Genomic DNA, 64,606 nt, shown 5'->3' with positions numbered 1-64,606 from the left:
CCCCTGCGCGCCCCCCCCCCGCACGCGGCGACCTGGACGGCAGCTCGGATCAGATCTCGCTGAAGGTATTCGCCGTGTTTTCCTCCGCGGGGAAATCGGGGACGCGAGTTGCCATTTGACATTGTGGCCGCGCGGGGGTGAAGGATGCTGCGGGGTGGGAGGAGATGCGGGCGCTCTTTTTCCATCCACCCCCAACCCCAAAAACGCCCCCCCCCTCCCCCTTTCCGCTCGTAGAATGCTGGATCCGTTTGAAAGGAAATGAGCGTGAAGTGTAGCTTCCGGTCAAGGGCACGCGCGCAGAAATGTGGAGGATGACTCCGTCCTCATCCGTGACGCTCCGCGATCTGCCACCGAGCGTTTCGCATGTTGTGGTGGGCTTCTTGTGTGTTGCGGATTGGCTGCAACGTGTCATGTGTTTTTTTTTTTTTTTGTTGGTTTTTTGGGTGGGGGGGGGCAAAGTAAGGGGACTGTGGAACGGTGCTGCTGCAATGCAATTTTACGTCCTCATCATCAATACATAGAAAGATGTGATAAAATAGAGAAGACTGAACAATCTGCAGCAGCCACCCCCCCCCCCCCCCACAATGGTCATTTAATTTCCCATGTACACGTTATCCCGTGTAATGCCCCCCCGAACTGGTTTCGACCCGCTCCAACGCACCAGCGCGGATCTCCAATGGCTCGCAGTGATATGCAAATGTCCAAATCAGACATTATTGAAGTGTGTGTTCGTAGAATTATTCACAGGTTATGTAACAGCATGAGTGGACGGCGAGTAATAATCGGCGTGTAACAAGGGGAGATGATTGGATGGCATCGGAGTGTGAGCGGCTAGTTAGTGTTTGTTGGAGTGACACAAGTCAAGAGTGTGCGGAAATGTGGTCACGCTATTTAATATTCCTTTAAAATCCTTTATTGGTCACATTAATGAGCGAAGGGGACGCTGCTGGTGGGGATTGTCGGGAAGCCATTAGAACAGCGGGTCAGATGGTCTCACACTTTTTTAACCACTAACAGAGCCAACCCTTGAGATTCCATATTTACAAATTCACCGATTTGCTGTTTAGTTTTAATTTAATTTGATGGGTTGGGGGGGACAATTTTCTGTAATTTAATAAAAAAATGAAAAAAAAAAAAAAAAAAAACAAGGCTGGTAAAAGCGTTGAGCTCACAGTTCTGAGGACCAGAGTTCAATCCCGGCCTCGCCTGTGTGGAATTTGCATGTTCTCCCTGTGCCTGCGTGGGTTTCCTGCGGGTGGCATTCCGGTTTCCCCCCACATCCCAAAAACATGCAACATAAATTGGACACTAAATTGCCCCTAGGTGTGGCTGTTTGTCTCCATGTGCCCTGCAATTGCCTGGCAACCAGTTCAGGGTGTACCCTGCTTCCTGCCCGTTGACAGCTGGGATAGGCTCCAGCACTCCCCGCAACCCTCGTGAGGATAAGCGGCTAAGAAAATGCATGGCTGGATTAAAAAAAAAACAAAAAAAAAACTTCGCTATTTGTGTGGCAACACGTAGCTGTAGCATCATCTGGTGGCATCTTGGTGTCAAGGAAGTGTGTTGGGGAGTTTAATTCGGACATAAGTAGTGCTTTGCCGCCACGTTGTGGTATCATTAGGCAAATTCTAAACCTTTTAAAAAGGGGTCAAAATTACTTACGGATTTTTGCTGTGTAGTAGGTTTGTCAGGAACCAACAGTGGACGGGCGGACCCAAATGCGGGACTCCAAGATGAGGACATGATGTTCAGTGGGTTTTATTATAATTGAAAGTTGTGCACGACAACACAGTCCAAGACGGCAGGATCCAAAACACGAGAAGCAATGTCCGATAACTATGAGTCAACTAAAGAGCATAACCAAAAACGTGACTGGGCTATAATGGCGCAGTGGCGGAGTAACCCTGGATGCAGGAAAAAAATACAAACTGGCAAAAACCAGTGACAAAACTCCAACTTAAATACATTGTCTAATCACAGTGCCTCATGTGACACAGCTGTGACCGGCGGCAGGTGTCAGAGATGAAACCGCTCAGAGCGGTGGCATTGCTCACGACAGACATAAGGAGTGCTTTGCCGGCATGTTGTGGTATCATGAGGCAAATTCTAAACCTTTTCAAAGGGGTCAAAATTATTGGCACATTTTTGCTGTGTAATAGGCCAAAGTGTATGTAAAAACACGAGATAGAGGTATGGTTCCTAAAATGTATTTTTGCTATTCATACAAGCCACCATCACATTATGTAGAATTTGTAAATTTAGTTTTTAAGATAAAAAAAATTTCAAAAATCACGAAAAAAATGAAGACGTATTGCAGATAAACTTTAAGAAAAAAAAATTGACTAAATAGTTGAAAAGCAATCCATTCAGGAGAAATGAATTTAAAAGTTAAATACAACCGAATGTTTACAGAAAATAAAAACAATCCGCTGGTTTGTTCTTAAATGTTTGTTAGGTTGTAAGATGGAGCTGCTAGCGAGAGGTTTAGCAAGCACGGCCAAAGTAGCCACCGTTAGCACTCCCACAACCCTCTCCACTGGTTTTTTTTTCCAATAACTCTCCCGATCCAAACTTTTCTCCGAAGACTGAAGACTTGATAATAATTTGGTCGAGGTCTTTACGGGTTGGTTTATTGACAAAGACCCGTCGACACCCATCCTGCTACTGGCTAACGTTTTTTAAATGATATCACAAAGCCACACTGAAACACTTGCATTCTTTTTGCGAGACTCAACTTCATTTGTTATGACCGTAATTTTATTGCCCATGGGTGATGAGATAGTTTCATTCATTGATTGTACAGTATTTCATGTTTTAAATGGCTGGATGCGTGACTGTATTTAATTTAATAATTCTTCAGATCGATATTGAGGGAGACTTTCGGGAACCACTAAACTAGAACGTATGGCAATATACCTGTCACGGTCGATCGGTACGGAGGGAGGACCCAAATGCAGGACTCCGGAGACGCAAAGGTAGTTTGGGAAAAGTTTTTATTCAGTCCAAAGTCGGGGATCAGGCAGACAGTCAAGTGGGGCAGCGGTAATCAGGACGTCGGGCGTAGAGAGCAGGTCGGTACATGGAAGATCGATCAGAGAAGGCAGGAGTGTCAAAGACGTCAAGCTTACGGGGTCGATCGGAGGACAGGCGTCGGTCGGTACACCAGGATTGGCAATCGAGAGTATGGGAATGGAGGAACGGGGCATGAGTTGCGACGATCTGGCGAACTCCAGTCATCCCCTGGGTCCTATTAAAACAGGGGTTACTCAACGAGGATGAGGCGCAGGTGTGTACCTCCTAATCAGCGCCGGTGGGCTGGGACCTGCCCAGCCAGGGCTGGACTGGCAGGAACATGACCGGCATTATTGGGAATAACCACTTTCCAAAACTGCCATTCCAGCATCCAATTTTGCCGCCTGAACCTTAATCACTGACAACAAAGGACCCTTAAACCAGACCATTAACTATCGCCAGAAGCTCAGGTGCACTGTGTTTGTATGCGGATTTTGCATTTCACAGTGTACACTTGTTTCTTGTCTTACTAGTTTTGAAGTCAAATGAAGGACAAACTTTCCCAGGACAGTATTTTTGATGAGAGGTAGGATCTGGATCCAGCCCGCAGACTCCAGCGCTGTAGGAAATCATAAGAAATCCAGTGAATACTATTTGTATCGAACATGCGCACTTGGAGTTGTTCAACGTGGAGCCAAAGGCACTGATGCAATAGATTGAAGTGATGTTGATATGCTTCCCTTCCATTATCCCTCCATCTTGTCCTTGTCGAACCTAACCCTCCCCTACTCCTCCATATCGCCCTCTTCCCTCTCCAGGAAGTCTCATGTAGATGCCGAGCCAGAGGAGAGTCCAGGGAGTAGCAGCAGCAGCAGCAGCAGCAGCAGCAGCGGAGCCGTCGATGCTCTCTCCTCAGCATCCGTTCCAGCTCCCCCCCAGGCCCCGGCCGGAGCGCCAGGAGAGGGAACAGACAGCAGCTCCTGCTCTGACTCAGAGGCTTCTGTAGACTCCAGTTCCGACGCTGAAGAGGAAGACGACGAGGAGAAAGACGATCGCAATATGTTCTCTTCCAAATTTCTCAGTGGGAACAATCCACTCAGTGCCGTGTCCTCCGCTGTAAACAAGTTTGGGCTATTTGCCGATGACGGAGACGTGGATAAAAGCCAGAAAAGTGGAGTGCCCCAGCCAGCTGCAGACGGTAAAGGCCAACCACAACAGAAGGGACTCTCGAAACCCAACGAGAGCCCTCCTGCGCAGAAAAGCCAGCCGCCTGCAAAACAGGGACCACCGCAGCAGCATGGCATTAGACAGCCAGGACCACCAAATCAGCCTCAAGGTGCACCCAAGCCCGGAGGTTCACCTCAGGCTCACGGTGATGTAGCTAGAACGGGGACTAGAATCCAAGAGCGGCAACTAGGAACAGCAAAGGTTGGACTGCAACAACAACAGCAGGAATCCCCAAAAGCATCCCCGCAACAAACGGGGCAGCCTAAACCGTTTGTGCAACCGCAGGGGTCCCCTAAACAAGCTCAGCAACAATCGGGACTATCTAAATCTTCTCTGCAAAAGCAGGGCTCACCAAAACCAGCCCCTCAGCAACAGGGAACACTGAAACCGTTGCCGCAGCAACAGAGCACCCCCAAAGTCACCCCACAACAGAGTTCATCTAAGGCCGGCACGTCGCCGCAGGTCCAGCAACGATCCCCAAAAGGACCGGTCGTGGCGGACCTTACCCGAGGCTCTTCAATTTGTCCCGTTTGCAGCACGACCAAACTCAACACGCACACCAAGGACGCAGCAAACCATAAAGACTGCACGCGGTGTAAAACCAAAGTCTGCAACCTGTGCGGTTTCAGCCCCCCAGACGCCGATGTAAGTCATTTCCAGTTCTTCCTCCGACAAACGCACGTCTCCCTGACCTTTTACTGAGCCGAGGCAAACAATCGCACCACATCCCGTCGCGCAGAAATATCACCCAAAGTGGACACGCAGTTTACTTGCGATCTAATGGAAGCGTAGTTTCAGTACATAAATCTTTTGCCCGTCACTAGATACCATTGGCAGAGATACATGAACAAAAGGTATTTTGTACATTACTGTAAATTATTTTCAGACAAATTAAATGAGTGCGCAGGATTTCCACGGTACACTAACTGCCCTAACTTTAAACCACTATTAACTACCCTAACCCTAACCCTAAACCTCACTCTCTCATCCCTAACCTTTAATTAAAAGAGATGCTTGATTTAATAAGTGATTTATTACTGAAGTCACATGGATGTCACATTTTAGCGTTATTTGTCATACAGGGTACCACACGGTAGATTGATTAGCGGTTTGTGGTTTTTGCATTTTTGGGATCATTCCTAACTCACAGTTTCCTAAAATAAAAAAAAAAAAAAGGCTGACAGATGATTCGAGTCGAATGACTTGACTTTAAGTTAAAATGCATCAGAAGTGCTTGCCTACGTGCCACGATGGCGTGAGCAAATCCTCAAAATGAAATATGCTCAAATCTCTTGGCGAGATGTATCCCGTCAGCATACTTCCTTGACACCAATTACTACACTCCCAGTCGCCAGGGATCTGGTGTCATGTGAAAATAGGTCTCCTTCTTTTTTTCAACTTTCACAGATGATAACACACACGTCGAGACGCAAGATATTTGACATCCATGGCTGCGTTAATTCCATTATTATTTACAATTGTTTAATGTCGTCAGCTACTGCTTGAGAGTCACTGATAGTGTAGTGGTACGAGGGCAGCGTGCGATCGATTCCCACTCAGCGGTGTTGTCGATGTCTGCCCTGCGACTGACTGGCGACCAGTTCGAGGTGTAGTCTGCCTTGCGCCCAAAGCTAGCTGGGAGAGGCTCCAGTTTTCCCGCAACCCTAGTGAGGATAAGCGGTTTGGTTAATGACAAAGCTACTGATTCATAGCGAATGCATTCTGTCGCCTGGAAACTTAAAATAAAACAACAGAATCTGGTGTTGAAAATTCTCACCCTAATTTGAAACCCCCCCCCATATTTTTAGATATTTATATATATATATATATATAATATATATATATTATTTATATTTTTATATCTTATATTTTTTATATTTTTTTTCAGTTGTTGTCATTCGCTAATTTTGTATTTTTTTTCCCCACACTGTTAGCAAAGCTATGGGAAAAAGTTTTGAAGTCCAGTTAATGTAAAAAAAAAAAAAAAAAAAAAAAACAAAGCAACGTCCATCCATTTTCCAAGCCGCCTATCCTCACAAGGGTCGCTGAATGCTGGAGCCTATCCCAGGTAACTTCGAGCAAATGAACTGGTCGCCAGTCAGTCGCAGGGCACATACATACACAGCCCCGCCGCTCGCCAGAGCTCGCTCGTCAGACTCTGCGTCATTCCCGTCCGAAGAACCAACTTTTTCCACATCTGCTAACAATGCCATTTAAGAATCTGTCATGGGAACGAGGCAAGTTACTCGACCCAATTGCAGGACTCAGAGGCGAGGGCATGATATTGAGTTTTTTTTTTTTTTTTTTTATTCCAAGCTAATATCGTAAACAAGTAAGCGGTCCAAAATAATCGGAAGCACAAAAAGGTGAGGCTACAGGCAACATCCAAAAACACGCGACAAGGTCTGTGACTATGAGGCAAAGCTTAGAATCACGAACCAGACGCAACAAGAGAGGGACAGGCTCGCCGTGACGAAGGGATGCACAACAAAGTTTCCGAACTTACGCACAATAGTGGAGTATCCAATACGCAGGAACACAACAAGTCGGCAAATGGAGATGACACACTCAAGGCTTAAATGTCTAATTAGCGTTCAATGCTTCGCTTCTGTGGGACTGCAGCCAGAGGCGGCACCGCCCAAAGCAGTGGCCTTGGCCATGCCCCTGACAGCATCCTGAACTCATCTGCGAATATTTAATCGTTTTTATTCATCTTTGTTGGTCTTGGTCCTCTGCAGGCTTCCGAATGGCTTTGTCTCACCTGCCAGCTAGAGAGAGCCGAAGGGCCGAAAATGCCAACGCCGTCCCCCTCCAAAATGCCATCGCCTGCCGCATCAGGTTCACCCAACAGGACTCAAAATCCGCCAGCAGCCAAAAGCGAAGGACCTAAACGCCAAGCAAGTCCCAAACATACCGGCTCGGACTCCCAGAAACGACGCCCGGAGGGAATCGGCCCGGCGGCAGCGCCAGCTAATCAACAGGATTCCGGAGGCTTGTTCGGCTTCGGTGCTCCGAAAACAGCCGAGCCAGAGGAGTCGGTGACGGGGAAAATGTTTGGATTGGGTTCTTCCATTTTCAGCTCCGCGTCGACACTGATGACCTCGGTGGTTCAGGATGAGCCCAAAACCACGCCGCCAATTTCTCCCAAAGTGCAGACCAAATCTGCTGCGGTCCAGGAGAAGAAACTACAACCGGAGCAGGCCAGGGTTCCCCCTGGAGGACGTTCCCCGTCGGACCCATCGCCATCACCCGTCCACGGTCCCAAAAAAGGCCAATCCTCTTGTCCTCTTTGTAAGGTTGAGCTCAACGTGGGCTCCAAGGACACTCCCAACTACAGCAAGTGTACCGAATGCAGGACCACGGTCTGCAACCAGTGCGGCTTTAACCCCACGCCAAACGTTCAGGAGGTAAGACAGACTCGTACTATGGGAATCAATTCACCATTTTTTTTACTGATAATAAGTTCAAAAAGAAAGAACAAAAAATGCATGGCTAAAACTAATTACATATTTGGCTCTTGATCATCTAGATCAGGGGTGTCAAACTCATTTTTGTCACGGGCCACATTTTACTTAACGGTTCCCCTCGGAGGGCCGTTATGACTGTGAAACCATAACAATCTTTAACCGCCTCCTCAAATTTACAAATGAAATTTATGAAGTCGTTTTGGAAGCAGAAATCGAGAGTAATGGGTTTTTCAACTATTTGTTGTTTGGTAATGCTAAAATACTCGTAATAAATATCTCAACGTTATCATTTATGATATGACAATTTGAAATTTTGGTCCAGATTTTCACGAAAATCATGAAAGTTGATACTTCGCGGGCCAGATTAAATCATGCAGCGGGCCAGATCTTGCCCCCGGGCCTTGAATTTGACATCCGTGATCTAGATGCCCATGGCCTGGATTAAACAATTGAGCGTGTCGTATTAATTTATTCAATAATTATTTTTATGTCTTAGTCATGTTTACTTTGATTAAAACATTGTTCATTTATCTATTATTAATAAATTATTTAATTAAAAGTTGGTTAGTATATTCGTCATAAATAATAATTTCTAATTAATTCTTTTTATTATTATTTTTTATATCAATTGGTTACCATAACTGATTATTGCTAAATGAATGATAAAAAATGCAATTGTATATGTATTAGTCATATTTAGTTCAATTAAAACATTAATTGTTCATTGATGTATTAGTATTTAATTAATTAATCATTCTTTGATGCATTCATCATAAATAATTCATTTTTTATAACAATGCATTGGTTACCGTAACTGATTATCGCTAAATGAATAATAAATAATGCAATAAAGAAACAAGCATTATTTTTTTATGGATTAGTCATATTTAGTTCAATTAAAACATTAATTGTTCATTTATGTATTAGTATTTAATTAATTAATAATTCTTTGATGCATTCATCATAAATAATGATTTCGGAATATTTTTACAATAATTCATTTTTTTATAACAATGAATTGGTTACCGTAACTGATTATCGCTAAATGAATGATAAATAATGCAATTAAGAACCAAGCATTATTTTTTAATGTATTAGTCCATTTATGTATGATTAATTAATTAATTAATAATTGGTTAATGTTTTCATCATAAACCATTTCTAAATATTTGTAAAATAAGAATGTTTTATAACAACAATTGGTTACCGTAACTGATGATCGCTAAATGAATGGTAAATAATGCAATTAATAACCAAGCATTATTTTTTCATGTAGTAGTCATATTTAGTTCGATTAAAACATTAATTTTCCATCTATATATGATTAATTATTTAATTAATAATTGGTTAATGTATTCATTATAGATAATAATTTCTAAATATTTGTAAAACAATTATTTTTTTTATAACAACAATTGGTTACCATAACTGATTATTACTAAATGAATGATAAATAATGCAATTAAGAACCAAGCATATTTTTTATGTATTAGTCATATTTAGTTTGATTAAAACATTAATTGTCCAGTTGTGTGATTGAATAAATTAATTAATTAATGATTTATTAATGAATTCATCATAAATAGTTTCTAAATATTTGTAAAATATTTATTTTTTTATTACAACAAATTGGTCACCGTAACTGAGTATCAGTAAATGAATGATAAATAATGCAATTAAGAACCAAGCATGAAATTTATTTTGAAAACTATTTTACACATTTGAACTTTTTCAACATCATCTTTAAATGACAATTCATTTGTCCGTTACTCAAAATCAAATGTGGATCCAAATATCCCAAATTTTGCCAGGTGGTGATAAAGGATCCCAGATGGAAAGTAAATCGTTTTGGTTTTGGCTCCGTCTCGGGGATGTTCATTGTCACATGTGCCGCTTGAGTCCGACGGAATCTGACAGTTTTCCAGCGTTTTTGCGATTGAACTTAACAATTGTGTTTCCATTTGATCCAACATTGCTGGGGGGGGGGGGGGGGGGGAGAATTACTCGCACACCAAACGCAATGTGATTATTATTCTGCGGTGCCATCAATGACAAACATTTCATTCCAATTCAACTCCAGCTTCCTCTAACCTCACTTAAACACCGCTCGGCGGCAGACATCCGATGTTTGCCTCCGCGCTAAAAATACACACCCGCACCTCGCAGGCTCGTACTACGGAGGCGAGCGGGCACACGCTGAAGTAAATAGATAAGGCGTCTTGCTGGCAGTCTGAAGCACAAAAGGATCTGACACTCGACTCTGTAATTCAATGCGCGATGTGCGCTCCGTAAGGCCGAGCCTGCCAACGACACCCCGAGGCTCAAACAATGATGTGCGGAGTCACATCGTGCTAGAAAACTACCCTGTGCTCAAAGTAATAATAATAACATTAAAATAACATACAAAAAATGAGCCGTTTGTCTCAATCTCCCCTGCGATTGGCCGGCAACCAGTTCAGGCTGTGCCCCGCCTCCCGCCCGTTGGCATCTGGGATAGAATCCAGCACTCCCCGCGACCCTAGTGAGGATAAGCGGCAAAGAAAACGGATGGATGTATCTCCAAAAAAATAATGGATTGGCGCAGCTGTAAAACGTTGGCCTCACAGTTCTGAGCACCCGGGTTCAATCCCGGCCCCGCCTGTGTGGAGTTTTGCATGTTCTCCCCGTGCCTACGTGGGTTTTCTCCGGGTGGGCGCTCCGGTTTCCTGCCACATCCCAAAAACATGAAACATTAAATGGACTCTCTAAATTGCCCCTGTGTGTGTGATTGTGAGTGCGGCTGTTGTGTGTCTCCATGTGCCCTGTGATTGGCTGGCAACCAGGTCAAGGGGTGTACCCCGCCTCCTGCCTGTTGGCAGCTGGGATAGGCTCCAGCACTCCCCACGACCCTTGTGAGGATAAGCGGCTAAGAAAACGGATGGACAGATGGGTGGAAAATGCATTACATAGCCAGTAATTGAGTCTCATTCTCATCTAAATTGCATCTCACAAAATTAATCAAAAAACGTGTTTATTGTCTTATTAATGTGCTCGTGGACTAAAGTGTAATTTTTTCAATTAACTTTCTTTTTTTATGCAGTATTTCCTCTTTTTTGTTAAACTTCTGTATTTCCCTGATGTAAAAGTTCCCAACGTGTTCAACTTTGCAGTATCCCTTCGTTGTAGCAGATCGGCCTGTGGCTTTGGTACATTTGTGTACTTGCTGCCAGTTTGTTGGGCAACAGAGAACTGTCATTCTTCGGTGATATCATGGAATGGAATAAATGAAACAAAAACAAAAAAATGCCATTTGATAAGACTGAAGGAGGACTGGAAGCCACATTTCTTGTTGACAGGAAGTGCAGTGTGCACTTGCCCATTCGCGGTTCACCGTTTGCGGCCCCACATCATCGCAGATTTTTTTCGCATCAAGATTCTTTATTTTTGTCAAGTTTTTGTACCATCTTGTCATGATTTTAGAGGTCTTAAATTCTCCTAAATCGACATAGTGCCTTACAATGGGGTGCACCTTATGTAGATACTTATCACGAACCTCCGGTACAGGGGTGGACCCAAATGCAGAACTTCGAGGCAGAGGCATAATGTTCAATGTATTTTATTCCGGAAACTGGGCCAGTCCGACAAGGCAGAGGTACGGAAACGCGAGGCTTGGTGGGATCCAAAAGACATGCAGCAAGGTCCGATGACTATGGCGCAAACTAACAAACTCGACTGGATCAAACAAAAGGGCACAGAATCGCTGTGACTAGGGTTACTCTAACTTGCGCGTAGAGTGGAGAGTCCCACAGGCAGTGAATGCAACTCACTAACACAAGGCAGTAAACTGTCAAATGCCAGTGACAAAAACTCCAACTTAAATGCCCGTCTAATAACAGTCCCAATGTGAAACAGCTGTGACCGCCCAGACCAGTGGCCTGGCCACGCCCCTCTTGGCAGTGGCCATGCCTTGCTCATGACAATACTGAGTTCCAACGTTTGCAAATGTTGTTGTGTGACTTGTCCAACAAAATACACTTAAACACACTGGACACAATGTTAGCAAGCACGCTAGCATGTGTTTTAGCGTTTATGTGAACTACCATATGATGGGCCTCACAAGGCAGTGAGAACCAATTGCATTTCACATCTGTCAACAAACCTGGATGTGAGGTTCCTTGGAGACTCTAAATTGTCCATATTTCTCAATCTGAGTTTGAACGTGAATGTGATTTGCTTGTCTTTATGTGTCCTGCGAGTGATTGGCGAAGATTCCAGGGTGTACCTCAGCTGGGACTGACTCAAACTCAACCGAGATCCTAATGAGGACACACATACAAATGAACTGAACCGCTCGGTGGAAATGTGAGTTATAGTACGTAATATTTAGCGCTAATTTGCTGTGTTGTTAAAGGGCAAGGAGTGGCTGTGTCTGAACTGCCAGGTGAAACGCGCGACGAGAGGAATCGAACCTCCTAAAGACGACCAGTTTTCCACTTCCCCATCGAAAAGGACTCCTGGGCAGCCTGGACTACAAAAAACCCCTGCGCCCGGCTCTCCACAGAGGACTCTGAGGGCGCAGTCACCCATGGCTGAAACTGTTAAAGCAAAAGAGAAACAGGCCAGCCCGGCTCCTGCTCAAAAAGCAAAGCAGGACAATGCGAAGGCTGATTTGCAGAAAAGAATCGAGCAACCACAAAAGCAGGTCAATGCCAATGATGCTCCACAGCAAGAGTCAGGTGGATTTTTCAGTTTCGGCAGTCCTAAAAAGCAGCCTGATGCCGCAAAGTCCAACGAGTCCGTGACAGGGAAGATGTTCGGATTTGGTTCGTCCATATTAAGCTCTGCGTCCACTTTGATGTCCTCGGCTGTCCAAGATGAACCAAAACCGACACCGGCACCGGCTTCTCCCAAGATGCCTGCTTCAAAAGATTCCACTTCTGTGAAGAAACCAGAGCTCGAAATGAAAACAGAGCAAAGCCAGCGGCCGTCGGAGTCAACAAAGACAGCATCTGCCCCCCTGGGAATTTCCAAACCTGTTCAGTCATCTTGTCCTGTCTGTAAATCGCACCTCAATCTTGGCTCAAAAGATGCCCCCAACTACAAGACCTGCACAGAGTGTAAAAACACTGTCTGCAATCAATGTGGATTCAACCCCGTGCCAAATGTGAAAGAGGTAGGATAAACGCATTTGCTTTATTCATGCTGTTGTTGCTTTTACGATACACAATGTGCTCTTTTATAGGTGAGGGAGTGGTTATGCCTCAACTGTCAAATGCAACGAGCCCTGGGAGCGTCGGAGCCTCCAGGAACCCCCGTGATGAAAACGTGGGCCTCGCCAAACAAAGCCCCTGCGTCCACAACCATCCCCAAGAAGGAAACGCAGCAAAAATCTCAAGCAAAAGACAACGCAACAGCTGCTGAGTCCAAAGTGAAGGAGACACCTGCCAAGGAATCCGCAAAGATGGATGTCGCACACCAAAAAAATACAACTCCAACTTCGGGTCTAAAAGCTCCTTTGGAAGAGCAGAAGAGAGGACCTCAAAAGCCTCCGGAAGCAACAATTACACATGGGCTGAAGCAGACTAATTCTGCTTCAAAGGGACAAGAAGAGTCCCGTGGTCCAATACTCCAGTCTGACACCGTCAAACCGACGGACTCAATAGGTGGGAAAATGTTTAGCTTTGGCTCTTCAATCTTCAGCTCAGCGTCCACTTTAATCAGTTCAGCCGGCCAAGAGGAGGCTAAAACCGCTCCCCCGCTGTCCCCCAAGATGCCTTCCGCAAAGGTGACTCAGTCACCTGTTGCTCAGGAGAAAGAACCGGAGAAGAAACGTGAACCCAAATCATCCACATTGTTGCCATGCAAACCCCAATCAGATCATGCAAACAAGGAATCTGTTTCCCGTATTTCGCCCAGATCCGCTTGCCCTCTATGTAAGGCTGAACTTAATATTGGCTCAAAGGATCCTGCCAACTACAGCAAATGCACGGAATGCAGAAATACCGTTTGTGACCAGTGTGGATTTAGTCCTGTGCCAAATCTGTCAAAGGTAATGAAAACCTATAATTTTTATTGTTGTAAAATACTGCTAAGCACATGATCCAGGTTTGAAACTTCTCTGTGTCCTCCCCATGTTTATGTGGGGTTTCTCTGGGGACTCTTCAGTTTACTTTTACTGCACATTCCAGAAACATTCATTCAAGGTTCATTGGACGCTTTAAATTGTCCGTCGGGGAGTGGATGGTCGGGTCTGTGGGAGGAGGGCGGTGGGCGGCTGAGAGGATCAGCATTCTGTCTATACGTGTGACTTGTCCCGGGGGAATTGTACCTCTCACCATCTTGGATAGGCCCCATTTACAATAACTATGATCGGAATGAGGACAATTCCTATAGAAAACGAATGGATCTATATTTCTATGGAATTATTGTAAATGTTTGCTCTTATTCTCGGTATTTTCTTATTTTTTTTTTTTTTTTTTTTAGGAAAAAGAATGGCTATGCTTGAACTGTCAGGTGCAAAGAACTATGAATACATCTGAAACTCCAACGAAACAACCCAACGCAGTGAATAAAACCCCTCCGTGGTCCATACCGCCGAAGACAACCATTGCAAATGAAGTAGAATCAACCGAGAGGGATGTATTGAACTCTGAGAAGCTTTCAAAAATGCCGACTGCAGGACCTGATAAGATGAAGGATGATTCCATACTGAGTACACCCCAGAGGATCCAGCCTTTAACTACGAAACAACCGGAACAGAATAAAGAGGGTACCCCAGTTTCTGACCGGGAACCTCAAATGAAATCAGACTCTCAGAAACCAGCAGACATGACCAGTCATTCTAGTCCAAAACAGACCAAAGTCGCTTCAGATGCCCAGAAACTATCCAGCCATTCTGGCTCGAGTGGCCCTAAAACCACTTCCGATGCATCGAAAACAACGGACTCGATTACTGGGAAGATGTTTGGCTTTGGCGCTTCCATTTTCAGCTCAGCATCTACTTTGATTTCATCGGCTGTTCAGGAAGAGTCACGCACGACGCCCCCAAACGCTCGCAAGATGTCCGCCCCAGTGCAGGTCTCCTCAAAGATGACGGCAGGGCTTAACGTTTCTCCCAAAAGTACTCCAACGAGTTCTCCCAGCAAAGCGCCATCAAAAGAACCTGTAAGTCTCGCTCAGGAGGTCAAGAAAAAAGAAGAATCAAATCAAGATTCATCACAGCCACCAAAGGCAGCCATCGTGTCGCACACCCATCCTAATGGACACCAGGAAAACTGTCCTCTTTGTAAGGTCAAATTAAACATTGGCTCTAAGGAACCTCCCAATTACAGCAGCTGCTCAGAATGTAAGACAATTGTCTGTGACAAATGTGGATTCAACCCAGTCCCCATTGGAGAGGTAACACTATACTCTCTAAATTCTGTATGTGTTTTTATTTCTTTGACATATTTTTACTTTGTTTCAGAAAAAGGAATGGCTGTGTCTTACCTGTCAGATGAAAAGGGCAGTTGAAGCATCACGGCAACCAGCTCCTCAAAATCAGGATCAAGCTGCAAATCGTAAATCTGTGGTCAAGCCAATAGAAACCTCCAAACCAAATCCAAACACTGCCACTGCCGAACATCCCCAGGAAAAATCATCCACAGCTTCAGTTTCGTCAAAAGAATCTGAAGTTTCCATCAGTCCAGTGAAGTTGCTTAGCACAAAACTTGATGCTAAAACACAACAAAGAAATAAGGAGTCTGTTCCTGAGAAACTGCCAGATCAGTCCAGCCAAACTGGACACAAGCAGAGCAATGCCACTACAGCAAAGCAGCAAGATACTGGAGGATTTTTTGGCTTGGGTGTTGCCAAATCGAAGCCGGATGCAGAAAAACCAACAGATTCAGTGTCAGGGAAGGTGTTTGGTTTTGGTTCTTCCATCTTCACCTCGGCAACGTCATTAATAACATCGGCTGTTCAGGATCAGCCAAAGACAACTCCGCCAGGTTCTCCCAAAAAGTCCCCTCTGAAGGATCTTCAATCTGATGCTTCTCAAAAGCAAGCACTGCAGAAGAAGTCAACACAGCAGGAAAAACGCCCTCCATCAGCTCCAACTACAGGAGATCATACCGCAAATCCTCCAAAGGCTGCAGCAGCTACCAAGTCACATGTCAAACCAGGATCTACATGTCCACTCTGTAAAGTTGGACTAAACCACATCAACTCAAATACCTGCACTGTATGCAAAAACACGGTTTGTAATCAGTGCGGTTTTAACCCCATGCCAAATGAAACAAAGGTAAAGCTATACATTTGAATGTAATTTTTTTTAATAATAAAAATACAATTACGTTTTGAAAGAGTCTTTGAACCATTCCATCAGCATTATGCATGTCTTAATTAAATTAACTTAAATAACTGTACTTTTCTCAGGTTCAGGAGTGGCTCTGTCTCACCTGCCAGATGCAACGTGCCCTAGATACGAGCCCCCCGTTAGGAGCTGCGACTACCAAATCACATGTACCCGCAAAAGATGTCCCAAGCACGGCTGAAACACAAAAGGGAGCAGCATCGATCATCTCACCTCAGAGACAACAACCAGTTGGGAAAGCAAACCCTGGTGCAGCGTCTTTGGCTGCTAATAAGCCAGATGGTCTGGAAGACAACATTTCAGCTCCAGCTAAAAAGACTCCACTGGATCATAAAGACGTACCAGGAGTCAGAACATCGCCAGGCCAGACAAGGCACGCCGAACGGAAGAAGAGCAATGCCACTGAGTCAGGAGGATTTTTTGGTTTTGGTAGCAGTAAAACCCAACCGGATACTTCCAAGCCAGCAGAATCAGTGACTGGAAAAATGTTTGGCTTTGGATCTTCTATTTTCAGCAGTGCCTCCACCTTGATCAACTCAACGCCGCCAGTTTCGCCCAAGATGTCCCCCACAAGACAGAGTACACCTCCTCCTGTCCAGAAGAAGGAGGAACAGACAAAGCCAGCCCGAACTCAGCCGGCTCCATCATCCTCAGGCGAACAGACCAAAGTGACCAAATCTCATGAAGATATGAAGTGCATCTGCCCGCTTTGTAAGGCTGAACTCAACACTGGGTCCAAAGATCCACCAAACTATGATAGCTGCACCAACTGTAAGAATACTGTCTGCAAGCAGTGTGGATTTAACCCAATGCCAAATGTATCAGAGGTGAGTTCAGCTCATAATTAAGTGTTGTAGTCAGTTACATATACAAAAAGATACATAAACGTGTTTGGTTTGCAAATTTAACGTACATGACTTTCTTTGGTTGTGTTGTAGAAAAGGGAGTGGCTGTGTCTGACATGCCAAATGCAGAGAGCCCTCTCTGCAACAGAAGCAGTCGAGCCTAAGGTGATGAAACCTCAGCCATCTCCCAAGAAAGCGACGACGCCAGTCGCTGCCACTCCTAATCAGATTAAAGATACTATTTCAACACAGAAATCAGATGTGCTGGACAAAAACCAGAAGAATGAAGCGGTAACAGTAGCATTACAAAAGAAAGAAGAGAGCCCCGGTAGTGCCTCGGGCCTAATAAAAGCGGTTAAAACTGGATCACCACCTACAAAGGAGGTCCAAATCTCCTTGGCACCTTCAGCTGAAGAGAAGCCAACTGCAGGTTCAATTGGTGATAAACCACTGACTGATCAAGCTTCTCCTGTGCGGACAGATGTGGACTCTTCAATGAAGAAGAAAGAAGAATGTGCTCTACCGAGCTCCCTTACAACAACGGAGCCATCAGATACGGGAACGGTTGTAAAACTGGCAGATCAAGATAATAAACAGCCCTCCAAATTCCCAAACAAGGAGCCTAAGCTGAATGATAACGCACTTGCCAAATCAGTTCCCCCTGCAGTACAACCAACTCAAGAAGCAAGGACTGATGCCAAAAATTCTCAAGACGGTATCTCCAAAACAGCCGAAGCGGTGACTGGGAAGATGATGGGATTTGGTTCAACCCTGTTCAGTTCGGCATCGTCTTTGATAACGTCTTCCGTTCGTGAGGAATCACGCACGACACCACCGAGTTCTCGTAAAATGTCTGCCCCGGCGCAAGCCTTAGATAAAGTGTCAACATTTCAGATTCCGCCAGTCAAGTCCAGCCCTGCTGTCTCCCCACTCAAAACATCAATGAAGGAGGTAAAGTCAGCTGAAGAAAAGTCATCGGCGCAAACTGAGCCTCAGGTCAAAGCTCTTCCAGCAGGAACAAAGAAAATGGAACTTGGTCCACAAGAACCTTCAAAAGTAGGGACCTTTGAAGTTCCTACCAAAGCAACCCGGTCTAATTGTCCTCTTTGCAAGATTGAACTTAATGTGGACTCCAAGGATTTACCCAATTACAACACGTGTACCGGTTGTAAAGCCACGGTCTGTAACAAATGTGGATTTAGTCCCATGCCGAATAAAGCAGAAGTAAGCAATGGCTTTTGCATCGAATGTCTTCAATTTGTGTTTGTTGTTGAAAATGCCGATAATTATATCTGTTTTGTGTCGCCAGGGAAAAGAGTGGCTGTGTCTTAACTGTCAGATGCAAAGGGCACTTGGGGCTTCTGAACCCCTTGGACTTCCCCTTATGAAATATCAACACTCTCCGAGTAAAGAACCCCACCCTCCTGCAAAAGAAAAAGATACAGCGATACATGCTTCCCAGGAAGACACAATAACACGCAAAGACATTCCACTCAACATTAAGGATGTTCATGTCACAACCGAAAAATGTGAATCTCCATCTGTTGGTGAACTGACTGACAAGGCAACACCTGCACCTGCTTCATTACCTGAAAAAACTGACCCTGGTGCAATCAAGAAGACTGACGTTGCATCTGTTTTACCTGAGCAGACCCCTAAAGTTAATCCCCGATTAGCCCAGAAGCAGGCTCTAGAAACTGTGACCGCTACTGAAAAGGTTGCTCCCACAACAGTTCCAGAAGCAGCAAAATTAACACCGCAAGAACCGGCAAAAGCCGTAAAATCACCGACCAAATTTGTACCACCACCAGCCAAACAACCTGCAAAACAGGAATCGGGAGGCTTCTTTGGGTTTGGTGGTCCTAAAACGCAACAAACTGCTGCCAAACCCGCTGAATCCGTGACTGGGAAGATGTTTGGCTTCGGGTCAACCTTCTTAAATTCAGCCTCCAGTTTGATAACGTCGGCTGTGCAAGATGAAACCAAAACAACGCCGGTCCCACGCAAGATGTCCACGCAGGCCTCTCCTAAGACGACACCGCCTGCCTCTCCTAAATCATTACCGACAAAAGACGTCAATGCAGCAGCTCGCCAGAAAACAGAGGAAGCAAAACTGGACAAACCACTGGAGAAAACTACTCCCTCAATAATAAAAGATAAAGTATCTAACGCGCCAGTTGAATCCCCTGTGCCACCTGCAGATACCAACATGGCTCTGACAGCAGTTCAGTCCACGTGCCCACTCTGTAAGGTGCAATTGAAAACGGATGGCAACGCTGGTTCCAACTTCAACACTTGCACGGAATGCAAAGCAACGGTCTGTAAACAGTGTGGATTTAATCCGATGCCCAATGTATCAGAGGTAGGTCTGTTTTTCTGACGCACGTTTCAGTAATTTACCTACAACGGTCACTGATAGTGCTGCGGTACAGGCGTGCATGTGACTTTGAGTAGTTGCTATTAAATGCTGACCCCTACCGCCCCGAAGTCCGCTGGGATTTTGTTTGGTTTTAAAAAGTTTTTGCTTGTTCACATAAACCATCTCTGCTACGTCATTCTTTCGTTAAAGGTACAAGACTGGCTCTGCCTGAATTGTCAGATGAAGAGGGCACTTGGAGCCTCTGAGCCCACCGGACCTTCTGCAGTGATACCGCAGCCCTCACCATCCAAGATTATTCCCCCAAACGCCGAACACAAGGATACAGTGGACCAGCCTAAGGCGTCAACGCAAATCACAAAAGAGGGCGCTCTGGTGGAGAATAAGGCTCCCCAGGTAACAACACCCAAAAAGGCAGATCCATTGCAACAGGGTTCGATGCCAAAGCCAAATGATCCTTCTGTTGACGGTCAAGAAAAGGCTCGGGATGTGTCCGAGCAGACACAGCAGACCGGAAAAATGCAACAGGCTAAGGACTTTCAAACTCTCAAAACAGAAGTCAAGGCAGTTACTCCAAAACTGGCAGATGAAAAGCCACCTCCACAACCTTCTAAATCCACAACTCCTGCCGACATTTCTCCACCAACACCAACTGCGTCTGCAGGGAGGCAGTCTGCGGACGTTTCCCAAACTCCAAAACCAGAAGTCAAGTTAGTTGCTGAAAAACCGTCACTTGGAAAACCGCCACAACAGCCCTCGAAATCTCCAACTCCTACTGTCAAATCCACCCCGCAAGCAGTTATGCCTTCAAAGAAAGAGTCCGGGGGGTTCTTTGGATTCAGTGCTCCCAAATCTCAACCTGCCTTTTCTGCAAAGCCTGCCGAGAGTGTCACCGGCAAAATGTTTGGATTTGGTTCCTCAATTTTCAGCTCTGCCTCCACACTGATAACCTCTGCTGTTCAAGATGATCCCAAATCTACTCCCGCGGTCTCTCCTAAGAGCTCCCCTGCAAAAACTACACAGAAACCACAATCACCTCAACAAACCAAACCTGCCGCTCCGTTGGCCCAGTCTAAAGTGGAAACAAAACCTGTAGAAGCCACAGAAGTGACAGGACACCCCAAAGCGGATACTCTTCAGGCGGATCTGTTGACCTGTCCGCTCTGTAAGGTCGAACTCAACAAGGCCACCAAGGAACCTCCCAACTACAACACGTGCACTGAATGCAAGAGCCTCGTGTGTAACCTCTGTGGATTTAATCCCATGCCTCATACAGGAGGGGTAAGTCCAGTACTTCGCTCTGTCACTTAAATGACACATATTTGCATTTCTTTCAATTCAGTCTAAATGGTCAAGAATTGCAGTGCGTCTGTGTGATCGTTTGGTTAGACTCCCTGGGAGCTGCCTCTTGAAAGTGGCTCTGACTTTTGATCCAGTCCAGCTGCCTCCCCCTAACCCTTAGCGCAGAATTGCAGTAAGGTTTGTTCAAAGATACATTTAAGATTGATAAAAATATGATTCAATCTTGTGGGTGCTCCCCCAAGCTAGCTCTCTCCCAATTACCAGCCACACTCAAGAACTCTATGACGTACCTTGCTAAAGGGCGGCAAACTTATGACCGCTAACTACGACTGTAAACATCAACGTAGTCCATTGCAACATGGTCCGTGATTTGCAATTGCTTCGCCGTCCCAACGCGGGGTTCAACAAGTAGCTAGTTGCCGTGGTGACAAAGCTATACCAGGGCTTGGCTTCGCGGTCGGAGGGGGAGCAGTGGCTCATTAGCACGAGGCAGGACTTCCGACTCCAAACAGGCTCATTTCAGAAGATAAACCGAGTGGAAGTGTTCTGGAATTCTGGATCTTTGGGATACTTTTTCGGGCAACAGGGAACTGGTTTAAGGTGCGGAAACGACGCCCGTTTCGCCCTTTTGTATGTTTGCATATTTGGCTCAGACTGGTTGGTTGCTGCCGCCGCTGCAGATCCACTCGAGTGCTTCCGTTACATGCAGCAACGTCGCTCGTGTCTTTCCGGCAGGCCCCCGATAATACACAAATTGTATTAAGGCTGTTGTGCAACAGCATTAGTGAGATGAGATCTGATGTCGCAGCGAGAATCAAGCCGGGGAACGTTTGCCAGGGGCCCGTGACAGATTTGAGACGGCAAAGTCGTGCGATACGCCAATAGAGCCGAGAGGAGGCAGGTTACGTCAAACTTCTTCTGGATCCATCTGCTCTATCGCTTGGATCAGCGGTGCCGCGTAATTCTCCAATTTCTTTTTCGCCTTACGTGTGTGCGCAGTACATTAACAGGATGTACGTACACACGTGTACATGTTACTGCGAGTCACCTTTTCGTTTGCGTTCCCTTTTCATTTTTTCAACCTAGGGCTGCAATCTTTTATTTGCAAAAATTCATGAAAAAATAAATGATACGCTAAGCACAATGATCATCATTTGATGCTGCATAGGACATATTTTGAAAAAAAAAAAAAAAAAATCATGAACAGCGGTGCATCTGGTTAGATCGTTGGACTCAGTTCCGAGGACCGGGGTTCAAATCCCATGCATGCCTACACAGTTTTCCTCCAGGATCTCTGGTTTCCTCCCACATCCCAAAACCATGCACTGATTGGAGACTCTAAATTGTCCATAGGTGTTATCATAAGTGCGACTGTTCTTTGTCTCTATGTGCCCTGGCGACCAGTTCAGGGTGTACCCTGCCGCCTGCTAGATGACAGCTGGGATAGACTCCAGCACTCCCGCGACCCTCGTGAGGATAAGCGGCTCAGAAAATGGATGGATGAATGAAAATATGAACAGTCGATTTATCACAGCAACACACTGTGGACATGTGGTTGGCGTCACAATTAAGTTGTACTGGGCTCAAATTTCATTTTTTGGACAGAAATATCACAAGCAGGAAATATATTGAATTTTATTATTACACATAATTACATTATATTTATGTGCTGTATGGTAAGTTAGGGTTGTGTGTACGTTATGGTGGGGGCCCAAGAAGATTATTTTCGTTAGTTGACATGTCTGCTGCAGGGGCCCGGGTTCATAGTTCTGCTTGGTGATGAAGTGCAGTCTCCAGCATCAATCCATTTTCTTTGCCGCTTATCCTCACGAGGGTCGCAGGGAGTGCTGGAGCATATCCCAGCCGTCAACGGTCAGGAGGCAGGGTACACCCTGAACTGGTTGCCAGCCAATCGCAGGGCACATAGAGACAAACAGCCACACCTACGGGCAATTCAAACGTGTCCAATTAATGTTGCATGTTTTTGGGATGTGGGAGGAAACCGGAGTGGCCGAAGAAAAACCAGGACCTCAGAACTTTGAGGCCAACGCTTTTACCAGCTGAAGCGCCGTGTCGCCCTGTCTTGACCAGTGTCAATATAATACTGCATGCTTTTAATTTTTTTATGGAGTACTTTGCTGAATCTTTACTCACAATAAGTGAGGACTGACACATTTTGCATGAGGCTAAAAAAAAATGTGTGCTGTAATTCTTGATCATTAGACAACGAATTTACCAAGATCTGTTTTAAATTGTGAGAAAAATGAATAACAGGGCTGTTTTTTTCCCCCGTTTTATGTAACTGCTAAGGGGGTTGGTTTATATATGTATTTATCATTTGCGTGTTTTTGATTCTTCCAAAAAAATCACATTGCGTATTTTAGAAAACAGTGAATAATCCTAAAATAGATGCGCTTAATTACGTAATGGCCACGCGGTAGTCACGACGTAGCCCTCCTTGAAGCGGAAGAGTCGCCCGTTTATTTTACAGCGTGAAATCGCCCAGCGTTGGAACTAGGATGGAGGGATGAAAGGCTTGAAAGGAGTGCCAGCAGCATGTCGCTCCATTTGATTCTTTTGATTGCTCACTGCGCCTCAAGCCCAGTGCCATCCAAATAGCCGGCAAAGTGACCGTTGCGCTGATAAGTAGGGCGCACGTGTATCACCCTTATGAGCGTGAGGAGGGTGGAAAGATGGAACTTGCTCTCAGGTTTTTGTGCATTCTTGGAGACAAATGACCAAATGTGTTCATTTTCAGAGCGATAAGAGGAAATGACACTTGCTGGGATATCCAGTTTGGAATGTCTGTGCCAGCCTCGAGTCATAAATGTTTAATTGTGTTTGTGTTAGGGAAGACTACATTATTGGAGTGTATTTTTATCTCGTCTGTCTGCATTTTTTTATTTTTTATTTTTTTGCCTGCAACACTTGCCTCTCGCTTCATCACCCCCGCGAATCGCCACTCGATATTCAACACTAACTGTACGCTTATCAGACTTCAGACACTTTACACGGCAAGTCACAAAAAAAATGTCTCGATTCTTCAGTCGCTGTTTCGACTGTCTGCTTGTACCGTTAGGGATCACCATACCTATCCATCCATCCGTTTTCTCAGCCGCTTATCCTCATGAAGGTCACGAGAGTTCTGGAGCCTTACCCAACTATCATCGGGCAGGAGGCGGTGTACACACTGAAGTGGTTGTCGCCCAATCACAGGGTACGGGGAGATAAACAATCACACCCCAGGGCAATTGAGAGTCTCCGATTAATCCATATTTTGGAGTTGTGAGAGGAAACTGAATTGTCCAGAGAAAAACCACACAGTTTTCACCACCTCAAAACTCTGTGGACAAATAATAGTTCAATAGGCGTTTGGCTGATTAGTTCTTAGTATCACTTGACTGTGGCTCGTTTCGTGCGCTATGAATGGTCGCAAAGCTAGATGAGAGAATTCGTCTTCTTCTTCTTTTCCTTTCAACTTGTCCCGTCATCTTTTGCCATCTGAGCCTATCTCGTGCATCTTCCACTCTAATACCCGCTGTCCTCATGTCTTCCCTCCCAACATCCATCAACCCTTTCTTTGGTCTCCCTCTCTTCCCTCGTAGCTCCATCCTTACCATTCTCCTACCAATTTCCTCACTCTCTCACCTCTGGGCATGTCCAAACCATCGAAGTCTGCCCTCTCGAACCTTGTTTCAAAAACAACAAACAGAGTAAGCGATCTCTTGAGCGTTTGCTTATCTCCAAGCTTTGTCTCAGTTGGGGCCAATGTGACCCTCTATCTCTACCTCTGCACTCTGTAACATATTCAAGTCCCCGTTATCAGCATTTTTTTTTTTTTTTTTAATGACACCTGCTCAAACTCAAGTTATTCCACCGAGACCTCCTGACTGCTGTTAGGCAACCATTGCAAAGTTTGGAAGGCTTTTATGATCCCAATGTGTCTGCCAGAGTGTTTAGTATTTCCATTTTAATTAGCTCAGTATCTTATAGCTTCTATTTTATTAATGGAAATGTCAGATGGGATTTGTCGGGTTTATGTGCCTAACATTCTAGATTTTTAATATTGTTTTAATGTTGTTGATGCGAAATTACCTTTTTCCTGGTGATTGTTGAATGGTAATTTATCAGACTAGAAAAAGCAAGGTTTGCATTCTCCCCCCTTCTTCCCTTCCCCCTTGGAGCAAAGCCTTCTGCTTATTAGAGATCAGTAGGTCAACGTTTTGCGTCTGTACACGGCGGGCAAGGGTAATAAAGAGGTGTGTGCTTCGTACGGGCTTCTAAAAGCTGAGCATCTCAGCTTCTGCTGCAGGAAAGTCTGCCAGAAAATCAATAGCGCACTTGCCACCCTCATTGGCAGTCGCAGCGGGCAATTACGAAACATAAGCTTAGTGTCTCTATAGTAAAAAAAATAGCAGCGAATTAATGTTAGTTATCTGTGCTCACGGTGCATCTCATCTATTTTTGTTGTAAGTCAGCAGGCCTTTACGAGCACTCAAAGATATTTTGTAAAAATGAAGTAATAGTGTGATATGCCTTGTTTATGTTTTGTTGCAGAAAGAATGGCTGTGCCTCAACTGCCACACCCAAAAGGCTCTCCTGGGGCAACTCGGAGACTCAGGGAAAATGCCTCAGCCTTCACTTAAATCGATATCACAAGAAACCCAAGCCATACATGTGACCAAGAAGGCAGAATTAGAGCCAGCTCATGCGAACGATGCAGATATGGTTGTAAAACCAACATGTGTGTCGACCACCACCAAAATCGTAACTAATCAAACAAGAACTGCACACACTCCACCGGTGGCAACTCCAGAAAAGGTTGAAGTCCAGTCAACACTTGTACCCAAAGCCGTGAAGGTTTCACCTGAAAAAGAGGAAAAGGAGAATTTAGTTAAACCTGTAGACGAACCACTTAAACCTGTGATGGTCTCCGATCCTACGTTGCCAAGTGTAGATGTTTCCAAAAGTGTAACAGGTGACATAAATGAAGAACTAGAAAAAGCAGATCCAAGTGGGGAAGATATTCCTAAGTCTAAACTTGACCCATCAGAACCAAGGGTTGAGGTTTCTACAAATGAAACAAAGCAGCTTTCATCAGAAAAGTTTTCTGTCAAAATACCAAATGGTGAAGAAGAAATCCCACTAAGTGAGCCCACCACATCTGCACAGAAAGTTCTAGTGACACCATTTGACAGTCATAAAGTTGATCAGTCAACTGAAAATATTGCTGATCCCACTGTCCTACCAAAGCCGCAAACAGAATCTACAATGGCTATGACGGCAAAAGTAAGAGTAAGTTTATTTTTAGAAGAACAATTTATGCGGTTATTTATGTTTTTGCCATGAACTTATAGAATTAGTCTACATAGCAGTGATGTGTATTCAATTTCTTTGTTTTTCTTATGTTTTAGATGGCAGTAGAAACAGCAAAAGAGCCTTTGAAATTGGCAAAATCTCCAGATGAACTGGAGAACGGAGTTGCACTCAAGCTGACTCCCGAGCCAAGGTCTAAAGCTGAAGAAGATGCTCAACCTCAGGTTTTGCCCTTATCAGAGGATCCATACGTGGAGCAAGGGGTATACAGTGTGACTAAAAATGACCCAGAGGAAGAGAATATCCTGCCAGTCAAGGAGGCTGTTGAAAGCGGGAAAAGGCGACTCAGTTTCCAAGCAATGGAAGAGACCAGCGGGAGTGAAAGCATGCCCTCAACTTCCCCTGAGGTCCAGAGGAGGAAGTTGAAGGTAACCCACGTCTCATCTATCAGTGAGGACCTCAAAACGGAAAGTGCTGACTCGTCTATGGAAGATGAAGACTTGATTCGCAGTCAAATCATGGGTATGGGCGACGAAGGGGAAATGTCTCTCTCTGAGGATGAGAAAGTAAACTCTCAAATGAGAAGGAAACTCTCGAATGAAGAGGTCTTCAACAAGTCTGAGCTTGATAATGCCTCCGTAAAATGCAAATCGCTCTCTGGCAAAGGTAGCACAGATAATGAAGGCACACTAGTATGGACAAAATCCCCTCTAACGATGAGCGAGACTACTACGCATGGAACAGTTCCCAGCACAACTTTGAAGAAAGCTATTCCGGTCATCAGACAGAGACAAAGCACCGATGAAGAGGTAGAGAGCATAACTGAATCCTTGTCAAAGGGCTCATCAAGTGTACAAGCGTCTAGCTTCACTCCAGGTTCATCACCTACGTCAGCGTCATCCCTGGAGGAGGACAGCGATAGCAGTCCGAGTCACAGGAGGGTTAGCGGGGACAAGCAGTATCGCAAGGGCAAACACAGACACGCCACCCAGCCACTCCCCACCATCGAAGACTCTTCCGAGGAAGAAAAATCTCGTAAAGAAAAGAACCAACTCAACGTCCATGGCCGCTTGTCTCCAAACCAAAGTGCCTCCTCTGCAGAGGACTTTAGACAATTTACAGTGATGGATGAAACTGGTAAAACATCAGGGTCTGAATACTGGGCCAGCATAGAATCAGAGCCAGAAACAAAACAAGCTGTGCAGAGAGGAGGCAAACCTTCTCCAACAGTGATACCATACAGTCCATCTGAGCCTTTTGAAGGGAAGGAAAGGGATTCCCAATCAGTCCCAAAGAGTCCAGGAGAAGCATATGAGGATATTCTCCAGAAGGCCAAAGCTATCCCAGGTGATAGTCCTCCTGGTGTTGAGCCGCTTTATGGTGGAATTTCAATTGAGGACTATCTTTATGAATCCTTGGTTGATGAGCCTGACATGATGATGACTGGTTTTCAAGAAATCGAACCTAAACAAGAACTCAGCCCCGAACCTTTGAAGAAACTCAGGTCTCCAGAGGAGGTTTATGAAGAGATGATGGAAAAAAAGAGGGAATTGATGATGATAGAACAAGAGTTTAAACAGGCCCAAACTGCTTTGGAATCTGGCTCACCTGCGTCTCCTCAAGATCCTGAAACCTGCGTTGTAACCATGCCCAAAGAAGTCATATCAACCACTGGTGAAAGAATGAGTCCTGAAAGTGGTGAAGCTTTTGATGAAGCGCCAGTCAAGAAGAAGAAACGTCCTGCTCCACCACGTCCTACTGAACCTCCTAAGCGAACTGAGGTGACTGTCGCTCCAACATCTGGTTCTATAGGTTTTGTCCGACCCATGGTACCTCTCGATCCTTCACTTAGAAAGGCACTCTTCCCCATACCGGACCTCAAAATTACACAGTGCTCATCGGGGGAGGAAGAGGACGACAGTCTGGTAGATGAATATGGTGTTGGTATTTCATCCGACATTACCCCAAGCGATGATTCTGAGACTAAAGATGATCAATGTACAAGCCCAACCTTCTCCAAGACAACTGAAATGGAACCGATATCAGTGGTCTGTGATATCCCGGAAGCAAAACCTATTCCAACTCCAATATCTGCCCCAGAACTGACCACTACACCGTCCCCTGTATCACCACAGTCACCGCCGACTTCACCGGCCACGCCAGAGTACAGCCTGGAATCTAATGCCACGTCTTCATCCTCCTACCAGGCTCAAACGCCTCTATCGTCAGACTCAACTCCTCTCTCTACACCGACAACTTCTTTCTTAACTCAAATCCCACGAGAGGGTTCATCACTGATGTCCACCAAAGATGAAGTATCTTCTCGAGAAAGCTCGACAGTCATCATCGCGATTCCGGATGTGGTGTCTGATCCGTCTAAAGTTGAAACATCTGAACTGGTCCAAGCCAACTCTTCTTTTCCTGTAGCTACAATCTTAGCTTCAGGAGAGACTCCTCCACCAGTGATAGTTGAAATGCCAGACTTGGTTTCATCTCCCTCTCAAATGCCCACTGAAGCGCCATCAGTGCTAAAGTTGTCAGCATCAAAACCAGAACCTGTCACTATCAACGCCAAGCCTACAACACAGTTTACCGAGTCCCCTGTTACCAGTATCATTCAGGGATCTGTTCCATCTTCAGCTCATTTAGCTACTTCCACAGTGACTCGTGTAGTATCCCACACACCAGTAATTGTGCAGATGCCTGACCTAGTTTCAACTACATCTCAATTCTCAACGCAAACATCAATGTCAGTCTCAACTATCACGGCCCACGCACAACCAAAAGTTGTACATGCAGTCCCGCCAGCCGCTACATCAATGATCCCCTTATCTTCCCCATCAACTACTATAGTCAAAAAGAAAGTCCCACCTCCCCCTCCCCCACGGTCTACATCAGTTTCACTACCTGAGCATGGTGGGGCACGGCTACCGATGCGGGACGCTCAGCATGTATCCACAACTGTGGCTTCCACCATCACTACACCAACCACAGTTATGGCCCAGCCACTGCAGTCTGTAGTTGTGGATATACAGCCACGAATGGAGGATATGAAACCAGATGATGTTGCGGTAGCTCAAATAGTGACCCCAACTAGAGCAGGCCATGTGGTTATCATAGTGCCAAGTGTAGAAAACATGTCTCGGATTTGCCAAACTCCTCAAGACAGCACAAATTTGTCCACCATATATCAGGCACCAAAAAATCAATTACTCACGCAGCATGAGATTACGAATGCAACCACAGATTCAACATTGGCATCGAAAGTCTCAACAGTGTCAGTTCCACCACTCTCACCTAAACCTGCAGTGAGAACAAATGTAGAAACAGTCGAAGTACCTCTTGCTGATACACCACCACCGTCTTCCCCTTCACCAAAGCCCCTTATTCATCCAAAACCACCAGTTCCTGCTTTACCAACAGCATCCCAGGTTTCTGCTGGCACCAGTCATATTTCCAAGGCTCCTCCACCGATACCGCCCAAGCCTGTAATAATTCCAGCTGGACTGGTGTTCAGCCACAAACCAGGAGAAAGTGTTAAACCGCCTACTGTTGTTGCACAAAAAGCTGCAACACTGCCTCGGACCAAAGCACCTCCAAACGCCCTGTCGCTAAGCCTGACTCGACCTGTGGAGAGCAAGTCAGGGGCAACGTCTCCCAAGTCGCCATTATCTCCCAGACATGCCAAATGTTTAAAAACATATGTGGTGATAACTCTGCCATCTGAGCCTGGATCACCAACAGAAATGATAACAGTTCAGGCACCAATAAGAAGAGGATCCATTCCAGCTACAAAGGGGCCAGGCATTCAAACAACCCCTTCGGAGCAGAATACACCCTTTGAAACATTTTCGGCAGAGGCCGCAGTCAGGAGAGGATCTGTCCCGACTGTGAGGCATCCACCACCAGTCACCATAGTCCCCACTGTTCCATTACAACAAGTGGCACCCAATTATGCTGTGGTCTCTAAAGTGGAACCTGAAATTGATAATTTTGTGACACACCCTGATCAAGACACAACAGTTCAGGCGCATAGTGTAACAGACCCAATAAAGAAGACATATACACCTATTGTAATGCAGCAACAACAAGCCATTTATCATCCCTTGCCATCTTCAACAATGCAAGAAAGGACTTCAGTTCTCAATGCTCAGATTGAAGCCACTGCCGCACCACAATCTGCCTCATTTGTCACTCAACGTCCAGAAACTGTCTCAGATGATGTCACACTTCCGCGAGAGATTTTACCTGACGCTCAAATTCCTGTGGCCCAAATACAAACAATGCCGACCCAACAGCCTCTGACACAACATGTCTCTATTTTGCTAGAGCCAAGATTGACTTCAGATGCATCAATCGCCCAGGAAAGTACAGTGACCGTATACTCCAATGGTCTTTGTGGGCAGCATGGAATTGAAATTGAAAATTCTCAACTGCAATCAGAAATTGTCACAGAGACAGTATCAAAGTCTCCAATGGCAATCAGTCCCCAGCTACCTGGAACAACTGAACAAATACCTTATTCTGCAGCTGGCTGGATGACCGGTCACACCTTGATAGCTCCACAAAAGGATTACGTCATTACAGTGCCTGATGTACCAACCTTACCTCAAGGGGATCGAGAGGTTACATTAGCTCCCGCAATACCAACACCCAAAGTAATTCCTTCTTCTGTTAGAACAGAGTCACACGAGACCCCACAACCACAGGAATCTTCTGTGATTTATTCGGCTCCAATGCCATGTCCTACACCTCCAATTGAAGTCATTGCATTGCAGCCAGACCCTATACACCTGAGAACAATGGAGGCTGTGGTGAGACAAGCACCAATGACATCCATGATAAAATCTCAGGCGGTGGCCTCAATGCCACACGAGGTTACAACCGAACAAACTACAAGTGAAAGAAGGACTTCGATGTCATCCGTAGGAAAAGGGCCATTCAGCACAAGTGAACTATCGACCTTTCCTACAGATTATGACATTCCTGCTGATGTTGTCGACATTGGGGCCTTTCCTGCCACGAGACGGCCATCTTTAACCATGCAGCAACCACTGGTAATAAACATGCCAGCTGAAAAAGATATTCCTAGCAATGTGTATGATACTTACAGACCGGGTTCATATCCTTCAATTGAACAACCACAGCTGATAACATATACATCCGATTATGATCGCCCACTGAAGATCGCCACTGAAGCATACACAAGGAGAACCTCAGTACCCACTTTACAGGACATGCAAACTCATTCAGCTGTTGCGCCAATCACCATTACCAAAATCCAGGAAGAGTCCATTGAGAGCCAAGAGATTCGAGGACCTGAGAAGGTTGTCTCCAGCATGAGCCGCAAGTATTCTTCTTCAGTTTCGACAACAGGGCAGCCTGCCGAAATCCTGCCGAGCTTAGTCACTCAAGTTGTCACTGAAGTCCAGAGAACTACTGTATCTGTTGTCCACGAAAGACTTCCACAGCATATTCCGACAAGTGTACCTCCCACGATAAAACAAGATGAAAGTAAATACCAAGCTCAACCGAAGCAAAATGGAAGGATCATCCACCAAGGGGATGTTATGGATCTACGGACCATGAAAGTTGGTGTGGAGATGACGGAAAAGGGCATGGATCTGAGGTCACCGGAGTCATATCGACAGCCGTCCAATAATGACTATCTGCGTCAAACCACAGCAGTGCAGCCTGAAATCGTAAATCTCAGTGCTGAGGTTGTCCCTGCGACTACGCTGGCTGTGGTAACTGACAGTATCACAATTGTCACATGCACAGCCACCATTGCTTCATACAGCAACACACCAGCAGAAAAACCACTGGACTTGCAGGGGCCTGTTACATCCTTACCCCTGCCTCTTACCACATACAAACCGTGCGAACCACTGGCACAAATTATATACAGACCTGTCAATGCCCAGCCCGTGGGTATCGCTGTACCATCCGCAGCTCAGGACATACCAATGAATCTTTCCTATGGCGCGTTGGTCAGAGGAGGCAAGCAACCAATGACTCCGGCCTCGACAAATACCAACAGTGTTCTGTCTTTGGAGGCGACAGGTGCCATGGATCTGTCCAACTACAGACCGGTGAGGTCTATGGTGGCTTTATCCGGAACAAGTTCTGAAGTAATAACCGCTCTTGTTGAGGATGATTTGACACCAGTTGATCTCACGGCCGCCAGAAGGAGTGTATGCTGCGATGTTATATACAAATTACCTTTTACCGGAAGCTGCAAAACACAAGCCGCCGTCACAACACAGCCTGACAACCATTTGGTCCAAAGACATGTCCCCCATCAGTATGATGGTGCTGGACAGTATGGCTTTCGAGGCTCGAATGGTGAAAACACATTAATATCTGATGCGAGCCTGAGAGATGTCGGACTCATTTCCTATGATCCAAACAAAGACTATGAATACCACAATGGAGCTACAGATGGCGCCATAGACCTCACAGCCACCAAACTTCCTACTGGTGAGTATAGTAACACCCGTTGCATGATCAAACAGATAGATGTCAGTTTAGTCATAGTTGCTGTGTATTTTTGCATCCTGTCGTTGTTCTTTTGATTTTTATTATTTCATTAACTGTGATTTGTGTTTTCTTTTTCTTCAAACAGATGCATGTGTTTGCCTGCGTGTGCTCCCTCAATATTTTGGCTTTGCATCTTGCTAGCCAAGATGACTTCAAATATGCATGTAAATGGGCACCTTTTAAATCCAGATTGAGTGGTCTTAGTTTCATAAAATGACTGTTTGGAAAGCGGTGTTTGTTTGAAATAGTAAAAATCCACTTGACTTGTTGTGGCAGGTAAAGCCCTAGACTACACTAGCAAAGCCACTGCAGCCTTGGCTGGGAAGACTCCTTCGCCATCTTCTCAGGACAAACTTGCTGCGTTCAGTGTCAGTAGTGCGCTAAGAACTTCGGACGGAATCGTTTATTCCACTGTCTCCGCCCCAGTTCCATCAACATATGCAGTTACCACCCAACCTGGCTCCATCTTTAGCACCACCTTGGTGCCCACATCGACAGTTCAGAATCAGTCTGTGCCCCAACAGTTTGGCTTCATCTCCGCCACAGACCAAGGACAATTTTTTTCTCACGATATAGGGCTACCGAAGGAGCTTCTACCCGCGGCGCTTGCTGACATCATAACAGGGTATCCGGAAATGTACTCAGATGCCACATTGGAAGCACTAGCAGCTTCTCTGGATGCATTAGCCTCTTCTTCAATTTTCCCTGGTTTAGACAGCACCAAGATGGCTCAGTATCAGATGGAGAGGGAGTTTCTAGAGCTTGAGAAGCTTAAACAATTATGTCTCGCTGAGGAGTTAGAGTGGGAAAGACAAGAGATCCAGCGCTATCGTGAACAGGAGCAGCTCATGGTGCAACAAGAACTTGAGGAGCTTCAAGCTCTGAAACAACAGCTTCTCATGCAGCAAGAAGAAGAGCACCACGCTCACATGGTGGCCCAGCAGGAGACATATGCCCAGCAGAAAGAACAACTGCAGCAAATCCAGCAACTCCAGATTCAACTTCAGAGGCAGTTAGACGAGCACTATGGTAGCACGGGTACCACGACAAATCTCCTCGAGGCCAAGTATGCAGGAGTAGGAGATAGCGGACAATACTGGCCCGTAAAAGATGAGTCTACAGGTCCACCTGTTGGCACACAGTTAGAAGAAAGGCAGGGCCAGCACAACATAGCAAAACGGCTTCAAGACGATCAGGACACATGCAAGAAGATCATTGACAGTGGGTTGCAGACTGATGATGAAGACTCGGCTGAAAAGCAGCATGTCGGAAGAAGAAAAAAGAACAAAAAAAACAACGATAGCTCGGCTCAGAGTGACGATGAGGACCAGCACGAATGGGAGGCTCCTGCAAAGGCTCGACGACGCTCTCGAAAACACAGCAGTGAAGGAAAACACAGCTCTAAGGTGTCCAGTATTGCTATCCAGACAGTTGCCGAGATATCTGTTCAGACTGACCACTCTGGCTCGATCAAGAGACCCAAAGTCCAGATGGACACCAAGGTGGAAATAATCAAACACATCTCAGCTCCCGAAAGCTCTCAGAGAGGGGGAAGTCTGAGCTGTCAGACAGACTCAGACAGGAGGCATACACCCATTGAAGTCGGTTACAACACAAACCTCACAAACGATGTCGTGGCTAGATCGAGAGGTTTCTATACATCGGTTTCCCCCCTCTCTCACGATACATCACTTGGAGGACAGAGAATGTTGACCGCTGATCCGAGCAGATTTTCCTCTTGCCCTCGGTTGAAGTCTGGTCAGAAGTCTTTATCTGATTCTAAATCTCTGAGTCCTGCGACAGAAGAAAGGATGGCTGTCTACTACGGAGATACGTATTCAGTGAGTTTCAACAAATCAGTTTGCATTTCTGAATCCAAATTTGCTGGAGTTATTCTTTGTCCATATATTCCAGGGTCGAGGCTCCCCTTCCGGCACAGGGAAGAAGGTCAAGCGGACACTACCAGATCCACCTCCAGAGGATGACCCGCTGATGGGACGCTTGGGCTACAGCAGCAACTCTGCCCGCCGTCGGCTTGCTCGCAGCACCACGATGGCCCGTGCCAAGATCCTGCAGGACATTGACAAAGAGCTTGACATGGTGGAGAGAGAATCTTCAAAACTACGTAAAAAACAGGCTGAACTGGATGAAGAGGAAAAGGAAATTGATGCCAAACTACGGTGAGATGGCGCCGATTGAAGCATTTGCTTTTGCACAGACAGTGTGACGTAAGTCCATTAAGCGATTATGGTTGTCACCCATAACTTTGATCAATGCCGTTGCTCTCATCCCTCTTTTGCAATCATCCTCCCTAATCCATCTGCATGACGCCCTCATTCATCTTGCTAGCTTATGGGCTAAAAGGCTGCCTTGACATCACTCAGTGAGACTTCTCCAAACTCACACGTAGTGAAAGGTATTTTTGTGTGAGAATGCTTAACATTAGAAAATTTGCTTGAAATGTCTGAAGAAATTTTGCCAAACTGACAGCGAGGTGATACATGATGATACCTTATCATTTCAGGTACCTGGAAATGGGTATCAATCGGCGAAAGGAGGTCTTGCTGAAAGAGCGAGAGAAGCGGGAGAGGGCTTATCTCCAGGGGGTGGCAGAGGAAAGAGATTACATGTCAGACAGTGAGGTTAGCAACATCAGAGATGACCGGAGTGACGGCTTGGAAAGGCCACGAACGGCACCGCAATCTGAGTTCGATCAGTTCATAACCCCGCAGACAGAAGCTGATTCTCAGTATAACACACTCACAAGTCCCTACTCTCATTATGGCCAATATGTTCCCCAGACCCAAACTACCAGCCATTACACCCAACATAACCTCTATGAGCCGCAGTCTGTTTACCACCAACAGGTTTCTCCTTATCAGCACGTCTCGACCATATCCCTCTCCCATGGTGAGGATCAGACTAGTAACTACCAACGTGCTCTGCTCTTACAACAAGGAAAACAGCGTCAAACCAACCTTTCTGATTTAGAGCCCAAGATCACCACTAACTATGAGGTCATACATAACCAGCCACTAATCATCGTGCCAACCTCCTCAGAAAGTGGCTTTGGGGTTGCTCATCTCGGCGGCAAATATGGCAGCTTGGATTTGAGGCTAGGACTAGAGGAGAGAAGTATGGCCTCGAGTCCCATGTCAAGCATCTCCGCGGATTCTTTCTACGCTGATATCGACCACAACAATGCCAGGAACTATGTGCTGATTGAGGACATAGGGGAGCTCACCAAGGCCTCCACAGGATTGGGTACCACTGGCTTGGGTTCTGGATTTAATCTGCCTGATAAGGAGTTGTCCAAGGCAGACAGACTACTGAGGGCAGCAGAAGTCAGACGTACAGAGGTACAGTCCCATAACATTTTTTCACAATCACCATTGTCCACTCTTTCTGTTCTACAGTACTTATTATTTTTTTTTTTTTTACCCTTTTTTCTCCTTCAGGTTTCCGATTTTTTAGGCCAGTCCCAACTTCAAAGTTATGGTAAAGGAGAAGAAGAGACTATGGAGGACCCTTATGAGTTAAAGCTATTGAAGCAACAGATCAAGCAAGAGTTCCGGCGAGGAACTGAAGGACTAGAACATTTGTCAGCCTTGGGACTTCCACAGTATCTTCCCAGCGATAGCAACTTTCGCCACTTCCCGAAAGGTGAAAAATATAGCATAGGAAGGCTGACTCTTGAGAAGCAGGCTGCAAAACAACTCCCGGCTGCGGTGCTATACCAGAAACAGATGAAGAACAAAAAGGCTTTAATAGACGCAAAAGCCATCACGAAATTTTCCCCCATTCAGGAGAGTCGAGATTTGGAGCCAGACTTTGCCAGCTACATGGGATCTGGAGCATCCTCAGTCACCAACCTGGCTGCCAGGGCAAGGCTACTTCAGGATGAGATTACATTTGGACTGAGAAAGAATTTATCGGAGCAGCAAAAGTATTTGGGCGCCTCACTGGGAGCTAATCTTGCTGGTTCTTTGGGGCAGTCTCTTGGAATGGGGTCCACAATTAGGACCTCTGTTCAGGATGATGGCACCTACCCAAGCGGCAGCCGTTCCAGACCGTCGTCTCGTCCTTCTTCCCGACCCTCCTCTGTCTATGGCTTGGATCTATCAATCAAACGGGATCCGTCCAGCACCTCAGTGCTACTTAAAACTGAAGGGGAAGTGTTGGAAGCAGCTTTTGCTCCTGGCGTGACCAGAACAAAGCCCACCAGTTTACCTATCAGCCAAAGCCGGGGCCGTATTCCCATCGTGGCTCAGAACTCTGAGGAGGAGAGCCCTTTGAGCCCGGTGGGGCAGCCAATGGGTATGGCTCGGGCTTCGGCGGGACCCCTGCCTCCGATTTCCGCTGACTCCAGGGACCAGTTCGGCTCCAGTCATTCCCTGCCGGAGGTCCAGCAACACATGAGGGAAGAATCACGAACTCGCGGCTATGACCGGGATATCGCATTCATCATGGAGGATTTACAAGGTGCCATGTCGGACAGCGAAGGTAAATAGAACCAGAGACCGTTGCAAGAGATCGACTGCGTGGACTTGCTCTGTCATGCATGCTACGACCGAGTGATCTTATGTGTTATTCAATCATCAGTACTTCAAAAACAAACAAACAAAAAAAAGCATTGCTGTTTACTTGTTACTGTAAATATTCCTCTGTCGTGTTTATCATTTCACGAGATGTGTTGCATGCTCTTCTCCTCTTCAACGCTTCCACTTCTCATCCATAAGCTCGACTTTGTGTTTGGCACAATTCAGGTCTACACACGTTTCCTTGTGTAATTTCTTAAGCATGCGCCGTAATCTTAGTCATGTTTATTTTGTATATTTTCTCCAATTACATTATGTTTGTAAATCAGTAAAAGATCTTCGGTAATTTGCACTATCGCCATTTCGTCATCTCTTTTGTGTGAAGTTTTTTTTCGTGATCTGGATTTGATTTTGCATCCTTGCATGTTTTGTTTTGTTTTTTTTTTTAGATACATTTTCAGTACACGTTTTGAGTTTCCATCCAAATAAAGTCAATGTCTTCCATATGGTGAGTTTTCCTCTTTGCCATTTTTCCACAGAAATGGACATTTGTACCTCGCCAAACGGACGTTTCGGGCGGCAAATTCCAATCAGTGTTATGATGTTGACTTGAATGAGTATTTAACTCGTATCCCATGTAGCTTGTGGACTGTTTTTTTTTTTTTTTCATTATTATTATTTTTAATTTTTTGGAGCGCTGTGTCTAGGTGAAGAGAAGAGGATTTGTGTGCCGACTCCACATATATGTGTCAATCTGCCTTGATTACAGGACTCAGTGAGTCCGTGCTGGTGTTGAACAGAGAGGAAGCCAGAATCTTTCATGAAAGTATCGCACACGGTAGAGTATCATAGTTAACCAACACTCAAGGCCCACTTTACACGCTGGTTGATGATGAGCTCCCCCCCCCCCCCTCCACACCCCACCCTCTAGTGTATTTTGTGTCTTTTTCATAGTGCCTCTCCTTTAAGTGTGTAGCGGATAGTTTGGTTGCCGTAATCTCAAGCATGCATCATACATTAACTCCCGCTTTTTAATGCATGTGCCGACATACACTCCGGGTACATAACAGCTCCTCTCAGCTTACGTAGATCCTTGACTTTGCAGGCTGCTGCACGCATTTCTTGAAACGACGACAAAAATCATGATTCTTTTGAAAAAAAAAAATATATATATATATATATATCTATATAAACATATATAATTTTGCACCCCAGCTGGAGGCCCAAAGTGGAATATAGAAGGTGAGACAGCATTCTCCCGTTTGACAACATAACAGAATGTACGCCTCCATGTCGCATATCATTATTCTCCGGAATGATTCACTTTTTCTATAAGTTATGAACGTACGGAGTGAAACCATTCTGGAATGATCCGCATCTCAGTGGTAGAAAGTGCCATGCCATCTAGTGGAACTCTTAGTCGCAATTCATTTTGGGTTGAACCATCACAATAGTGCATCTGCTGCACTGACTCAGTGAGTATGCATCATCAGGGAATGGCTGCACATCACACTCGTTCCATAAAGCATATCAGTTCCTTTTCTGGTTGTCCATCTTGATATATTTTATTTTGTTTGGATTGAAATTGGGATGGAAGGTAACAAGTCCTCAAGGTCCAGATTGTTGCTGCGCACCAGCGCCCCGATCAGAACGTTTCCTTCCGATTTCTGATAAGCGCGCTTAAGCCGAGACGCGCAGATAATAGGATCAGGAGTTTATCAAACATTTATATAACTTCAAAAATACAGTGGCCACAGGGCATATTGCAATATGATAGAATAAGGTTTTTTTCAACAGAATAACAAAATACCATTAGCAACGGCTGGGTTGCACGTGACATCACGCTCGATCCTGACCGCCATTGTTGCAGACAAGCAGTCAGCTGTCCATCGTCATCGCGCCAGATTTTTGTCGGATGTGCAAAATCGCGGAAACGGAGACATTGGGAAGCGATTTTTCCGTGTTCCAAAGATCAGATTGCATGAAGGAGAAGATACAATGGAGTTATCGAAAAAAATAACGTCAACGAAAGCGGCTCGCAAATGTACGACGTGCAGATCTGCGCACGAAGCTCGAGTACACGAGGCAAATGGTTCTGATCATTTTGTAAGCGGTTAGCATGTGTCTTTCTAGTGTCCGGATAGCCTACCTCAGGGAAGTCTTTCAGATCCTTTTAAACGACGTCGTTGTGGGGAGTACAGGGATCGACATCTTCGCAGGGTTTGATCTTCTGTCCATATCTAGCTTTGGTGCGTGAATTAAAGTCGGCAGAAAACATCCGCCGCTAGCCGCTTGCACGTCGGTCTGTGGACGTTAATGTCTTCTGCGACGCCTAGCTTGTCTGTAGAAATGGCGGCGATTCGATTGAGGGCGCATTTTTATCACATGATTGCAACACAAGCATGACGAAATCCTTCACTCAGACTTGAATTAACACGATTAAACATTTCAATTATTTCCATTATTGCCAAAATCGTTTTAACTGTCTAGACAACGTTTTTTACTCTTAATAGATTGTAGTTCTACTGTCATACAAGTTTGAAAAAAAGCCCCTCCTAACTGTTGTGCAATAAAAAATGTAAGTCAAATAAAGAAAAATCATGTACTCATCCCACGAAGACACGCCTGACAGGTGTGATGATAGAGCCGAGGCTTTTTGAAATGTGGACGGTAAAGGCAGAACATTTTGACGATAAAACTTTTATGACTCTGTTTTATGACAATGATAACCCTTCAAAAGCTCAGCATTTTCATCTTTGTAAAAAGAGAATCTTTTCTGCAGCTCTTGCGTTGAATCTTATTAAAATGCACAGCCGTCCCTAATTATGTTTTTGGGGTTAGGGGATGCACTGAATAAAAGCCCTTGATAGCGGCTTGTATGCTAAGCTAATAGTGGGACTCAGAGTCTTATGCATCAATGCAAAGCGCTAGAAAATGTAATCATTTTGAGCAATATGACATCATGTGAATCGATAAGTTGCGGACTTTGCGATGCAAATCGGAAACAGCGTTTTCCGAAGCTTGAATTGATGATCGAGGTCCGCTTTATTTATCCCAACCGTGCTTGAAGCAGATCTGTTATCCAGCAACACGCAAGCGTTTTAACGGCTGCCCTTTCCTTGCCCAGCCTACCATCTGAGACGAGAGGACACCGACTGGTTCGACAAGCCAAGGGAAGGGCATCCGCAGGCCAGACACATGGCAGACAGGAGACAGGTGAGTCCTAGAGTCACAAGTTTCAGTACTACGGTAGACTGAAAACTTGAAAGACTCCACTTGAAACTCCAGTCGCCAAAGTCACAAGTACAATGCGGACTTTGATGCAACTGCACCTAATTCAAGACGGCGCCCATCTGCCCCCTGGAGTTCATGAGGATTTGGATGACATTGCATCAATCTGATTGGACAAAATTGAAGGAACAGGTCGCTACCACATTACAACATGATATGTTTCACGTTATAATGGGGATGTTTCATGTTATAACATGATATGTTTCACATTATGATGTGGTTAATTACACGTTGTAATGTGAATCATTTCAAGTAATAATGTAATTTGTTTCATGTTACAACGTGGTATGTTTCACGTTATAATGTGGATGAAGACAGCACCCATCTGCCCCCTAGAGTTCAAGGAGGATTGTGATGACATTGCATCAATCTGATTGGACAAAATTGAAGGAACAGTAGATTCCATGAGCAACCAATGAACCGGAACGTAAGACCAGACTGTGGTGACATGAACAATGACTGAAAAGTAGACAGTAAGACTGGACGAGGATGGCGTGAAATCTGAAAATAAAATGCACCTCAGCATGGTCTTTAGGCCATGACGAAAGTGCAAACTACCAACAAATAACCCCGCAGCCATTATTTTACGGATCATTTTGACTTTCAAACGATTCGTTTTCATGCCGGTAATCATTTCTCCTTCAGATGAAACTGGTTCCTTATGTCTTCCCCCACACTCGCGTCAAACTCACCAGAGACCAGAGGGACTCAAGCGTGTCAGGTACAAAGTCACGTGAATAGGCAGGAGGAGTCTTCCCCCTTTGAGATGTTTTTTTTAAATCTTTCTTTGTGTTTTTTTTTTTTTTTAAGGGAATGGTCTCGGGATCCGGGTGGTCGGCGGAAAGGAGATCCCGGGAAGCCGAGGGGAGATCGGAGCCTACGTTGCCAGGGTCGTCCCCGGTGGCATCGCAGAACAAACAGGAAAAGTCTTGGAGGGTAAGAAGACGACCAGATGAGGCCGGAGTTGGTTCAGTTGTTTTATTTTGAAATTAACTTTGTGCTTTCAAGGAGACATATTGTGGATTTTTTAAAAAAATGTTTGTGTGCTCGCTTGCGCAAGTAACTACACGATCAAAAGACAACCAACAAGCTATCAAAAAGAAAGGTTTCCAATGGTACGTGTCTTTTATTTGTAAAAAACTGATGTTTATGCGGCCTGATGGAATAATGACGGAGTCACGAACATGCTGTCGTTTCTTAGAGCGGGGAACATCGCATCCTTTCAGCTTACCTTGGGTGGTGTTAGTCATTAAGCTATTTTTAGCAAGCCTTATACATTAGAGGCAAACACATTCTCTCTGCAAGACCACACCGAGGTGCAATTTGCCAGCAGAAGCCATTAGAAGCTCGGGCTAAATCGTGCTATTAAAGCTCGTTTCATTTGCTTGTTTACAGTTTTTTATCCGCTGTGGTGACTCCCTCGCGGTTATTCTGACAAAGTAGGAAATTGACTCCATCTTATCTATTCCCTTTTATTGAAGCATCACTCACAGCAGATGAGTCGGCGGCGACTCCGTCGGCGGGCCCGTGCGTTTGCCCGACGCGTAAATGAACGGAAAACGACGGCGAGCGAGGCGAGCCAGAACATGCCTGCAGGTGCAAAGCCTAAATAGAGCAGAGGAAGGAGGACAAAAATGAATTGCGGGGCACATGGCGACGGTTTTCGAAAAAAAAAAAAAAAAATGCATATTCAGATGAGCTCATTGTCGCGGCGGCAGCTGGTTTTGGATTTATAAGGGAGGACTGATTCGGTTCCAGTTTTCCAGCTGAAAGCTGCAGTTCGTGGTACATCTGTCCATGTACTGTTTAAAAAAACAAAAACTGCAACAACACAAATCTACGAAAACGTATTGCTGGCACACACAAAAAAAAGTCGCTAACACATTACAACGTCATATGTTTCACGTTGTAATGTGGATGTCTCATGTTATAACATGATATGTTTCACGTTATAATGTGGTTAATTACACGTTGTAATGTGAATCATTTCAAGTAATATTGTAATTCGTTTCATGTTACAACGTGGTATGTTTCACGCTATAATGTGTATGTTTCATGTTATAACATGATATGTTTCACATTATAATGTGGTTAATTCCACGTGGTAATGTGAATCATTTCAAGTAATAATGTAATTCGTTTCATGTTACAACGTGGTATGTTTCACGCTATAATGTGTATGTTTCATGTTATAACATGATATGTTTCACATTATAATGTGGTTAATTCCACGTGGTAATGTGAATCATTTCAAGTAATAATGTCATTGTTTCATGTTACAACATGATATGATCTACGTTAAAATGTGATTTGTTTCATGTTATGACGTAGATTTGTTTCACATTATAATGTACAAAATAATAAATGAATAAATTTCACCCCTCTTCACCCCGACCCCCAAAAGACAATTACTTCCGGTTCGTGTGGGTGGAGACTTTTTAAGAGTCATATATGAAACATATGCAGTCCTGTATATAAATCCAGGTCTTCTATAACAGTCCTTCTTCAATATTAAAAAAATAATTTAAGATGGTAGTGACCTTTTCTTTTGTGTGTGTGTGTGTGTGTGTGTGTGGCAGCTATACGCTTCCGCATAATGGTGACTTGGAAACAGTAATTTATCTCAGTGAAATCTGTTCGAAAAGGTTAAAAAGTAACGTCTCACTTTTAATTAGCTCTTTGTAAAGTATACATTCCCTCAAATCCTGTGCATCTCCTGGAGGCATTTCCCCCCCCCCACACCCCACCCCCTCCATTCCATAAAATGTCGTAATGTCCCTGTGGCGCCCTTTCAAAAGTTACAAAAATTCTTTTCACTTTTATTGGGATGTAATGAGTGTTTTCCTTTACCAACAGGCATGCAGGTGCTGGAGTGGAACGGCGTGCAGCTCACGGGAAAGACTTACGAGGAAGTGCAAGGCATCGTGGGCCATCCGTGTGCAGAGGCGGAGCTCTGCGTGCGACTGTGAGTCACGGGTGTCGCCGTTTCGGCCTCGCCGCCTCCGCCGTCGTCATCTTTTCCCACCGAAAGCTCCTTGGCATGCTGTATAGACCTTTTCATCACGAGCGGTTGAGAACCGAACAATACTGAAGACCTGGACTGAAAATTGTGATAAAACCGTGTTTGGGGTTGCCTTGCTAGATCCACACCATAAGGTTTCGGGAGCTTTAAATGTATTATTATTTTTTTTTTTGTAATGAATCTGTGTGTCAGGAGGATAATAAGCGAGTGGATGTTGCAAATATTTGGACAGGTAAAATCGCAAGACTGCCTCATAGTGTAGTAACTAACCGCTTCTTAAGGGAGGACTGGGAACCAAACGTCCATCATCAGCTTTTGTGGAGAAATTTTCTCAATCTCATGGATGATGTGCTGATTGTCCATCGTTCTTCTCATCCCCGGCCGATTTAGACAAACTTTGGGCCGACAGAGGCGGGGTCCTGCCTGAGGTTTGTTCCATCGAGGGACTTTTTCCTGGCCTCCTTTTCCTTTGCTCCCGTGGGACTGACCTTGAGATCCAATCTGTTGGGAATCGGCGCTACGGGACTGACTTTAATTGACTTGACCGCGCTTTAGAAAATGTAACGTTGGGTTATCTTTGAGTAATTTTGAAAAAAAATAATGGAAGGAAAGCAGATGACAGCGCACTTTCCATTTTGCCGTCAAAAGAACGTATCTGTGCCTTTTATCTGAGCAACAGATAAAGCAGTTAATTTGCCAAAACTTCAATGATCTTGTTATCTATGTCTGTATTTCCATCGCAAATATTTTTGATCGGCGCACCTTTTGAAATGGAAATTTCATCTCTCTTGTCATCTCCCTTCAAAGCAATTTTCAGCAATGGAAGCGTCACCACAACTTATGTAGCAATTTCTTTACTCGTGACGCATTTGACACCCGAAAAAACTCTCCGTGTGATGTGTTCAAGGTTGCAAAGAGGGGTAAAAATTCCCGTAACTGTCTGTTACGTTTCCATTGAAATTTAATTTGGGGCAGTTTAGAAATAAACCAAATTGGAAGGTTTTCCTGGGAATGGTGAGGATTCAAATTAATTCATTTCACTTGACGTGTGGCATACGCAAAGCTCGGTTGACCTCAAATTTTGGCTAGCAAAAAAAAAAAAAAAAAATCAAGTGACGGATCACACTGTAATTCCCAACCTACAGAGTGCACCTGGTTACAAGCCTCACTGAGTACATTTGTCAAGGAAATACCATTTGGTACATGCAGACGCCGCAGCTGTGGAAAAGCCGCAAGTGCCCGCATTGAAACCCACATTGAAACAGGAGATATTGACAAAGACGGTACACAGAGTTTCACGCTAGCACCGTGCTAACCCTAACGCTAATGCTAGCGCCGCGCTAAAGCTAGCACTAATGCTAACAGGGCCTGTTAAAATAAAACTTACCGGTAAATATCACTGAGACGCACCAGTAACACAGCAGCAACACGCTAGCGCAGCGCTGACAGGGCCGGTAAAAGTCACTTCCTCGGCACACATATTCCATCGGTCTCAATCTTACTTTTTCCACTCGAGTGCCCCCTTGCGGCCGTTAGGAAAAATGCACAAATTAGCCGCATCACCGCATAAACCGCATGGTCGAAAGCTTGTGAAAAAAGTCGCGGCTTGTAGGCGGTAACTTGAAAGACTTGTAAAGACCACACAGATCAAGCGACACTATACTTGTTTTTCCCCAGCTGGTTTTAAATTCCCTCATGAGGCAACATTTAATTTTGTTCCAAGTTTCAAAGTTCCCAGAATTCCTCTTGAAAAGGTCCACTTTGCACATGTCCACAGCTGCTTTCCCCTGCGTGCTCACCCGTCTGTTGTCACTCGACGCCCCCGTCACTTGACCACTCTAACTGATTTTTTTTTATTTTCCAAATGTACGGATCCAAACAGCGACCTTAACATGCTGTCTGACCCCGAGCACCCGCAAGTTCTGGAGCACCACACCATCCAGCTCAAAGCTGGTACGTGCAACAGATTTGGGTGCATGTTTGGTACACCGTTTCAGGTGTGACCACGTTACTGTTTGGTCCAGTAGGAGGCCAGCGTTCTCCCGGCGTGGATCCCAAGCAGCTGGCCGCAGAACTGCACAAGGTCTCCCAGCAACAGGCGCCGGGCGGGACGGGCGTAGGTCTCGGAGGGCCCGCGGGTCTGAGCGTGCTGTCGGCGCTGGAGCGCTCGGCCCTGCTCCATTCGGGCGCCGGGTCGGCGGCCTCCAGCGGGGTGCCCAGCCCCGGCCGGCCCGCGTCGCCGGCCGTCAATAAGAAACAGCGACACAAGGTAATGGGACGGAAGATGAAATTACATTTTTGAGCATCACAAAATCAAAACCAGGTTTGGTGGGTCGCGACAATTTCAATATGGTTTGTACAGTACGTCTTTTACATTGATGTCATGTGAATTAAAACAATGGAAATGGTATTATTAGTATTATTGTTAATAGTAGTTGTTTTTATAGTCACATTTATTATTACAAATGACATTCACATAGTTGTTATTATATTTTTATTATATTAATATTTAATTATAATAGCAGTAACGAATTTCTCAAATATGTTATAATCATAAATAATAATAATGATATAAGATTATATAAAAATATATTCATAATACTAACAATAAATAATAATATTTGCAATAATCATTCAAATTTTGGTAAAATACAATAGGAATACATGTCCTAATGTTTTCAAGCCACAGTAATACATAATATCTTTTGTATTTTCGTGTATTGCATCTTGTATCTATTTAGCATCTTTTGTATTTAATACAGAGTACTGATTGTGCATCATTAATAACATAGTATAAATAATACTCATAATCAGCTATTATTAAAATCAGCATTTCCATAATTATAATAATATTACTATTGTTGTTATTATATGATTATTTACTATAATGTAATAATTAGTCGTAGTAGTTGTCGTATGGCAGTAGTTACTAGAACTGCACCCCCTTTTGCCCCCGAATCCAGAGTCCAGACGGCGGTCGCTGGGGCCCGTTTCACGCACGATCCTCCGGTCACCTCGGCCGTTTTGATTCCATTAGCGTGACGCCGCCCAAACCTTCCACGTCGGGGAAGAAGGTCAAACGTTATTATGCTTTACATCAGCCAATGACAGGCCAGTGATGTGAGAACAAGTGAAAGCGGTCTCGTGCGGTGTGACCCTCGCTGGAGGTCCGCAAGAACACACGCGCACAGAATCAGAATCAGCTTTAACGGCCAAGTACGAAACAACACACAGGGAATCTGTCTCCGGCAGTCGGTGCTGCCTTGCTATGACGTTTATGTTGAGTACGGACAAAATGTTTGCCATTCCCCAGGTTTCATCATTGCTATCATAGATCAGGGGTGGCCAGACTTTTTTTGTTTGTTTGTTTTTTAACCACAAGATCTACTTTTCAAGCAACCAGCCTCTCGCGATCGACCGTTTTGGCTGTTGCGCGATATCGCGCGAAAAGTGAGTGACTGCCGTGCGGCCAATCGGGATTTTAGTTCGTTCACTTTTCTCAGTCTCAGCTTGCTTTACGGCGGAATGTCAGTGTCGCATTTTCCATGAACACGTTTGATAAGATTTCTTAAGCGAGGGCTTAAAAAAGCGTGTTGTCCTGTACTGTTGTTGCTTGCAAATGCGTGGTGAGCGAAAGGTACGCATTGAGCACCCCTGTCATAGATGAAATACTGTATGCGTTGCTTATTATTTGACAAACTCAAAACACAACTTCCCTTTCTCTTTCCTTTTCAGCCAACTGACATGATCAGGATGTCACATCCCATAACTGGAGAGATTCAGGTAGAAAACGCAGCCTCCTCTTCTAAAGCGATAATAATCGCTTAAACTCACACCTCAAATAGGATTAGCAGAATCCCGGATGAAGTTAGCGGCACCTCTCAGATTACGGTTTTACTCGATTAACTACCTCATTGGTAGAATAAATAGCTGCGCAGATTGGCAGAGGCAGGGTCTACGATCGAATCGGAATGGATTTGCACCGCAGACTGGAATGAAACTAGGACAGAAAAAACTTGGACAAAACTAGCGCTGGTTAAAATTAGCAGAAGACAAAGCTAGTACAGGACTAAGGCTTTAGAGGACAAACTGGTGGAGAGAAAACTAGTCGCAGATGAAATTAGTTGAGGAAAAAGCTAATTGTGGACAAAGAGAAATACTAGCGAGGTTAGGGTTAGCGGCTTACCCTAACCTTGCTAGCCTAACGCTAAGACAAAGCCAGTTGAGGCGAAAACTAGTAGAAGACAAAAGTTGCTGTAAGACGACAGAGTTAAAAAGGTAGGAGAAGACAACATTAGTGGAAATACTTTTAGACGTAGACAATATAGCTGCTAGAGGAGAAAGACAGTTGAGGATATTATTAGTCAAATAAAACTTTTTATACATGTGTTTAGCTCCAGATCAACTACGACAGGAACGTAGGGAACCTGATTGTGCACGTGCTCCAGGCCAGGAACCTGGCGCCGAGGGACAGCGACGGCTACTCGGACCCTTTCGTCAAGGTCTACCTGCTGCCGGGGAGAGGGTGAGCATCTGTGAGCAACTAGTCATGTCTGCTCCACGTCTGCCTTCCTTCCGCCTTTTGTGTGCGTGCTCGTCCTGACTTTTGTCTCCATATTTGCCTTTTTGGAAACGGAACTGTGTGTAATTATTAGACTGCGTATGTTCCCGGAAAACTTTTTTTGTGCTGTTATTAGTAGAAAGTCAAATTACCGTAATTCCCGGCCTACAGAGCGCACCTGGTTATAAGCCTCACCCAGTACATTTGTAAAGGAAATACCGTTTGGTACACACGTACGCCGCAGCTGTGTAAAAGCCGCAAGTGCTCGCATTGAAACCCACATTGAACACGAGATATTTACTAAGAACGACGGTACACAGAGAATTTAAAGCTAGCGCTGCCCTGCTAATGCTAATGCTAACTCTAGCGCCGCCGCGCTAATGCTAACGCTACCGCCATACCATCAGGGACGGTAAAAAAAAACATACTGGTAAGAATAATTGCGACACGGCAGTAACACGCTAGCACAGCGCTAACAGGTTGAAAGCGTGGCTCATAGGCCAGAAATTACGGTACTCAGTTAATAAATAAAAATTACTCGGTAGGACAAAAGAGGGACATTTTTAAACAAAAATAGAAAAGTCTTTTTTTCTGATGCATAAAAATCACATATCAGATGTGTCGGGGTTTATAAGCCGGAAATTACGGTAACGTCTTTTTCTGTACGTGCAGTTGGGGGAAATATTGACAAAAAGTGAAAAACTGGATGAAAATCAAAGCTTTTATTGCGTGAAATAATTATTGGAGTTCAGAATTCTGTTGCCCGTGCGGCATGCAGTTGTGCGCAATCCACCGAATGACTTCAAGCGCTATTAATCTTTATACTTACTGTGCAATGATAAACAGTTGTGCTAACAATCCAGCGCGACTCGAGTCGTTTTTAGCAAAAGCATGAAAAACCTCCCCCGCTCACCCCTATAAGGGGAACCTTCCCGAATGTGCGTGTCGACTGTCTGTCAGACCACCCTACAAATTGATAATTTGACAAAAATTTAAAATGCTGTTTTGAAAAGACAATTGAGCCACTCTGCGCAAAAGTGGAAGTGTATTCATAAATGGTAAGAAAAGTGTATTGTACCACACACTAAAATCAAGATGACCTCAACGTCCAAATGATAAAGAACAGCACAAGACGTTCAATCCTTTCATTTTATAATTGCTCAGGACACAATTCCAAGAAGCCGACTCCTTCTCCGGGAAGGACGATCCAAACAATGAGGGGAGAAATTCCCCCGGAAAGGAAATCTCATCTCGGTGCGCGAGTGGAGTTAATCCAGCCTCGCTCTGCCGAGGGTTCACATCAGTTCATTCGACAAATGATGCGACAGAAAAGAATGGAAAAGTCGGGAAGGTACCAACGTGGACATCTTTGGAAATTTAGATGGATCAAACTCTTTTTTTTTTTCATTTGGTCAAACGGCAACTTGTAGGAATATTTAACAGCCCGTCACGTGCGTTAAAATGTTTAAAGGACAAATTAAAGCACAAGTGTCCTCCATCCCCATAAGCATCCTAAAATAGATATTGTCACGGAAAAATACATTATTCATTTCGATGTCCATACGAAATAAATAAAAATGAGCGGAGAGCATTTCATCCATGCGCATAGTTGCAGAAGTCTCATTCGACATCCAAGTGGTCGCCATATTGGGTGTATTTCCTGTCCGTGATGTCGCGCCGGACATTCGCCATTGAAAAAACACGCTGTGGCCACTACTATGGGACACGCCCCTTTTGACACGGAAGCTCTTTTCGAAAGCGAGAACATCTCACAACCCAGAGAAGTTACCGGGGCAATATTACCCTATTGTTTGGAACCATATTTAGATGATATGCGGATCACGGCCAAACCGCCTCCCCGCCCGATCCACCTCCGCACGGCAGCGATAAAAACAACGCCGCCCCCGAGCGACGACACCACCGCGGCTAAACCGCCTCCCTGTCCGATCCACTTCTGCGGCGGATATGAGCCACCGCGGCCCAGCCTCGACAAGCCACCCTGCCCGGCTCGGCCTTGTCGACAAGGCCAGTGGCGATTCACAAGGCCTCCTTTAGCGGCTGCTTCACGGGAGCCTTCCGATGTGCACATCGACACATTTAGCACCCCCGACGTACGGATTACGCCCCCCCAACTATTGTTTCTTTTTTACTAGCTGCATACACACCTACCTGTCATTTGGAACCCACAAAGCTCTCGTCCTTCGCACCCGTGCAATCCATTTTTCACGACGAACCGGGTCTTTTGGAAAAGTATGAAGAGCGAATCCACCCTCCCGAGTGTTCAAACCATATCCAGCAATACAACGATTTGGATAACACGAAGGAACAACGAGCTACCTTCCAGCAGGTAAAGCTAGTAGAAAAATACGGGACCGCTTGAGTGCGCTACTGCCCTGTACGTCACTTCCTGCTTCTTCTCCAAAACAAATCCCTCGAGAGGATTTTCATGCCGGGAGTTACAAAAATCCATACACGTCAAAATCATGTTCCGTGGTGAAAAAACAGCTGGGTCCATACAGGCTGTTGTTTTTTTTTTCATTAATAACATACTAAAAATCATAAATTTCATGACAGTGGACCTTTAAGTTCAACTGTAAAGGTTGTATTGCATTTTAAATCCACCTTAAAATGTAACCCCAAAGCGCAATAACCCAAATTTTTTGGTTAGTTGCGTCTCTATTGCTTATAGATGCTACCAAATTCAATAAGTAACCGTTTGGAAAAATCTAGAAATTGTTCATTTCTTCCCAAGTGAGCGAACTCCCAAATTGCGCAGAGGATAAAGTCACTACTCCCCCCACTGCAGACGTGACGCCGTTGTTGTTGTTGTTTCTCTGCTCTCTCCGCGAGAGCTTGGAAATAGCCCGGCGATCAATGCAGCCATTAGTCTCGCTAACTGTATCAGTTTTTAGGTGAGACATTTTTATTAAACACCAACACTCTAGCTGAGCTCGCCTTTGTGCATTTGTCCAACACCGATGTCGAAAGTAGTAAAATGTGCTTATATTTGAAAAACCCTTTGTGTGTTTGTACACGGGTTTGAGCCGGTCGAGAGTACGGCTCGGCTCGGCTCGGCTCGGCTCGGCTCGGCTCGCTATCCTTCTGACTGCCTTTTCTTTGAGCTCGTCGGGCGTCTCTGACTGTTTTTTTTTTTTTCTGTTTTGTTTTTGATTTTTTTTTTTTTTTTTTTTTGGCTTTCTTGTTTGTGAAAATCTGCCCTCCTCTTCCTCTTCTGGACTCCCTCAGCCAAGTCATGGTTGTCCAGAATGCAAGGTAGTGTGGTGCTGATCTTTGCTTTCGGTTGTTGTTCCCCACCCGAAACGCCCACCCCGACCCCGACCCCGATCCCGCCCTGCCTCCAAATTCTGTGATTCGTTTCCCATCCTTTTCGTTCTTTGTGTGTCCAGTTGTCTGCTCTGTTCAGTAGTGCTAACTCCAGATGTATCATGGCTGCTTCTTCTCCTTGCCTCTCACCTTCAAATCTCCGTCGCTTTTGTAGAAGTATTGATGGCAGCCTTTCTATTTTCATTTCTTGCGAACCATGATTTTTCAATCAACCACATTGAAAAAGCATCTTCCACCTTTCCGATCACGTGCTTTGGAATACTGTGCAGTCCGCCAACAAGATGGGGAGGTGGCGATAAAAGTTCTTTTTTTTTTTTGATGTGCTGTCATAACACTGCAGTGTGGATAACAAGAGAAGGACCAAGTACGCCCAGAAGACCATGAACCCGGAATGGAACCAGACGGTCATCTACAAGAACATCCACTTGGAACAGGTGCTCAAACAATTATACGCAAGTGTATTACTGCCACACCCATAAAAAAAAAAAAAGGTCGCGTTTCACAAAATTATGTGAAACTTATCACATAATTATGTGAAACATATCACATAAATATGTGAAACTTATCACATAATTATGTGAAACGTATGTGATAAGTTATGGTAATTATGTGATAAGTTTCACATAATTATATGAAACTTGTCACATAATTACGTGAAATTTCTCTGAAAAGTTATGGTAATTATGTGATACGTTTCACATAATTATGTAAAATATATATATTATATATAGTTTATATAATTATATATATAGTTTATATATATATATATATATATATAAAATTATATGAAACGTTAACCTATTACATAATTACGTGAAGTGTATGTGATAAGGAAAGGTAATTGTGTGATACGTTTCACATAATTATATGAAACGTTTCACATAATTATGTGAAACTTATCACATAAATACGTGAAACGTATCACAGATCTGGTTGTGTTTCTTCTTAATAATTATTATGTGATAAATTTCACATAATTATGTGAAACGTATCACATAATTATGTGAAACGTATGTGACAAAGTATGGTAATTATGTGAAAAGTTTCAAGTGAAACGCGACCATTTTTTTGGGGTGTGGCAGCAATACGCTTCCGTACAAATGCACTGAAAAGACCAACACACAATTACACATTTCTCAAATAGTCTACCGATGACATTGTCAGGTGAAAGGAACTCACTCCGGCATTTTGCTCGTACGTGCTAAGGAACACGCAGTCGTAGTTTCTTTCGGCGTCTCCACAGCGTAACATCTCAGATGAACGCTCCTATTTGTTTGGCACGGTTTTTACGCCGGATGCCCTTCCTGACGCAGCCCGTCTTGGGGAGTGGAGGCCCCAGCGAGATACGAACTCAGGACCGCTGGTTTACCAAACCAATGCGGCCTCAGAACTCGAGCACACGTCTGGACAAAAAAAGCAACACTGAAGATTGGATGTTTTGGACTGTGTTACGAGTGCTGAGGGCCACTTCCCACCGAGTCGTTAGGTATTCCTTTCGCCATTGTGTCCTTTTAACTCGTCCTGAGGGTCGTTTCAGGGTCCCTGTGCAGCCCTTTGCCGGCACTCCCACAACTCAAGTCAATTGCAAAGGTTTCTATCGCACATACTTTAACGGCCCGTTGACGCCTAAAATTACTTCACGGTGTTTTATAGAGAATGTAGATCATAATAGTTTGCTTGAAGATGCTTGTTAGTGTGTGTGCGTATATTTCATTTTTAATTACTGTGACTTGTCGTAGACCTGGTGCACACGAGATTTTTTGGGGGGGAACTCCAGACCCCACTCATGAAGATAAAACATTTCTGACAGTTAACAGTTTTGCTCGTATGAGTTCAGAGGACCCGGGTTCGATCCTGGCCCCGACCTGTGTGGATTTTGCAAGTTCTGTGCCTGCGTGGGTTTTCTCCGGTCACTTTGGTTCCCTCCCTCATCCCCAAAAGATGCAACAGTAATTGGACACTCTAAATTGCCCATAGGTGTGATTGTGAGTGCGGCTGTTTTTCTCCATGTGCCCTGCGTTTAGCTGGCAACCAGTGCAGGGTGTACCCCGCCTCCTGCCCAGTGACAGCTGGGATAGGCTCCAGCACTCCCCGCGACAGTCGTGAGGATAGGCGGCAAAGAAAATGGATGGATTTTTAGTGTGTGTCATGAACAAATGATGCGGGGCTGGACCCAAATGCAGGACTCCGAGACGAGGGCATGATGTTAGGCGTAGTTTGATTCAAAACTGAGGTCATAAGTAGTCCTAGAAGGCAGAGGCACAACAACGCTAGGCTAGGCGGGATCCAAAAGACATGCGGCAAGGTCTGATGACTAGGAGCCAAACTTGGAAACATGAACTAAGGCAGGACTAAACTATGGTGGCATAGAATAGCTGTGACGAGGATAGCTCACACTACACTTTCTCTCAGTGGTGGAGATTCCTGGTGGCAGTGAACGCCTCTCGGCCGTGGTCAATTCTTGCTCATGACAGCGAGCTCCGATAATCACAGAGCACTACACAAGCATTGTAAAGATTCTGTTCCGCAGCCAATCTCGAAATCTACCTGATCTCACGAAATCAAAGAAGAAGAAACGCAACCAGATCTGCATAAAAACACGACTGAACACTTTTAGTCATTACGTCACGAATCGTTTGAGTTAAAGTTCAGGCAAGCCACCTTGCTAACGTTGTCTGCCGTCTCTCCTCTTTGGATGTAGCTGAAGAAAAAGACGCTGGAGGTGACAGTCTGGGACTACGACAGATCCTCATCCAATGACTTCCTCGGAGAAGTGAGCCAAAGCCTCGGTCTTCAAATGAACCCGACGAGTCCTCCCGGGCTCATCCATCTTTGTTTTCACCCTCAGGTCTTGATCGACTTGTCCAACACAGCCCAGTTGGACAACACACCTCGTTGGTTGCCGCTTAAAGAGCAGAGCGAGAGCATCGAGCACAGCCGAGCCCACCACGGGGTCCAGGGGCCGCCCGGGTCTGGAGCCGGGCAGGGGCACGGTAACCAAGACCACCAGTCGGGGCCCGGGACCGGGCACGGTTTGGGACAAGGGACGGAGCAGGGAGAAGGGAGCTACGATTCACCCATTAACTCTGTGATCAAGAGCAGAAGCCATGGAATCTTCCCTGATCCATCCAAAGGTCAGGACAACGCTTGGCGTACCACAAGAAAAACTCCCGTACTGGGTCACTCGTTTACTGTGGAAATACTACACAAAAACAGAACTGCATACATCTGGAGCAGTTTCACAATCAATAGTGAATTAACATCACGAAAACTTAAAAAAAAATAAAATAAAATACAGTACAGGCGGAACGGTGGAGCAGCTGTAAAGTGTTGGCCTCACAGTTCTGAGGCCCCGGGTTCAATCCCAGTCCTCCCTGCGTTGAGTTGGCATGTTCTCCCCGTGCCTGGATGGGTTTTCTCCGGCTGCTCTCAAAAACACGTCAAATTAATTGGACACTCTAAATTTTTAAAATTGATTGTGAGTGCCGCTTATTCTCACAAGGGTCACAGGAGTGTTGGAGCCTATCCCAGCTGTCAACGAGCAAGAGGCGGGGGAACACCTTGAACTGGTTGACAGCCAATTGCAGGGCAGATCGAGACAAACGGTCGCACACACACCATATATGCACCGTAATTTCCGATCTATAAACCGTGACTTTTTTCTCACGATTTCAACCCTGCGGTTTATGCGGTAAAGCGGCTAATTTGTGCATTTTTTTTTCTAACTGTCGCAAGGGGACATGCGAGCAGAAAAGGCAAGAGTGAGACCGGTGGAATATATGTGCCAAGGAAGTGACTTTTACCTGTTAGCCCTGCGCTGGCCTGTTACTGCCGCGTCTCAATGATTTTTACCAGTATGTTTTTTTTTTTTTTTTTAACTAGACACGTTAGTGCAGCGGTGCTAGTGTTAGCATTGCCGTGCTAGCATTAGCGCAGTGGGGCTAGCGTTAAACCCTCTGCGTACAGTCTTTCTTTGTAAATATGTCGTGTTTCTTTTACACTGCTGCGGCCGATGTATGTACCAAACGATATTTCCTTTACAAATGTACCGGGTGAGTTTTATAACCAGGAATTACGGTATTGCCAATTTATAGTTACGTCAACGCCACAGCTAAATACGAAGTTCAAAACAGGTGAGCAAAATGCTAAATTAAAACTATTTTTTTTTTTTTTTTTTAAAGGTGTCAAAGTATGAACAAAAAAAAAAAAAAAGTTAGTGGACCGAATTGAAGTTTGAAGAATGCATTTAATCCAAAACGATATCCCGACAGATTTGCAAACGTCGCCTCTGGAAAAGTCCCACAGCAGCCCGGGCAGCTCCAAGTCCTCCTCAGACGGCCAGCTCCGCTCGCACGGGCCGTCGCGGAGCCAAAGCAAGAGCAGCGTCACTCAGGCCCACCTGGAGGACGCCGGGATAGCCATCGCCGCCGCCGAGGCGGCCGTGCAACAGTCCCGCCTGCAACCAAGTAAATCCCTTCCCTACCCTTGATGCACTTAACTCTGACACGCTTCCTCCCCCCCTTTTTTTTCCCGTCCCCACTCGTGCATGCGGCTAACTTTAAAACCTCTACCATGACGTTTTCAACTTGTTTGTTTTTACAGTGAACCTCTGCATATTTGTGGGTCATATCAGAACCTTGCCTTGTAATTTAGCTTCAGTGCCATTTGCTGGCATCTTTCTACTGAAGGGCGGAACCTCATTTCATCACTCCATAGCTCTGTCTAATGTACAGAGTAGCCAATCAAATGGAATGATTTTACTACAAAATGTACGCAGTTGCATTTTATATTACCAGAAGAAACTGTATAGTTAAATTCCAATTGATCTTGGGAAATTTCCAGAATTATAATTTTAGTCACATTAAAAAAAAAAAAGAGGCAAAAACGGTCCCTTTTTTTTTAATGAGATTAATTCCTTTTTCTAAAGATTGTGATTGGCTCTCCTTGTTCATGTTCTTGTTCAAAAATGACATATTTTTCCAAATATGACCTCAAAGCGCCGCATTCTGGCGTTATCTATTAGTTTGTCTGAGATTTTGTTGTGAATTTAGCAGAAAGCTAACCGGAAGCTAACTTGCCGATCAATGGCGCGATCAGAAGGCCACTTTCCAGGTATTCCATTGAGTTTGGTTTTTCCGCCATCTAGTGGCATTAATAGGCAATTACAAATCTTGTTATCTGGTCGTCGGTAACTCTTTTTATTCTATTATTATATTATTATTATGACAGGGTTTCACTGTAAACTAAAATGTCAACTGAAGGAGAAGGGCCGCTAATATAGATGGATGCTAAAATAAAGTACACTTAATAAAATCATCTGCTTTTTTTCCTGGATTCAAAATTGCTAAATAAAAAAATACATAAAACATCTAACTGATGTAATAAAACACTAACCTTTATTAACAATAACAGCGTCTGTGCATGTGCCCATCCCGATCATATGGTTTCTTCAAAACCCTGAAACCAATGTGGGATGGCAGTCCCTCAATTTATTCAATTTGACAAAAAAAAAAAAAAAAAAAAAATAGCGAATCCATAATTTAAACGAAAATAAACAAAAAATACATTTTTGTAGCGTCTTCTCAAATATTGAAGCATGATGTCGCAGCTCTCCTGGAACTTTGCATGTTTGCCATGTGAATGCACCGCTAACAGACAACACCCACGCACACACACATATGGCACATGGATACAGCCCCCCCGCCCCCCCCTGCCCCCGCCCCCCCCCCTTGACCCCCACTGCCCTCGACAATTGGTGGTCAAAGCAGGAAACGGCGTCATTGCGAGCCTCATCCACCAATCAGAGCAAAGAGAGAGAGAGGCGAAGGTGAGGCAACATTTGACAACGATAATCGATATAATCCTAAAAATTACTCACAAAAAAAAGGTTTAAAACACTCATATACGCTTCTCGGAAATTGTGTGAATAATTGCCATCGTATAAACATGAATAATTAGAATTTTTTGTTATAATCCAGCTGCAAATGTGCATATGCTCTCGGTGCATTGTGGCACTGCTTAAAAATGAATTTAGGGATGACATTGAAGTATTTTTGGCCGTGCTTGTAAAACATTCTCTGCCAGAATATTAGGTACACCTGCCCTATTTAAAAAGAACTAATATAAAAACTACTAAAAAATAATCAATGCCCAATGAATAGATAATTAGTAATAAAATAATTTGTAATAAAATTACGTCTATCCATCCATCAAACATTTACTTCTTAAGTTGATAGCAAACTCAAAATTTGCATTTTTTTCCCCCAAAATGAAATAGAAAGAATAAAGAAAAAGACAATACAGGTGACAATGACAGTTCAAATCTTATACTGCATATAAATATAAACAAAATGTATTCAAGAAGTAACAACTCTGGTCTGTAAACACACTTTTGATCGACATCTGTTTAAACTACATTACAGGCAACTAAAATAGTAGAAATCGGTCATAATAGAAAAATATGACTCAAGAATGCAACAAAACTTAATATTGTTACCATATCATAAATGGAAATGTGCCAATGTTATACACGATTATACTGGCACGACTCCAATTGCGGTTGGTGTACCTAATATTGTGGCCAATAATATCCATCTATCTATCTATCTATCTATCTATCTATCTATCTATCTATCTTCTATCTATCTATCTATCTATCTATCTATCTATCTATCTTCTATCTATCTATCTATCTATCTATCTATCTATCTATCTATCTATCTATCTATCTATCTATCTATCTATCTCTCTCTCTCTCTCATCTCTCTCTCTCTCTCCTCTCTCTCCTCTCTCTCCTCTCTCTCTCTCTCTCTCTATCTCTCTCTCTCTCATCTCTCTCTCTCTCTCTCTCTCTCTCTCTCTCTCTCTCTCTCTCTCCCTCGCTCTCTCTATCTCTACGACAGGACCGGGTCACCGGCTGGGCGACGTCTCAGGGCCGGTGGTGCTGTCGGCCCCCAGCCTGGTGGGCGACGTCTACGGGGGCGGTCTGGACGGGGGTGAGGGTGGAGGAACCGGCGTGGACAGCGCCATATTTCAAGTGCCTCGGATGTAAGTGAATCCATTTTAAAATAATAATCATAATAATAATGATGAATAAATGTCGGTTTTGCTCGACACGGCCCGATGCAACCTGCGCCCTGTTTGCCGCAGCGGTACGACCATTCCCAACGGAACGGATAAAAACCACATGGGGACGCCGGAGAACGAAGGCAAGTGACCGCCATCTGTTACCGTGATTCAAATAGAAATCAGAGTACGTTTTATTAATCCTCATAAAACATAAAATGAAAACAAGACAAACATTCACACAAAAATAACTCCCTGGCTGGCGACCAGTTCAGGGTGTACCCCGCCTCCTGCCCGTTGACAGCAGGGATAGGCTCCAGCACTCACTGCGACCCTCGTGAGGATAAGCGGCAAACAAAATGGATGGATGGATGGATGGATGGGATTTAAAACAGTTATCATCTTTGTTTAAAACGCGAAAGAAATGAAGTCAAGGTCTTCAAACCGGGGTACATATTTTCTTCTTCCAGTGTGTGTTTTCCCCTAGTGGCCACTCAGAGAAGCACTCAACCTTCAGCAACATATGATATTTAAAAAAAACAACAACTGGATAGCGCATCCATATCTAGCGGTGTGTCGATTGGTTGAAGCCAGTTGGCCGCAATCTTGGTACTCCCAAAACCTGTGGAAGACGTGGCTTGCAGGTTGGATTATGGCGCGGTTTTTCCTCAAAATTTGGCATGTAGAATTAAAACTGGTCGTGTGAGCTTGACATTTTTTCAGTTCTGGTAACATGAAGGATTTTTAATTGGACTTGGTAAGCCAAAAAAGCCAAAGTGCAAAGTAAAGAACACCGTGACTATCAAGAAACCTTACCTGGGGTCCGATTTCCGTGACACGTTAACTTTTCCCAAAATACGCTGTGAAGCACTATCATCACAACATAGCAAAAAACTAAGCATTTTTTGTCATAAAAACATGACATTTTAAGTCAATCGGTTTGATATATACTTGGAAAAAAGGACTCGTAATGGGAAAATTCATGCTAATAGCATCGTTCATTTGTCGTCTCTGCGACGTCTTATTTCAGACAAGGAATTTAAACGTTTCCTCGCATTTGAAAATCAAATTCAATTCTCAGGGTTCCGTATGATGAAATTAATCAAATAAAATTTCACAGGAAATGTGTTTTCTTGCTTATCCACTGATTAAATTTGGGAAAATATCTTCATCGCTTTTTTGCAAAAACCATCGGCCTATAAAGGTGATACAGAGAGTGAACAGTGAACAATAACAACTTTGTTCAAGTGAATTAAGCTCATCAGAAAATTAAAAATGAAAACCTTTACAAACAAACTTTAACAGTGTCAACGTAAATCTTTCTAATTTACGTGTGGAATGTTTTCTGACAGCCACGAAAGTGGTCGGCATGGTTGTTTTGGGAGTATCAAGATGGCGGATAGCTGCTTTCGGCGACTTCAGCTTTGGTGGCCAATGAGCTATCCAGTCTTTTGTCAGCCACGACTAAAATTAACGTTACATCCAGTGGATGTATAAAATGTCTGCACACCCCTATTTGAATTCTACTATTATGTAAAAAAAAAAAAATGAGAGCAAGATCATCTTGTAATAACAATACATCATTTTAAAACATATAAACCTGAGCCACATGCTGCTTCACCACGTGCAAGGGAGGATGCATAAATCTGGACTAAATGCGCAATGGTGATCGTAGTTCTTTGTTATAGGGGGTAAGACCCAAGTGATGGGCGAGATCAAAGTGGCCTTGAAGAAGGAGGTGAAGACCGACGGGGATCAGTTGGTCCTGGAGATCCTGCAGTGCAGGAACATCACTTACAAGTTCAAAAGTCCAGACCACCTGCCAGGTGAGGCCCGGGTTATTTATGTATTTGCTCATGGATGTTAAATAGGAGTTTCACACATTTTCCTCGGCGACCCGTCGTCAGACTTGTACGTGAAACTGTACGTCGTCAACGTGGCCACTCAGAAGAGGATCATCAAGAAGAAGACTAGAGTCTGCCGGCACGACCGGGAGCCTTCGTTCAACGAGACCTTCCGCTTCCCCCTCAACCCCACGGGACACTCCATACAGGTAGGGCCCCCTACCCCCCACGGCCCCAAAAAAACATGTGAAGAGAGCTCGTCTAAATTTGATAAACTCGGCATAGAGGAACCGTATTTACTGCCAAACCCGAGGTTTTCGCCGATAAGAAATCGGAGTGTTAATTCGCTTCCGATTGCCTTGGACAACTGGATCTACACGTGGATCTGGTGAGTAAGTCGTCGAGATTTACACGGAAAAGTTTGAAAGCGTACAAAAGTCTGGACGCATGCGAACACTTAGTTAGTGGATCTGTTCTCAATCAGGAATAAATCCCACATAGTGACGGTTTTGACGGCTCGTGAACACGGAAGCGTGTTCGGCCACACATTACCCTTTTCCGGATCTTTTCAGCTGGTATTCAATACAAATACCAATATTTAAATAAATGACCCCTGGTTTTACACAAACTCGCATTCATTAACTAGGATTGGGGGAAAAAAATTTAGGACAGGGAGTCGGGTCCTCTGTACACGGAAGCGTATTGCAGCCACACACACACACCTCCGTAAACCACTCTGTGACAACGTTTTTTTTTTTCCCTAATACGCATTGTTCTCAAATGAGCCAACTTGGCATTTTAAATACTTCTCGGAAGAATAATTCCTACATGAAATGAAATGATCGCTACATTCGGTCGGATTAGTATTTGGTTGGAGACCATGCATCACCTTTAATCGCCGAAATCCATCGATATTTTCCGGTGTTTTCAGATAGTATTCCATAGAATGATGTATTTTTAATATCTGTCTCGTCTGTTGTGACAAGCAACAGCGCAACAGGTCTCGGGTATTGTAAATGTTCTACTCTGGTTCAACGTCTCCCACAATGTCGAGCAGCTCTGTTTGACCGGCAATACGGCGCCGTGAAAACGGTGTCGTCACGTGCACGAGCTCAATAGACACCTTCCGATTTAGAACGCGGGCGCCATCTTGGTTTGGTGAATTCGCGTAAGCACACGTAACTGAGCAGTTTCATTTCAGGATGGCGTATGAATGGCGGCGCACTGCTATGTTATCGGTTGCTCAAACGGAAGCGGGCACCGTAAAGCGTCTTTCTTTCGACTGCCATCTGTGATCAAGAACCGGTGCAAGAAAAACGGAGCAGTTAGCAACCGAAGGGCGACAACTGTGGCTGTCTCGTATTAGCGGAGCCGATTCTAGCAGCCAACCACAATACTCGTGTGTGAATGCAATGCATGTCTCCAAAATCTGTAATTTCTGTTTCATTACGAAAAGTTTGCAAAAATACGACTTACCGCACCGCTAGCTGTTTCGTGAGTTGAGTTACAAATATAGCCGCGGAAGTGGCGAAAGAGGTGCACGCTCCGCTTGGGACTTTTCCCGGTCGAACTTTCTCCCTCTTGGTAACAAAAACGAAAATCATAATCTACTCCTTATTTGTTGGTATAATCGACATAATTTAACACAATGCTGACTATAAACACGCGGCAGACTAACCTTAGCAGTGTGGAGTCACAGGTTGCTGACGATGGACACTGCCGCGTGACGAACCCAGCCATTGATGAATTGGTTGTAGGCCTCCAGACCTTCGTAATTCTTTAATCGGTCCACGGTAGAAGCGCTTGTCGAGAAGAAGAGATAGTGGACGATGTCTGGATAGGATACCGACGCCCACATTTGTGTGCTCCATTTGGGTTTCTCCATGGCATATGGGTTGATATTGTCGATCAAAACGCATTCTGGTTTCTTGAAACAACATCGAATGAGCGCCGATAAGAGTTTTTAGCCATCATGCGTGACTTTTAACAGTCGTACGGACATTTGTGTAACTCCGGTCTGTATGCAAAAGCGATAGAGTGAACCCATCCGACATGGCCGGTTGCCCCGGATGTAGTCACGCGGTCGAAAACAGTCAATCGGTTGAATGGTGACATTTCCGTGTTGTCGCTTTCCTCCCAGCTTTTCCTGGTGTCCAACGGGGGCAAGTTCGTGAAGAAGACCATGATCGGGGAAGCCTACATCTGGCTGGACAAGGTTGACATGAGGAAGAGGGTGGTCAGCTGGCACAAGCTGCTCGTCAGCTCTGCGCCCGGCAACCTCTGAGCAGATCATCCCATAATTTTAATAAGTGCTAATCATTATAGTAAAAAAAAAAAATAAAAATAATGAGAGGCTACTAAATCCAGTGAGATCGGTGCACATGCGGGAGGTATGTTGTGCTAATAAGCGCTAATGTTGACTTGGCACACTTGCAATTATAATGTAAGAGGACAGTGGTGGGGACATTTGAAGTGCTAAATTGGGCAATTGCAGGTCACATACAGGCAAACAATTCATTCACGCATTTTTCGGGGAAGCTAGCTAGCTAGCTAGCTGCCCTGCATCGGAATCAAACGCATCTCTACTTTTAGCCAGATTTGCTAACCACCGCTCGACCGTGCGTCAAAAGAATCGAAGAAACGTTTCTTAGCCGTGTTGCCGTCGGGTCCCCCGACCTTCGGCCTCCCGCTACGTTTACGAGCGGGCGACGCGCCTCCGAAATGGTCACGTGCTAGTTAGCATTTTGCACTGTTCGCTTGTAGCGGCGCCCGGGGAATGTTCCGACACGCGAGGATGACTAGTGTTGACTTATCGCTTATCGACGCCTCCCTGCCGCCCGGACTTACCTACAACATCAAGGTTCCTTGATCTCCATCTGTGTGTGCGTGTACGACCCCGTCTAAACCCCCGGTGCAACACGGTCAACCAGCCTACTTCATTGCCTGCGACCCCCCCAAAAAATAACAATAAAACTAAATATGACACAAAAAACAAAAAACAAAACAAAAAAAAAACAGCCCGGATATTTAATTTCAATACAGGTCAAACCTGCAACAAGTCATGTAAAAAAATAAATCAATAACATACATGTTTAGCATATCACAAAATATTAAAGATTAAAGATTAAAAACAAGATGTCACTTTAACAGCAAAAATATATATATATATATATAAATTTAAAAAAATATAGGACACTAAGAGTAAAGGAGTATTTTGTTTTTCTGGGAATTGATTTATCGTGCCATGTTCCTGCTTCTTTTGAGGTACTTCTATGCAACATTTGATTTTTGATTTTAGTAACTCAATGTGTGTGTTGAAGCATAAGGTCTAAAACAAAAAGAATGCCGGAGGGGGGGTGGAAAAAAATAAAAATTATTTCATTTGTAATCGATTTGAATCCAATGTGGAAGCTCGTGCACTTTATTGTTTTTTTTTTTGTTTGTTTTTTTTTTGTCATTCATGCGTTTCAGCGTCTCCCGGCACCGGAATGAATCGAAATATGTGGCGATTAGAACGTTTGACGTGGCGTGCGTTCATTTGTGTCTATGTAGCAAAAATAATGAAAAAAAAAACATACCAAAAAAAAATTTAAAAAAAAGAATTCTATACATATACGGTGAATGCGGGAGTATCACCGAATGGCAATGCACAATCCGACCACAGTGACACGAGCAACCAAATCTCGTGTACAGCAAGTGAAAAGATGATTTCCGTGGCAAAATATGTCTCTTCATGACTGTTTCCCCCGGTAACCGTTGGTCCCGTCGCCTGTTGATTGTGCAATCATCCGCGTGCGTGAATGTGAATTTGACAGTGTACATAAAGTGTTTATTTTCTACAGAGTGAATGTTTATTTTGTCCAAATATGAGCATGCGAGGAGAGGGGGGGGGGATAAAAAGACATAAATTTAATGTACAAATCATGTGTGTCTGTAGTTGTACAACACAAATGAGGGTCGGGCAGGGGGGGGGGGTGTCTTCATGTTTTGGATGTTGCATGTTCGGTCGGACACATTATGTATAGATTGATCTGTATGCTGACTGTAAAGAAATATGCTTGTAAAATTGTCTTGTTTTTCCACCCATAAAAGAAAAAAAAACAACAATAATGTAACGGTTTTGTGATTGTACACAGGATGTGTTGAGACATTATGCAAATTGTGCTGTAAAAAAAAAAACAGAACTCGCTGCCACCCCTCAAAAAGAATAAATATTAAGAAGAGACTATATTACAAATGGAGAGTGCAGTTTGGTCTTTCATTCTATGACTCATACATGTATTTTTCATTTTGCTTCAAAGTATTAAATAATATGCATGCCCTCAAATAAAAATGCAGGTTAAAGTCAAAATGTTTGTAAATCAGTGGCATTTCAAATCCATGACAACATAAAAAAAAACATCAACCATTGTTAAATTTAAAAAATACACAGATAACCACAACATCCATCCCATCCATTTTCTTCGCGCCTTATCCTCACAAGGAGTGCCGGAGCCTATCCCAGCTATCTCTGGACAGGAGG

At 44.5% G+C, this 64,606-nt stretch overlaps 2 protein-coding genes across 6 annotated transcripts; both read left to right on the top strand.

Moving 5' to 3' along the window:
• Window positions 1-17,430: 17,430 nt before the first annotated feature.
• LOC133501969 (protein piccolo-like) lies at window positions 17,431-20,504 on the top strand. Its single transcript, XM_061822195.1, has 4 exons — window positions 17,431-18,107; window positions 18,193-19,245; window positions 19,453-20,445; window positions 20,493-20,504. Exons 1-4 carry the CDS (start codon window positions 17,634-17,636, stop codon window positions 20,502-20,504), a joined length of 2,532 nt encoding a protein of 843 aa, XP_061678179.1. The 5' UTR covers window positions 17,431-17,633.
• pclob (piccolo presynaptic cytomatrix protein b) lies at window positions 20,443-64,278 on the top strand. Of its 5 annotated transcripts, XM_061822741.1 has the most exons (25): window positions 32,219-32,358; window positions 32,504-32,582; window positions 32,695-34,259; window positions 34,333-34,598; window positions 34,943-35,777; window positions 35,877-36,921; window positions 37,726-37,794; window positions 40,084-40,172; window positions 40,893-40,968; window positions 41,058-41,183; window positions 43,104-43,212; window positions 45,152-45,222; window positions 45,294-45,538; window positions 47,005-47,052; window positions 47,664-47,794; window positions 51,077-51,103; window positions 51,516-51,609; window positions 53,877-53,948; window positions 54,024-54,309; window positions 55,447-55,641; window positions 58,078-58,222; window positions 58,325-58,383; window positions 59,929-60,066; window positions 60,148-60,293; window positions 62,225-64,278. In XM_061822741.1, the coding sequence occupies exons 2-25, from the start codon at window positions 32,504-32,506 to the stop codon at window positions 62,366-62,368; spliced, it is 6,060 nt and encodes a 2,019-aa protein (XP_061678725.1). In that variant the 5' UTR covers window positions 32,219-32,358; the 3' UTR covers window positions 62,369-64,278. The 5 variants fall into 5 exon arrangements, with proteins under 5 accessions (XP_061678724.1, XP_061678723.1, XP_061678725.1 ...); XM_061822742.1 differs by lacking the exon at window positions 37,726-37,794; XM_061822743.1 differs by lacking the exons at window positions 37,726-37,794; window positions 51,077-51,103.
• Window positions 64,279-64,606: the final 328 nt, after the last annotated feature.

Source organism: Syngnathoides biaculeatus, chromosome 6 (assembly GCF_019802595.1).
Source record: "Syngnathoides biaculeatus isolate LvHL_M chromosome 6, ASM1980259v1, whole genome shotgun sequence".
Lineage (NCBI taxonomy): Eukaryota > Metazoa > Chordata > Actinopteri > Syngnathiformes > Syngnathidae > Syngnathoides > Syngnathoides biaculeatus.
This window is presented reverse-complemented; position numbering and strand designations above follow the sequence as displayed.

Excerpts from the sequence above, each read along its gene's own strand:
- LOC133501969 (XM_061822195.1), top strand. The coding sequence starts at position 17,634 with ATGATGGGATTTGGTTCAACCCTGTTCAGTTCGGCATCGTCTTTGATA. Across the intron at positions 18,108-18,192 it reads CCATGCCGAATAAAGCAGAA|GGAAAAGAGTGGCTGTGTCT; the intron begins GTAAGCAATGGC and ends TTGTGTCGCCAG. Across the intron at positions 19,246-19,452 it reads CGATGCCCAATGTATCAGAG|GTACAAGACTGGCTCTGCCT; the intron begins GTAGGTCTGTTT and ends CTTTCGTTAAAG.
- pclob (XM_061822739.1), top strand. Across the intron at positions 25,852-25,976 it reads CAATGGCTATGACGGCAAAA|ATGGCAGTAGAAACAGCAAA; the intron begins GTAAGAGTAAGT and ends CTTATGTTTTAG. Across the intron at positions 32,359-32,503 it reads AGCCACCAAACTTCCTACTG|ATGCATGTGTTTGCCTGCGT; the intron begins GTGAGTATAGTA and ends TTCTTCAAACAG.